This window comes from Manis javanica, chromosome 10, assembly GCF_040802235.1.
Source record: "Manis javanica isolate MJ-LG chromosome 10, MJ_LKY, whole genome shotgun sequence".
NCBI lineage: Eukaryota > Metazoa > Chordata > Mammalia > Pholidota > Manidae > Manis > Manis javanica.
Genome location: NC_133165.1, coordinates 93640030 through 93712118, shown reverse-complemented (window position 1 = coordinate 93712118; position 72089 = coordinate 93640030). Strand labels below are relative to the sequence as shown.

At 42.2% G+C, this 72089-nt stretch overlaps 1 long non-coding RNA gene across 1 annotated transcript; it reads right to left on the bottom strand.

Moving 5' to 3' along the window:
* Positions 1 to 39390: 39390 nt before the first annotated feature.
* Positions 39391 to 48284, bottom strand: LOC118973306 (uncharacterized). Its single transcript, XR_005062570.1, has 3 exons — positions 48181 to 48284; positions 46832 to 46948; positions 39391 to 39585 (listed from the first exon to the last, which is right to left on the bottom strand). It is a non-coding gene; the product is annotated as an uncharacterized lncRNA (long non-coding RNA).
* Between the last annotated feature and the right edge of the window lie 23805 nt (positions 48285 to 72089).

Here is a 72089-nt window from a genome sequence, read left to right as displayed (position 1 = left end):
TATGACCATTTAGGTCATAAGGTCATATAGCTATTTTTAATCCTAAAGAAAATGTTTTTTTGACTATATATAACATATTATATATATTTATGTATTAATAAGATCATTTTCATGTAATACTTGTTAAAGGAAAGAGTTCCTGCTCTTAAAGAAGTAAGAATCTAGTTGTTCATCTCATCTATTTTAAATGTATGTTCTAGAACAATGATAAATCCCTTCCTTTTTGAGAGTAGTTAATATATCCATAAATCTTCTGGTGCTTTTTAATAACTTTTAAAAAAAGTTACAATATAACATACATAAAGTAAAAAGATTTTAAGAGGTCAGTTTAATGGAATTTTACGTATGTGTCCATCTATGTGCCATGAAGTATATACTTTTGTAATGGTGGTTTTTTGTACAAACAACTATTCTTTTAATGTATGTATTTTAATTTCTACTTTATAGCTTTGTAGTTAAAAAAAAAAAAAAAAGTGGCCAGGAGGGGGAAGGGGTGAGAACATAGAGAAGAGAATGAATACTGATTGAATGCTGCCCTGTCTCAGTCACCCAGCTTGCCTCCTCACATGCTATCCAGTCTAATACTGAGACAGACATGTTATTTCCATTTTAAAGATGAGGAAATTGGGTTTCTGAGTGGCTAAGTAATTTGTTTATGGTCACGGAGTTAGACAAAATTTGAAACTAGGTCTCTAGTAACAAAGCTCGTTCTTCCTCTTAGACAATCACCAAGAAACCAGGATAGACTCTCTTAACTTGGATTTCCCTGAAAGCTGAACCTGAGATATTTTCTTTGAAAGTAACCCCAGAGAGGAGGAGTGGGGAACAAGGGATGTGAGTCAGAGAAGGAGGGAAAACTTATACAAGGACGAGTTATGGGCTTGGCTACTGTCTCAGGCAACCTCTGTTTTATCTCATTGGAACCTTCTCTGGAGCTTATGAATCGCATCTCAAAAACATCTGTGGAAGACAAAAGAGGGAACTATGTATTCATTAGCTTCTGTCGTCTGTTGGTCAAGGGTGGTTGCATGGAGCTAACTGCCCTCTTGCTTCTGGGTCATGATGTGTTTGTGCCAGTCATGTCCCCCTGGGTGTACTTCACCTTGCACAAGAGAAAACTGGGACAGGACACAATAGGTATGTGTTGGGGACCCAAGAAAGACACTATCTGATTACACCCATGGGAAGCAGGACAAAGGCTGCATGGAACTCAATGCCACACTAGCGGCTGCAGTGGGAGATGGGGCTGAGGGATGTGAAGTGGTGCGTGACAGGTACCCATTAAACACACCAAGAGTGTTTTGGTGGTATAGACCCAGAGTGAGAAACAGTTTTGCAGTAACATGCCTCTTCTTGTAGAAGAGATTTCAACGTGAAATCAGACCTCTTCTTCTGCTAGAATTCATGTTGTGGCACGTTTGGCAAATTAATGGAGCAGGCCTGAGAGAGTCCCTTTGTATACATACAATACGCATGAGTTCTTTATTCTTTCTCTGAAGAAAGAGGAAAGGGATTTTTATTTATGAGACCGTAAAAAGAGATGAGAGAAAAGGAGGGAATTAGATGGTAGCTATCCCATAATAAGGTCTGAACTCTTTGTTAAAAGGTACTAAGTCAGAAAGGGCAAGATCTGATTTAGGAGGGATTCAATACCTTGATACCCAGCAGTACAAGCTCTTTAAAGGCCCTGGTGACAATTTGTGGTAAAGAAAGAGGGGAGTTGGGCATTCTTCCCACTTCTGTATAGTTCCACAGGGAAGATCAAATGTTTACAATATAATAAACACAGTTTGGGAGCTTCCAAGATATCTGTTCCGTGGGGCCTTGTGACCCTGTATATTTACAAAGTATTTTTAGGGTTGTTAGTAGCTGTCATAGTTGGGGATTGGCCAGCATAGGGTGGGACTCAGAGTCAGAACCAGCCTTGAGAGATAGCATAGGGGTGGCCCAACCAGTAGGCAATGGTAAGACGGTGTGGCAAGTGAGCAGAGTTCATATCCAGCCACACATAGCTCTAGTACAGGTAGCTGTTCAATGAAAGGGTGGAGGCCCAATCCCAGGAATTTGGTAAGGGGATATACCAGGAGAGAATAAGGTAATATTCCAGGCCCACAGGAAAGAGGACACAGAGTAGGAACCTAAGATGAAGAACAGGAAAGCATGGGCAGGAGCCAAAGAGAATCCAAAATGAATATAATTATAAGGCAACTCAGGCTGAGTCCTGTTACTGGAAAAGTCTAGTCTTGAGACAGACTGGCCTAAGGATCTATTTAGTTACTCTTCCTGGGTTAGGTCTGAAAGCTCAGAGGGAGGCAAAGAGACTATTTACTAGTGAATTGTCAGGTGGGCAGCAGGGGCAGCGAGCCAAGCAGGTCTTCACCACTGAATTATCAGTAATCTCTGTGCATCTGGATCTACTGGCAAGGAAGTAGGGCCCCAGTGACCTTACAAGAGGTGACTTCTGTTGTTTGTTCTGTCTAGAACTCTTCTATTCTGCCAATAGGGCTACTTTTTAATGGGGACCACCCAAATTCCCAGAGAAGTGAGCACGTGGCCTCAGCCCAGCCAGTCAGAGTGCTGCTTTCCCTTAGCTTGAGGAATGTCAGGAAACCGAGAAAAGGCAACCAGATTCTTCCTTGAGATTTGATATTTAGGTGCTTAGGGAGGGAGCAGAGCTCTCCCAGTCTTGGGATCGCAAGCTATGAAGATGAAGTAGACTGGAGTTACTTTCTGTTTCCTTTGCTGTCCACGTGGGGAAAGCCATTTGCAGTAACAGAGAATGAATCCAAAACAAGAGAGAATCAGAAATGAGGAGGAATAAGAGAGAGGTAGAGGGGAGACAGGGTCCTAAGGACAATATTACATTGGCCCCAAATCCAGCCCTGTTGTTTTTTCTGTTTTTGCTCATCTGAAGAAAAGCCATCCTTGCTCTTTCATGAGGCAGTAAGTTCTCTCCCACTTAAGCCAGTTTCAAGCCAATTTCAGTTTGTCATTTGCCATGTTAGGAAATCAGACTAATATATTTGTTTATTTACTGCTTTGTAGCAGTACATATCCATTGCCTCCTTAACTCACCTGAAATTTAGAGTTTGAGCTGAAAATACTTGCTCAAGTCTGGCCTCCGTTGTTCTTCACAAGGACGCAGACCACCTGGGTGAGCATATAGCCAATGTTCCCTCTCTGGCAAGATCTCGGTGATATCAGATCTGGGTCACTGTCCGGCACTGTTTTTGACAAGTGCTTGTTCTCTGGAGCTCGCTCTTCTGTCTCCTCAGCGCTTTCTGCTTTGAATCTTCCTTTTTGCAAATGAGTTTCAAACCTACGACTCAAATCCTGACCTTTCTCCTGAAACCAGATACCTGTTTTTAATTCCTATTTGTGGGTTCAATCATCAGTCACACTCAACAAGCTGGAAACAGAACTCAGTAGTCTCCTGGTGCCACTGATGGCACCACAACTGTGCCAGTCATCTGCCCCTCACCATCCCCAAATTATTTAGGCCGCCCTTCATTTCCTTATCCACTATGTGCACTGAGTCATGGAGCAGAAGGTCTTTTCATTCATTATGTCTGCAAGTTCCAAGAGCCACATCTGTGGGTAGAACAAAAATCAAGACATGGTTCCTGACTTGAAGAGTTTGCATTCTACAGGGAAGCAAAGTCACGGCAGGAAGAGCTGAGCACCACAACAGTGGCAGCAAAGGACTAAGGGAGCCTGTCCTTGGCTGCTGTTGGGAATCAGGCAAGTCACAGAAGAATTTCTACAGTTAATGATGGAAGAAGAGCATTATGAGAAAAGTCATTGAAGGACTCTGGGAATGACGACCTCAGTTTGCTGGTGCACTGGAAAAAAGCCCCGGGGAAGCAGTGGGGGAACTATGATTGGGGTCAGCACTGTGGATGGGGCATGCAAAAGCAGTGACAGCCCCATTCTGTCTTGTTTTCCCACATTATGGAGTTAGAACACTGAAATGCTGGCTTCCCCAGATTCCCTTGCAAATATGCATGACCAGTTTCAGGCCAAAGAAAGTGAAGAGTGAGGACATGACGGAAGTCCCGAGAGAACATTTAGAAAATGGGCAGGCTAACAGTGGGCTTCTCTCCCCACCCCCTTCTTCCTACTTAGGAACACACATCACTACCTGTCGGTATAGCAGCCATCCTGGCACCATGAGAGCCCCCAAGAATGAGGATATGTTTGTAGGATGGCAGAGGAGAAAGACAGAAAGATCTTGGTTCCTAGAGGACATCATCTGGCTACTGTGAAATCCTGAACTGCTTTCCCCCAACATGCCATGTGCACGAAAAAAGTCCCTATTTCGGGAAAAAACATTCAGATTTCTATTGCTTGCAGCTGAATAAAATGCTAAACTATAAAGCCACATGTTAGAAATACTGAAAGCCATTCTAGAGAGATTAAAGTGTATTCTGCATGCAAGGAAGATGCAGAATGCTCTTTACACAGAGGTCAGGGGGATGCCATTATCAGAAAGCCCCCTCCTTTTGCGTTCAGTGTGCATGACCTTCAAAGCTCAGTTCAGTTTCCCTCTATTCACAGAAGCATCTGTCTCCTGTCTTGGCCACCTTTATCCTTGCCCTCTGTTGGACAGTTATTGAGTATAGCCTAGTGACATGTACTGTTACTGATTCTTCCTGGACTAATGTCTCTCCAAGGACTGTAAGTGCCTCGCAGGGAGTGGCCAGGTTTTGTAATTTCTCTCTCAAAGTGTCCAGGCTGGAGAATCACACAGTGGTTCAGTGCTTAGGCACTGGAGTCCTGGGCTTGAATCCTGACTCCCTCATGGAATATCTGTAGATCTTAGGCAAATCTTTTAGCCTCTTCAGACCCCAATTTCCTTATCTGGGGAATAAAGATTAATAGTAGACCTTGCCTCACAGGGTTATTGTGAGGATCAGGTGAAATATTTTCATGAATTTTTTAGCATCACTTTAGTTGTCATTCCTTATGCAGTGGATGGATCACACCCGTCACCTCCCTGCATCCATGTATTCTTCCCATCATGAAGTGAACTCCACTTCCCACCCTTGAACCTGGGCTGGGCTTATGACATTCTTTGGTCTGTTGAATATGGCAGAAATGACACTGCGATAGTTCTCAGTCTGAGTCTCAAGAGGCCTGGCACATTTCGCTCTCTTGGGACCCCTGCCTTTGCCAGCAGGGCTGCTGGAGGATGAGAGACCTTGTGGAATAGGGAGGATCTTCCCAGGGGGAGGCCCTCCCAGACCAGCCACTCTAATTGAGTACAGATATATGAGAGTCTCCAGTCTTGGAGGTTTGTTATACAGCAATAGCTAACTGATACAAGTTACCTAACAGAGAGGAGGACTTGGCCTGTTTCATTCACTGTTGTATCCCCAGTGCCTAGAACAGGCATCACTTTTGCAAGTGTTTAATATAGGTGTTGAATAAATTCCTGAATGTAGTTATGATTGTTGTTATCATCTCAAAGGGTCTTCGTGATGAGTAAGTGAGATAATGCAGGGAGAGCAGTCAGCATTGTTTCTGGTACACAGTGATTTCTAACAAATATTAGCTATTAATGGAATGATCAATAATGACTGGTTAATTGATTAGCATGTTTCTTTGTTAATATAAGACTAGATAATGAGTAAGTTTCCTAAGCCCAGTAAATGAAGCAATTCTCTGTCTTCAGGAAAACCAACATTAACCAGTTGGGTTTTAACTTGTCACTTTAAGTAGATAGGTAGACAGACAGACTGATCATAGATGAACTCCCCCAGGAAACCTGGAGATGAAAATTCTAGGAGAAATAGTCTTGGAATCCCGGAGCTTGGAGCTAAGGCATCATCCTCCTACCAACACCTAATTTTTTTCTGGTCTCTTCTCTTCTGCTACTTTCCCAGCAGCAGGCACCATGTGTTGCATTCCCAACTCCTCCCAATATGCCGCTGCCTCTCCCCTACATGCTGGGGAGCCCCCTCCTCTGTGGCACTGCCCATGGAGGTAGGTGGTATATGTGGGAGAGGGACGTGGGGTGTGAAGCCTGGGGTAATTCCTTTGTAACTACCTTTTGGGGCTGATCCTGCTTCTAGCTCTGCTTTGCTCTTGTGAAAAGAGGCCTTTTCATCCTCATCAAGCAGAAGGCTCACACGTTGTAATCTCTCAGTGACCTTGTGACCTCCCACATTACATTTGGCCACTAGAAAGATGAGCGCATTGTACCCTTTCTGTGGGACTCATTATTTCCATTCTGGAGACTGTCATTTATGAAATTCTAAGTTTCTTTCACTTTGTATTTACCCTAGGCAAAATGAAGAATACTGTAATTGTCTGTGATGTTTTGAAAACACTTGTCACAAACAGAAGCCAAATGCTGATTAATGTTAAGGGTTTTGAAGAACCAAACTTTTGGCTCATTAACTGGGCTTGAATGGCATTATCCATCAGCTTCAAGTTCTGATAATTGCTCATCCCAGATTGGTGCTAATTTAGTAATAATGGTGCTGGCAGATTTGGATGTTTCCCCATATTGAACATTGTGCATATACAGATGTTGGGATGAATGCCTACTCAGGGTTAGAAGACTTGGTCCCGGATTTGCCACAGTGTGATTCTGGGTGAATCAGCTACCCTCTCTCTGTCTCTATTTCCTTATCTAAAATAAAGGGCTTAGATGAGATGATCTTCAGTATCCTTTACCAAGACTCTGTGGTATCATTATGTAGTTTGTTCTTGAGTTGCATAATAAGCATAGATTCATTTTGGGAAAGGCATCAACGTTGGGCAAAACTGATATTCACGGAATATGAGCAAGGATGTCAGTTTATTTCCTTTCTTCTCTGCAGCTCTTCTATATTAAGAGGGAAAGAAATATTCCCTGTTGGGCTTGCAGGATAAGCCCTTAATCAAATGTTATATACCATCTGTTTGAGACACTATTTGGTAAGTCAAACCGAAGTAGCTCTCAACACTGAGGAATCTGAAGCTGTTTCCTGTTATGCTGCCTATTTTCTGAAGCAGATGAGGGGTGGGAGTACTCTTACAAAGCCAGAACACAACAGTACTATTCCCAGGAAGAAAGACACTCATTCTGAGGCTCCTACTTTGAAACTGCTTATTGAACTTGCCTTTCTTTTCTCCCTAGCTGTTCTCCCATTTATTTATACAGCTGCTTCTTCTCCTCCCCCTTTTGTATCAGTTATCTACCCTTTCAGCATGGCTCACTGTCTTCCTGTCTGTGCCACTCCTTGGCCGAACGCTTGGGGATTTCAATATGCATGTTGACGAGTCTTACCCTGGAAGTAAAAGAGGGCCAGGCCCAGAGATGTTCATGATTGGTTCAAGGTCATCTTGCTGGTTCATGCCAGAGGATGATAGATGGTCACAGGCTTAATGCAGACAACGTATGTTAAAGAGCTTCATGGCAGGGTGGGGCGGGAGGGGTGCCCAGGAGGTGCTCCCAAACAGGTGTTAGAATCACAGAAATACAGAGCTTGGTCAGGCTGCCCGCCTTGCTTTTGTAATCCTTAACTTTAGTAGTTTATTTCTCTACTTCAAAGAGAAACTTAAAAAATAACTTCAAAAGTTGCCTTATTTTTCCTTCCAACAGTAGACTCCTGTCTTTCCTAAAAGCCCCCTTTCTTTCCTACTGACTGTGAAACATGTAACACACCCCCTTTTACTGTGTGAAAGTTTTCTATGTGAGTCATTCTCAGGAGTCCCTGGCCATTTCCTGCAGGTTGGGGAGGTGGTAACAACCCGCAAACAGCAGAGACATCCTGAATTCACCACTGGTCTAAGGGTGGGTTACTGGAATATGGGCACCCCCAGATGTTCAATGCCTTCCAAGGGTCATATAAACACAGCTTCTCCACTGCTGGCCCAGGAGTGTCAAAGGCAGTGCCATGGGCTGTTCCCTTGGTGTGGAGACAGGACAAAACCTCTTCCTGGAGGCTTTCAGCCCCTAAGTGTTGATCCTGGACAGCAGTGGAGCTGCAGTACCTGGAACTACCAAGAACCTTGATGGGAGAATATGGGGTTACTGGGGACATAACCTCATGGGACTCGCCTTGCACATGTGGTGCAGCAGGGATGGCTAAAGTGTTTGGGGTCTGGAGGTGCAGATTGCCTTTCCGTAGTTAGAGAAAGGCCCTGAAGCTGGATGGAGTTTGATGGTCTGGGCTTCTGTGCCAGGTTCCGCCGTGTGTCTGGGGAAAGCAACCCTCTATTCTCATGTCTGCTCCAAGGCTGTATCAGTGCTACTTTAAAAACTATCTATCTTAAAATGGTGGATTCTAGGCAGAGATTGTACCCCCACTCTAAAGATGAGAACACTAAAGTCAAGGGTCTGGTACAAGGTTATCCTGCAAGGTAAGGCAGAAATAGAATCTGAGCATCAACTCCTGGCCCAGCGCTCACTGCCTGTCACAGAGTGCCATGGCCAAAGTTAAGTGATGAGGCATTTAAACCTGAGCACCTAGTTCTGGGTCAGGGTACATCTTTCTGTTCTTTAACTTGGCCTTGCACGGCTGCGTCAGAACAGCTCCTTATTCTGACCTATTGGGTTTTTCTCACCATATTTTCTCCTCCTGATGTCCAATGGGGACAACTTTTGGATCATAGTCAATTCACATGATCTGAGTCTGCTCCAAACTATCAGAGCAGGGAGTGTGAGTCTTTGTCATTTAACCCTATCAATCAGAACTGGTCTTTAACATGTGATTTGCAATAATGGAGATGAATCAGACTACCTGTCATGGGTCCCCACCGCAGAGGCAGCAAGAAGCTAGGACTGAAAGTTTGACGGTGGTGTATACTGGATTCAAATACCAGCTCTGTTGTTTCCTGGCTGTGTGACAGTGGCACGTCCCTCAACCTCTCTGGGTAAAAAGAATTAGGACAAGGTAATCTTTGCAAAGTCACTGTCACATAAAAGACCTTCAGGAAACACTGGTTTCTTCAGTCCTCCTTACTGCACATGCATGTTGAATACAGTAGCCATATTTTGAACATAACATTTAAAGAATAAATAATTATGCTTGGTAACTAAGTGACTCAAGAATTAGCAAAATTAGGTCTTTGGGGTTAGCTGTGCCACATGTCAAGTATAGATTTCCTGTGAATGGGCTTTAAATATATTAATGAGAGAATGTGCTTCTTGGATGGAAGCACAATACAATATTTTATGCCACTAGTATCCATGAAGAAGTACTGAGACAGATGCCCGTAAGTTGTGCATTGTGAGTGACTGGAACCTTAATATTTCTTACACTACCAGGGCATTTGATCCAGAAGGGGTAAAAAAAAACTCTTCCTGTGAAAATATGCAATTGTATGACATACCCTGCAATTCTAATTACTGATAACTTAAATTGAAGTACAGCCTTTTACATGGGAGTTTTATGATCAAGAATTAAGAAATTTAAAAATGTTAAACCACTGGGTAGACTATTACTTTTCAGTGTAATTAGTTCAAAATGATGACTTCAATCCTTCTTAAATTTTGGTGTCATTATGTTCTACTATATTTCTCTTTTCTTTTTTTGTCCCCAAATCAAAAAACAGGTCTGTCCTCCCCACATTATTGCCCACTATATAAATTTAAATAAAATCCCTCTACTTGTAACATACTTAGATTGGCAGTGGGCAAGAGGGGCAGATACAAAGCTGTGTGGTATAATCTTGCCCTCAAAAAGTTGACACTGATTAATCTTCAGGCAGGTAATAGCCCAATAAACCTGGCCAGAGCACCTGACAGAAAATAGGCTGTTTTCTGTCTCTGTCTGTATAGAAGCCAGCTAATGCTCATATTAACGTTGAATCCTAGATTATTGAAAACAACTAAGCTTTTCTACCAAAGTCAGAAAAGAAATAAGATGTTAATTATTATTTTTTTTGAAGTTGTATATTAGGACAAAGTAGTTTAAATTCTAAATAATCATTATACATATAGTTCAAGTAGAAACTATAGTAGGTTTTCATTTCTATATCTACTGGAGAGCAAGTAACAGGCATTCCTTCCAGCCATACTACCCAGCTTATGTTAATAAAGTATTTCATAAGAGAGAGGTAAAGGATTTTCCCAGTGTGCTCTCAATAGGGCATGAACTCCAAGGTATATTTCTCTGATTTATTTACTTATTCACTCACTCATTTGACCAAGATATATGTAATACTATGTTCCAAGCCCTATACTACATATTGTGCTTCAGAGATGAATGGGATACCATAGCATCCTACGTAAACTAAGAGTTTAAGCAAGAGTCCTAAATTCCATAGATCCCAGTGTATCTGAAATTGGGCCTTAGTGGTCAACAAATCCCTTGAGATTAAATGCAATCATTGGTCTGGATTTTTATATATCATATTTCTGGAACAATGACCCATATCTTTCATTAAATTATGAAAGGCACTGGGATCCAAAAAAGGTTGAGGAGCAACTGGCCTTAAAGGGAAGAAAATCCAACCCTGACTCCAACAGACAGCCATTGCTCTGTAACCCTGGCTAGAACCTGGGTAAGAGGTGTCCCATGTTCCCCACTCTGGTGTCCACTATTTATGTGTCTCCATCTTTTCTTCTAGCTCCTAGTGTCTCTCTTCTAGTTTCTAAGTTACTCTTTCCTTCTGTCTTCACTTTGAATCTCTGAAAAGTCACAGTGATTGGCTCCATAAATCCTTGTCATTTTTGTTAGGGCAGAGGCTTCTTGCCAGGACACCTCATAGGTGTTTGGCTGTCTGTTGACTGCCTTTGGGTCAAACACCAACCTGGCTCTAATCAATTATGCCAGGCTGGGGGAGGTGTCACTGGTCACTGATCATGATCATGCTTCATAAGGCCTTTCCTAGGAATCCCCTGGGAGAGCACTGAGGTGACCACATTTCTTGAGAAGTTAGTTGTAGATGTGATAATCCCCGCTCTCAACTTTGGCCTTATTAATCTTAGCTCTTCCCAGCTAACTGGTAATAGTGACTGTGAAAAGCATAGACACTAGAATAAAGTGTCTCTATTTCTGGTCCACCATAAACTCATACTTGTCCCAAGTCAGGTACCAAGGATCCAAAGGCGTGCAAAGATCACATAAGAATAGAAATTATATTGTTTGATATAAATAGCTAACTTGAACTGACAATGGGCTGGAAGCCAGAGGGCTGGAATTCTGGTGCCGACTCTGCCACTCACTGGTTGCGTAAATTGGCTCTGTTACTTGAATCCTCTGAACCATAGTTTCCTTATTTTAAAATTGGGATAATAAAACTGACTCTGCTTGTTTGTCAGAGGGACTAAATAAGATAACATATGTGAAAATCCTTCACTTTAAATTGCTAAAACAAATCAAGGTCTTAAAAAATTGTTGCCTTGCTTTTCGGTCTTCCTGGCAGAACTGAACCATTCATTACTGGTGCCATGCTAGTTCCTATCATTAAATACGTTCTTTGTCCTCTCAAGGACTTTGTGAAATGGTTTAAAAAAAATCTGATCTTGTTGAAAATGTGTATTGGAGTGGTGTGCATTTGGTTTCAAAGAACATCTGATAAAGGCTTTAAAAGTTTGTAAGTACAAACGAATATTAAAAGCACCAGGTAAAAATTAATGAAGCAGGGCCCATCAGGAAAGAGTAGCAATTTGCTGGGGGTGACACAGTGCCTCTGTCTTTTGCAAAAAGTTTGTAACTCTCACAGTTATGCTTAAAAACTTCCAAAGGAATTGATTGGGACAGAGCCTAAAGTCTTATTAAATCTATATAGGACTTTTGACCTAAAGCATATACTTTAAAATGATTTATTCATGCCGAATAAAGTATATGAAAAAGTCCCTTTTCTGATTTTAGCCTGGTAGGATGAGGTCTCTGAGTTTGTCATCCACACAACAAAGTGGCAAGGGCTTTCTTTTGAGGTCTTCTGGTTCTCTGCATGTCCTTAGCACTCTCTGGGCCGCTGAGGGCTTAAATTGTTTGTGTATTTAAGCCTTATTGAACTCTGTCTCCAGGCTTCCCCATGGGAGCATAAGATCCTTGGGGACAGGAACTGTATTGTATTCCTGCAAATGGTATCACATTTAGAGAGCATACACCTTATGGAAGCACAGAGTTCTGAACAAGACTGAATTATCTATTCTTGTTGTTTCTGAGTTCCAGAATCTTGCTGTTGATAGTCAGGCGTGGCTTGCTGGGTCGGGTGTCTATATGCAATCGCACTTGAAAAGGTTCCTTGACCTTGGGTTTTATGAAAACGGTGAAAGGATCTGTTGAAAATGACTATGTCTACCCATTGCAGTGAGGATCATATGTAATTTGCTAATCATATTTAGAAATAAGGGAGCAAAAAATACCCATAGTGGGGTTCACCACCTGTTACCCTTAACTAAGGAGCTGGCAGTAATGCTCAACCAGCATTGTGGTTAAATACCTTGGGCTCTGAAGTAAAGCAGATTTAACTTTGAATTTAAGCTCCACCATTAATTAGCTATGACCTCAGTCAACTTAATTCCTCTAAGCATCTGTTATGCCACCAGTAAAATGGGGACAATAATAGCATGTCTTGGATAGGGGCTGTTGGGAAGATTAAATGAGATGATATATGCTAAAGTGCTTAGTAGAGTGTCTGGCACATGAGATGTGATCAATGCCTGGTAGCCATGCCCATTAGCCAGAGGATTAATCTTTGACCTGGGCCAGCCTGCCACCCACTTAATGTGCCCTTAATTGTCCTTGTCTCAAGGGCTCTGTGCTGGGTCTTCTGTTCTTATTGGTCACTACAGTTTTTCTTCTTTATGTTTTTGAGACCTGGGAATGGCTGCATATCGAGGGTTCTGTCTCTCTCTGAGAGTTGGGCCTATCTCATCTATTGGCCATATGCAGGGTCAGTGTGAGTCTGTATGCCATCATCATTGGAGAGGGTTTAAACTCCTGTAGGTCTAAAGCAGTCACTTTCTACTGAGGATGTAAACTAAAAACAAATCGAGTTTCCCATCAGGGCTCATGATGCATGGCAGCCTGAAAGAGCCCAGCAACAGAGGTTCTGGGCATTATAGTTGGGTCACTTCATGCCCAAAGCCATGTGGCAGAAGGCAACTTCATGCTGGACACAGAAACTGCTCCACTAAATGCATGCCTTTTAATTTAATAATCATTAGCATTACATAGATGCAGCCTTCAAATATGGGTTTAAGGGAGAAGTGAAATCTGGAATGCTCTTTTAAGCTCATTCCTTTGGAGGGAGGCCTCTGTTTCAACTGACATCTCTTTACTGGCCCAGAGTGAGTGTACTTTTGGCATTGAGGCTCATTTATTTCATAAAAACATTGATTTCCTATTGGGCTGATGTACCACTGCTGCTAGGTAGGGGCCAGAATCTCACTGTGGCTCTGAGGTTCATCGTAGACCTGGTTAGTGTGGCCAGGGCGAATGTTGTGAGAGGGAACATGAATCCTTCTGGGCAGGCTTGGAATGGGTTGATACCCCTCTGCTCTGGGGAAAGCCTAAGCCCCAGGTGAAGGGTCCCCACCAGTAAGATGGCAAACTTCCGGCTTCTCTTCGGGGTCCTCAGTTCCCGCTGGCGCCACCTGAAGCCCAATCACCTCTCGCCCCCCTCCCAATCCCAGCACCTAGCCAACAGCCACCAGCCCCGTAGAAGTGACACCTCAATCAATTCATGCCCCCTCCTATATAACCCAGCACCTTTCCGTAATAAAGCGGAACTCTCCGGTGAATTGCTGCTATGTGTCGCTCCTTTCCTTTCATTGGTGCCGAAACCCGGGAGACGGGACACCCCAACTGGGCCCCGTCTTCCCCCGACACCAGCAGCAGCTTGCCCTCGTCCTCTTTTTCCGGCGCTGGCTCATCACATTCACCACTCCTCTCTGGCCTTTAGGTAAGTTTTCCCCCCGGAGTGGGCCACTCTTCCCCGAGCTATCGCAGTGCCATTGACCGTGATCGTCCGGCAAGGCCCTGACGCTCGGGGATGAGGAGGGAACGCTCCCCGCCTCAGGCCTTCACGGCTGCGGTGGACCCTCAGGCCCCTCCCCAAACAGCCATAAATCCCCGCCTCAAGCCTTTACGGGTGCGGCGGACGCTCAGGCCCCTCCTCCAACAGTCATAAATCCCCGCCTCAGGCCTTTATGGATGCGGGGGAACGCTCAGGCCCCTCCTCCAACAGTCATAAACGCATTCACCATCCCTTCCATCAGTGCTGAAAGTTTTTAAGCAAAATTTCCCCGGGGTGGGCCACTCTTCCCCGAGCTATCGCAGTGCCATTGACCGTGATCGACCGGCAAGGCCCTGACGCTCGGGGATGAGGAGGGAACTCTCCCTGCCTCAGGCCTTCACGGCTGCGGTGGACCCTCAGGCCCCTCCCCAAACAGCCATAAATCCCCGCCTCAAGCCTTTACGGGTGCGGCGGACGCTCAGGCCCCTCCTCCAACAGTCATAAATCCCCGCCTCAGGCCTTCACGGCTGCGGCCGACTCTCAGGCACCCCCCTCCAACAGCCATAAACGAGGTGACTCCTTTGTAGATGAGAATGCTCCCTTTTTCCTCCCCCTCCTCCTTCTGCTCCGTCCGCCGAAAACGCCTAGCACTAGGTACCTCGTGACTCCAGCACTCTGTCTTCTTAGGGAAGTCTGGGTGACGACCCACACTTCCCAAGAAATTCCGACTCGTATACGAGTTTCCGCAGACCACCAAGGATCATCGGGGACGCCCTTTGTCTCCTTGCGGTCTGCTTCCAGTCCGAGGATCTCCGTTCGTCTTCCCCTGTTTGTCTCCTTCTCTGTCCTTTAGCCATGGGAGCCTCCTCATCCCTCCCTGAAAGTTCACCTCTTGAATGCCTGCTTAAGCATCTGGCTACCCTCTCCCTGATGCCTGATATAAAACCAAAACTTCTCCGTAAATATTGCTCCCAAGATTGGCCGACATACCCCCTAGACAATAAAAACCAACAGCCTGCAGGGGGAACTCTTGATCCTAACATCACTCGCGATCTTTTTAACTACTGCCAGCGCCTGAAAAAAATGGAAGGAGATTCCCTATATGGAAGCTTTCCGCCTCCTCCTCTCCCCACTCCCTCCCAAGTTCTCCTAGCCTGCAAGCCGCCGCCCCCGCAGAAGCCTCCTGTTCACTCCCTTCCCCTTCTTCTCCTACAACAGCCCTTCTCCCTTCCTCCCCAACCATCTCCTCCCCCATCTCACCTCCTCCACCTTCATTCCCTGCAGATTAAGCCTGAGCCTTTCAGCCCCCCTTTAACTAGGTCCCAAGAGCCTCCTCTGTCTTTGACCTCATCACCTGTTTCTCCCCTGTTAGGGACCGCCTTTGTCTTCTCACATGTTTGTAGGGAGAATGGGAAAGCACCTTCCCCCATGTCTGAACGCAGCATGGGAAAGCACAAGCTAGAGAACAACCGGTGCAGTCCTTAGAAGTTATCTGTCCACAAAAACATATCTTGCCAAGACTCCTCACTCTGAAAATAGGGAGACCTTGAAGATGTGTAGAAACACCGCCCCTGCTTCTAAATATGCCCTTCCCCCACTTGCAGATGTGGCAGGAATGGAGAACAAAGAACATTCTGTTTACGTATTCCATAAGCAATTAACTAGAGCCCTGCTGCAGCTCAGTTAGTAGAGCATGGGACTCTTAATTCAGAGTCATGAGTTCAAGCCCAACTAGAGCGGCAGAAGTAAGCAGCTGGGCTGCTAGCTGGCGACATGTAGGTCCGATTCTATCTTTCTTTATTTTCTTTGCCCCCCTTCTGCACTTCAGGACCTGCTCGACTAGGCACGGCTAGACCGCGTCACTCCCCCACAGACTGAGCCAGAACCCTTCAGTCCCCCTCAGACTCAGTCCCGAGAGCCTCCCAAAATTATCGCCCCCCTCCGGGAGGTAGCAGGATCCAAAGGCAGCGTGCGCGTTCACATCCCTTTCTCCTTAAGAGATTTAGCCCAACTAGAGAAACGCCTAAGTTCCTTTTCCACTGATCCCATGACATACATCAGGGAGTTTCAATAGACCCTCCAGTCTTACAGCCTCACACATCATGACATTTTCATGCTCCTGGCCAATACTCTCCTCCCTAAAGAGCGTAGACGAGTTTAGGACTTCGCCCAAATGCAGGCTACTGAAACCCACAGGACTGACCCCACGTATCCCCCTGGCCCCACTGCTGTCCCCGAACAAGACCCACACTGAAATTATAACACCGCCATGAGTCTCCGCTCTCGAGATATTTTTGCCTCCTGCTTAATAGCAGGTCTGAAAAAGGGCAGCTTGTAAAGTAGTCAATTTTCAAAAGCTCCAAGACATAATTCAAAAGAGAGATGAAATCCCCTCCGAGTTCTTAGACAGACTCACTCAAGCCCTATTACAGTATACCAGCCTGGACCCAGAAACACCTGAAGGAAGACATGTCCTTATGACATACTTCCTAGCTCAAGGCTACCCCAACATTAAAGCTAAACTCAAAAAGTTAGAACAGGGCCCCGCTACCCCACAGACTGAGATCCTAACAGTGGCCTTTAAAGTCTTCCATAAGCGGGAGGAGGAGAAAGAATGCCGTAAACAAAAGGCTGATCAGGCCAATTTCCAGATGTTGGCCCAGCTGATAAAACCACAACCTGGGCGCCCCTCTACAAACAAGCCCCCCCAAGAGCTTGTTTCAAGTGCAGAAAAGAGGGACATTGGTCAAGGGCGTGCCCCTCCCCCAGATCTCCTACCACCCCATGCCCCAGATGCCACAAAAAGGGCCACTGGGGGTCTGATTGCCCAACCACCCGAAGGGGAGGCTGGACGAACAACCCCCATCCTAAGCCCGCTGTAGTGGGGCTGGCAGAAGAAGATTGATGGGGCCCGGGGGCTTCTCGCCCGACCATTTCCATCACCAAACAGGAGCCCAGGGTTACTTTAACAGTAGACGGTCACCCCATCTCCTTCCTCCTAGATACAGGAGCCACCTTCTCAGTCTTGTGAGAATACCGGGGCCCTACCACGCCAGCCATTACTCCTATAGTCAGAGTAGGAGGTAAACAGATTTTCCCATTAAACCCCCCACCCACCCTTTTATGCACAATCCAAGACAATCCCATACCTTTCTCCCACTCCTTCCTAGTTATGCCCCAGTGTCCCATCCCTTTACTAGGACGAGACATCCTTTCCCTCCTCCACGTTTCCATAACTATATCCACTCCCACAGCCCCCAGTACTCCCTTTCTGATGGCCCTCATAGCCGATGACCCCCCTCTACCCAATGAAAGCTCTGGTTCTGCCCTCATACACCCTGTAAATCCCAAAGTTTGGGACATTACAAGCCCCTCCATGGCCCTATGTCCCCCTGCCTCTATCAAATTATGTGACCCCTCTCAGTATATCTGTCAGGCCCAATACCCCCTAACCACTTCAGCCCTCATAGGCCTCCAACCCATCATTCAAGCAGACCCACTCACTCCCCATTTAATACCCCCATATTAGCTGTTAAAAAAACCAACGGATCTTTCCGCCTTGTCCAAGACCTTCGCCTCATCAACATAGCCATTGTCCCTATCCATCCCTTAGTTCCAAATCCATACAGCCTCAGCATCCCACTTCTCAGTCCTAGATCTCAAAGACATACCCCCATATTAGCTGTTAAAAAAACCAATGGATCTTGCCGCCTTGTCCAAGACCTTCGCCTCATCAACATAGCCATTGTCCCTATCCATCCCTTAGTTCCAAATCCATACAGCCTCAGCATCCCACTTCTCAGTCCTAGATCTCAAAGACCCATTTTTCTATCCCTCTAGACCCCTGCTCCCAAGATTTTTTCATCTTCACCTGGATGGACCCATACACAAGACATTCTAAACAACTCACTCGGTCAGTTTTGCCACAAATCTTCCGAGATAGTCCCCATATTTTTAGACAGGTCCTAGCTCAGGACCTCAAACAGTTTCATCATGATCACTCCAAGTCCACCTTATAATACATAGACAATCTTCTACTCTGCAGTCTCTCGTGGGAACAGTCTCAACTTGACACTGCCTCCCTACTTAACTTTCTAGCTTCCAGAAGTTACCGAGTATCCCCCGTCAAAGCTCAAATCTCTTCCCCTCCTATCACTTACCTCAGATTCCTTCTATCTCAACAAAGAAAGTCCATTACCTTAGACAGAAAATGGCTCCTCTCTGACCTGCCCATTCCCAAAACCAAGACAAAAATCCTTTCCTTTCTAGGCCCTTTCTAAGCCTAGCTAGATATTTTAGAACGTAGATCCCTAACTTCTCCCTGCACCCTGTTGGCAAGACCCCTATACAACCTCAGCAAGAGCCCCCCTAAAAAACCATTATCCTCCTCACCCCGACACTCCTTCATTAAGCTCTGTCAAGCCCTTGTGGAAGCCCCAGCTCTCCATCTTCCTGATTTGTCGAAGCCCTTCTCATTATACATTCATGAGAGGTCCAGTCAAGCTCTAAGAGTCCTAGGCCAATATTATGGCCCATCCTTTGCCCCCCAGTAGCTTATCTCTCCAAGCAATTAGACCCCACAGTTCGGGGATGAGCCCCCTGCCTACGAGCATTAGCCGCTAGACAGCTCTTGCAGGAAGAAGCTCATAAACTGACATTCAGGGCGCCCCTTACCATTCTGTCCCCACATCACCTAAAAGATCTCTTAACCTACAAAAGTTTACAGACTCTCCCTCCCTCCAGACTCCTGACCTTACTGTCCTCTTTCCTCCAAAATCCCGTTCACCCCCTTTGTCATCCATACCCGAATCATGACTTTTTCCTCCTTTACTGCTCTCTTGCCTTTTTTTCCTCATTCCTATTGTCTTCCCCACCACCCCAGCCTCCTTTGTATGGCGATTCAAAGTCAGAGAGACTTACACACAGCATCAAACAAAAGTTACTGCCCTCATTGCCACACCAGACTGCCCTCTGAAAAGCTGCTCTGAGCCTTTATACCTCCACTTTCCTCCTTCCACCGAAGTGTTCACTAGCAGCTACCCTTATTCTCCCTACCTCTGCTTCCTCTATGACCAAAAACAAGCCTATTGCAGGCGATGGCCAGACACCTACGGGGGATGTCCCTACTGGTCTTGCACCATTCACTACATGGGTAACTCCCGGTACCCACAGTATTACTCCTCCAACCGTTTCATGAAATATCCCAACAGCTCATTCTCCTTATCAATCCCAGATCCCTGGGACTCTCGATGGGCTGCCAGAGTCACAGCCTCAGTTTACTACGGGGAGTCCTCGACCCCCCACAGTACCCTTCATATCTCTCGAAAGTATGTTCCCTCTCATTCCCAGATCTCTCAAGTTGCATCAGATAGCAGACATTCCGAAAAAGTCATTATCCAAACTCTTGATAGCGCCTCTTCATCTTCTTATCCCCACCCCTCTTCCCATTTCTCCTACTCTTTGTTACAGCTCATTCAGGACACCACCATCTTTCTCAACCACACCCTTAACACAGCCAATTGTTTCTTGTGCGCATCACTACAGTGCCCACTGCTGGCCGCCGTGCCCCTTAATATTTCCAACTACTCCTTCCATGTAGAAAGACAACCCCTCTGCCCCCTGGCAGACATACCCCTATGGGAACCAGAATACGCAGATAATCTCACCATCCACCACTGTGTAAGCCCAACTCCACCCCCCTCCAGCGCACTTCACTGCCTCTCTATCTACACCCCTACCTCCAGCTCTAAGACTTTTACGCAACCGGGACACTTCTTTTAGTGTAATAGCAGTCTTTTCAACTCACTGCCTCTCAACTCCGATACACCCTGCATTCTCGTCACCCTAATCCCACAGTTAACACTTTACAGCATGGCAGAATTTCTTGAGCTCCAACCTCCCTTGCCCTCGCGCACAAAAAGAGCTGCTTTCCTTCCCATCATGGTCAGTAGCTCTTTGATCACCTCAGCCATTGGGGCAGGGTTTTCGGGAGAAGCCTTGGGTCACTCTCTATGGGCAGTTAGAGATCTCGACACCAAACTTGAGGGAGCCCTGACATCCACTGCCGATTCTCTAGCCTCTCTCCAAAGACAGGTCACTTCGCTAGCTAAAGTCACCCTTCAAAACCGGCGGGCCCTAGATCTGCTTACAGCCGAGAAGGGCGGCACCTGCGTCTTCCTCTGGGAAGAGTGCTGCTATTACATCAACGAATCTGGCATTGTAGAAACTGACATTACCAAACTCACCGACCTTGCCTCCAGTCTCCACTCTGCTTCCAATTCCAACCCATTCTCGTCAATACTAACAAACCCCCTCCTCACCTGGCTCTGGCCCATTGCAGGCCCCATAATAATCATTCTTCTCGCCTGTCTCTTCTTACCCTGTATAATAAAGTTCATCAAATCCCAAGTCAGAAAAATCTCTAATCAAGCTTTCAACCAGCTTTTACTCAGGAACTACCAGCTTCTGGCCACAGAAGATCCCTCACCCTCACGTGACCTCCTCACCACACGCTGAGATGGACCCCTCTCTCCACTGGAAACTGTTCCTGGAAACAATAGCCGCAGACGCCTGGCTCCTGACACCCATATCCTCTTGGCCAACCTATGGTTACAGGGAACCTTCATTGATTTCCAAACCTGAAGAAGTCCACATCTACTCGTCCTTACTGCGGGGAGTCCTATCAACCCTTTCCTCCCAGTCCTCAAGCCCTCACTCCCTTCTCCGCCCCTGTTCAGCAGGAAGCAGCCAGAGAGAAAGCAACGTCTACAAACCCATAGAGGAGAAAGGGGGGAATGAAGGGTCCCCACCAGTAAGATGGCAAACTTCCGGCTTCTCTTCGGGGTCCTCAGTTCCCGCTGGCGCCACCTGAAGCCCAATCACCTCTCGCCCCCCTCCCAATCCCAGCACCTAGCCAACAGCCACCAGCCCCGTAGAAGTGACACCTCAATCAATTCATGCCCCCTCCTATATAACCCAGCACCTTTCCCTAATAAAGCGGAACTCTCCGGTGAATTGCTGTTATGTGTCGCTCCTTTCCTTTCACCAGGAACATGGCATCTTACCCCAGAACTGCTGAACTACAGGAAAGTGGCCTCTCCTTCTGTGATTTATGCCTGTTCTTTGCCAAAGTTCCAGACTTTTACCAGTCTTCTCTGGGCTTTCTCTCCCCACACATTCGGCACACTGAGTGAGGCCTTCTAGATTCAGGTCAGGGAATCAGTTACATTTGTCCACTAGGTGAGTTTTACAAATGTAAAGTCAGCTAACCTGAATCCTCAAGTATGGAGCAGTGATGACAGTCCCTGAGAATGTTAACATAGTTTGAAATTTTAATGTAGTTTGTAGTGTTGCTAGATGGTTTCCACACAGTCTAGTTCTCACTAAACTGAAAGTATCTACCACATCTAGCCAATGGCAGACCCACAATACATGTTTGTTGAATGAATGAATGAATGAATGAATGGAGGGATGATGGATGGATGGATGCAGCATTTGTAATGGGCAAATGAAGCCACTCTAGTTGACATTTGATGGAAGAAGCAGCATGGAAGCAGCATGGAAGGGAATGAAATGACTTGCTATAAGTACCAACAGAGCAACATGGAAGTATTAAGGGGCGGGGAGGGCAGTGAGCGGAACAGTAAGGCCGACAGTAAGAGGAAGAGTTTAGTAAGACAAAAAGTGAAAGCTAAAGATTGAGAGACAAAGTTCTCTTCTAAACAAAAAGTAAAGCCTAGTCTTTGTGAGACAGGGACCATGGATGTAATCAGAGTAGGGTGAGGGCCTCTGGAGTGCAGGGCAAGATATTTGCAGTCAGAGCAATGTAACTACATGCAGGGTAACCCCCTACTAAAACTCTATGTTAAACATTGAGCTCCATAATCGTTCTTCAGTGAGATCAGTTAATGTTCCCCAGATAAAGAGGAGTAGCACACGTTTTATTATGCTAAACTTTTGTAACCATGTGTAAGATTCACTTAAGCATGCTAAAAGGCCCAGGCTCATGTGCTGTCTTTCCTCCTTCAGATCTGACAAGGTGATTTTGCAAACTGAGCAACTAACTTAGCATGCAGACCCAGCTGTAGACGGCATGGTAAAAGGCAGGAAGAATTCCATCTTAAAGATAAAATTGCATTTTAACACCCAGGAAGTTCAAGAGGCAAGCTTCTTTAACAAGTAGACAATACCTCAGCCCACCTTGGGGGCTGGGCAGGCAGCCTTTTGATGTGCTCCCAGACCAAGGCGCCGGTGTCCTGGAGAGAATTCAAGGCAGGAAATTCCTTATGTTAAGTTAATTTTTAATATTCAAGGACCACTTAACAAGTCACATCCCTAAACTCTTTTTCACGTTCTTGAAAAATCCTCAACTGCCTATAAAACCCCTTAGACAACGCACCACCATGGACTCTCTTGTCCCCTTCTGGTGTGAGCTGGGAGCTCTGTCCTTTCACTGTATCTCTAAATAAAAGCCTGTACCTTGCTCTCCGACCTTGACTGTTTGTGAAGCTCATTCTTCGGCTCCGCAAACAAGAACCCCGGCATCATTTGTATTAAGGAAATTCCCTAGTATCACTGACATGTCTTTCTACAGTCAAAATGTTTTTGTCTCTGTTTCAAAATAGTCCCTTTCTTTCTACACTATATTTTGAGCACATCTTTATGGGTGAGAAAAATGTTATTGCCATGGATAACTACTCATCTTTTCTTGTTTGTTCATTAAAAGCAAGATTTCCAAAGTGACATATCCAGACCAATCCATAATATATTTCCCTGGAAGCAAATATGCAAATGAAGGTGTGAAGTGAATTCAGTCCTTGAGCCCCAGAAACAATGAAGTCTTTATAAATCTCTCACTACATTCTAATAAAATCCCTCTGTTTTCCTAACATAGAAGATAGCCTGTTTCCTCTTTACTTTCCACAACTTCTCTAAGAACGTTAAGAGGAATTAAGCCTCAATATACTGACAGTAGCTACTGAATATCTAGTTCCAAAGCCATCAATTCCTCTCAGCCCTGCCTTAGAAGTGTTAAGTGAAAGCCATCATGCAAAGTTATAATTAGAGATTGAAAATGCTGACCAGGAAGCTCACAGGGCCCTTCATAATGCTCCTGGGGAGCTTGCTCAATTTCAGGCTATTGGCAGAACATAATTAAAGTCAACAAGGGGGAAAAATCCTACAAGAATTTCAGGGTGGGAGAAGGGTAGCAGCCAGAAGTAATGTTGATGAGAAGCCTGTCCCCACAGCGTTCCTGTGAGAACGTCAATGAACATAAGGTTGAGTGACATCCAGAGTTGCTTTCTGTATCAAACCTCCTGGATGTGGAGTAAAGATTAATTCTTCTGTGTGGAGGAGTAGAAGCCTAGTATCCATATGGGAATTATTTCACAGTACAAGAGTTAGAGAGCAGGGCCCAAGCACATGCTTTGGAACTTGTGGAAAATTTGCTACCACTTAATAAGGTGGTATCTATTTTGGTTTCTGTCACCCTGGATTAGAGGCCTGTGATTTTCAGCACATTAGGTCTATAATTAAACACACAGATGCTTACAGAGGACCTCCCGTGTGCTCGATACCATAATGGCATGGGGACACAAAGACTAGCCATGCCCTCAAGGAGCTCACAGTCTAACGGAAGGAGAAACCCAAGTAAATGGGAAAGCGATTGAGATGAACGTAAGGTGTCTGGGTTTGGAGGAGAGGCGCAGGTACAGGGAAGTACAGGGAGATGTTTCTATGGTGTGGAAAGTGCTACCTGTTTGGTACATCCAAAGTGGTGCAGGCTGGGTCAGGATTTCCTGATCTGGATAGTAAGGCTAACACAGTCAGCCTGAAGGTACAGAAAGGAAAATGGCTTCCCTTTCTTTCTACCTCCTTTCCCTCAGTGGTGCCCCCTGTCGGTAGTGAAAAAAAGCTGAGAAAGAGTAAATAATTGACCTCTAAAATGTACCTTCACCAACAAAAGTGATGGTGAACAGTTTGATCTGTTTAAGTAAGACATCCGACACTTTCCATTGCAAAGCTGGAGGGAGGGAGAAAAGGCAAAGCTGACATAAAGCTCTTGACTATATACTTAGGGGTTTGCTGTGAGGAACAATCAGCAACAAGATTTTCAAAAGGTTAAGCCTCTGATAGCACCCCTACAACAAACCTTAGGTAGTGCACTTAGTCACACGTAACCCTTACCGCCTCTGTGAGGGACCTGCACATGCTTTGCTTACTAATTCATCTGGAGCAGGGGGCCAGGATTAGGAGTGCTGCCTATCAGGTGGTGTGGGGAAAGAATGGTAGCACTCAATGGGGGAAGAGTGTAGTGATCAATTAGTGATGTCTGCTGAGAGTGTGGGAAGGGGTGGGTGGCAGCATATGTGCTATGTATTTGCCAACCCTGGACTAGGGCATATTCACAGTAAGCTATGTCTGCAATGTACCTTGCAAACAAAGCTAAAATTCATTGGCACAAGATAATAGCAGTTTTGGTGACACACATGGGGAATTTTCAAAGTTTGTTAACACTTTTTAACTATGGCAGACACACTTTGGTAGATATTAATAGTCTTGTGATTACATACATACACTCCACTGTGAAACAAGGATGGTTCATTTGGATTGTTCATATCCTAAAGAATGCATTTTCAGGACCTTTAAATTTCCTGTGTTCTGGTTTGATACCTTCTTATTATTGATATCTCATTCCTTGTTTCTGGGAAGGAAGGAGCCTGGTTAATTGAAACCAACATTATTATTACCAAAAAGCTATTTGTCCATTGGGACAATAACAGTATCTCCTTGATAATAATTTGGCATTTGGGGTTACATGCCAATTCTTTTAAGCAGAAATTATAAAGGGGTTCATTATTCTTGGGGGTTTTGGTTAATTAGGTTTCTCAGTTTGGTTACCACACTATGGGAATCCTAACTTAAGAATTCTCTCTCCCACAGAGCTCTGACGTCAACAGTAATGGGGACTGGCTTGCTTGCTTGTTGGTGATTGAAAGCTGATCGGTGTTCTCAACAATGTTAACAAAGCTGGTCACTGCTGCTCTTCATAGTAGATGATTTTAGAGTTGGTGACAAAACTAATTCAGTTACACTGATAGTAATATGTCTTTTTTGATAACATATTTTTTCATAAGCTCTTTTGGTTAAAGATGTGATTGCAGGAAGAGTCAGATTTGGGTCACAGCCAAAATTGGTTATTAATGAATTTTAATGGCCCCTCAAAACATTTATACTGAGTAAACATCAGTATTAGTGTTCAAAATGAATTACCTTTCTATGTTTAGCAGCATAGTATATAAAAAGAAACATAAGACAACTTCATATTCAAGAGTATATCATCTTGTTGGGACATAAATACTGAAAACAATTATAATAATAATACAAGACAGTATATACTTTATTACCTGTGTAATTAAATATACATGCTGGAGCTGTTCATACTGGCTTGCAAGAGGCAACTGCCAAATTTTCCAGTTTTGCAAGCTCATTACTAAACACAGCCATGATTAAAATTTAAGTTATACAAACTTATAATTAAATCATGTTAAAAACAAAGGTAGTAAATAGTCCAAACCCATCACCTCCTAATCATTTTAGTACATCTTGCCATTATCTCTGATCTTGAGTTTATTTATGTCTATTGTGTCTGTACGGTACACCACTGAGTGTCTCTTCCCAACTGTGCTCACTGATAATCACATTTGTTGGTGGCCTGAAATCAGATATGGTGGAAGTATTTGCACCAGAAAAAAACAATAAATTCTACACACTAAGACCTCCTGTCTTCACGCCCCCCAGCCTGTTGTTAAACCTTTATAAACATGGAATAGGAAGAATTGACTTGAAGAGTTATCATTGGTCATGGAAGGGTGGGATCACCTCAGGTTTGGGGGCCAGGGAGGTATGTTTTTAAAGTTGGATCTGAAACAACTTAAATGTGGATCAGGACCACCCTCAGGGACATTTAGAACCAGGACAAATCACAGAATGTCCACATGCCCCCAAGCATTTCTATCCAGGTGAAATCACGTTAATATGAATATTAAAAGCCTATGAAGGTGAAGCAAAGTAAAAAAGTGATGGCAAGTCTAAGTAGTGTCTGTGTGTGTGTGTGTGTGTGTGTGTGTGTGTGTGTGTGTGAGGGTATAAGGCATGGAGGGCAGTCTCACTCACTCTGGCTGAGGGGTCATGAGATGGTTCCATAACCGTGGTGATGGCCAGTAAAGAGTTAAATGGCTACCTATGCTTCTCTCCCTGCCAGTAGCTTAAGGCCCAGGGATAAGGTGTTCCCTTTGATCTTGCTGTATGACTGTAAGAGAAAAAAAGAACTTGACAAAAAAAAAAAAAAAAGAAAAAAGAGGTTGGTTAATAGAAAGCATATGTCCCTCCAGGAAGTGGGGAAGGGGACAGCTTTTGAGCTAGCACCCTGGATCACTGTGCTTTCCTACCTCAGTCTTTGCAGACCTAAAAACCTTCTGGGTGGTTATGGGTTTCAAATCAAGGGAAGGTTTTCTTGATGTAAATGAAAAGAAGCTTAAGAGAAAAAAAAAAGAGCAGTAATGGCAGAAATAAGGTGGCAACTGGCAAGCCTGAAGACGATTGGGAAAATTCATTAGCCTTAATAATTGATAATTGAGTAGGTCGTGTGAGGCATCAGCTGTGCAGCCAACCCTGGGAGGGTCACCCATGGAGCACCAGAAGGGGCAGGCAGGCAGAGGAGGACTCCAGGGACACAGACAGGACCCATCTGGGGCTAGGAGCTGGAGCTGACATCAGGTGAGGAGAGACTGTTGATGACATGAGATCCTCATCTGAAGAACAGAGGTACCATATCTCATTAATGCTGAAGGGCCCTCTTTCTTGTAACGACTTTTAAATCAGGATGCAACTTACAATTGGTTGTGTCAAAGTCACTGTTGGTCAGGTGGCAGACATGACGAGGTGGTGATTGCTGTGCATCCATCCTTGGCATAGATATTCATATGATGGTCTCGTGTTGTCTAACGAATACATATTTATATCAAATAGATATGAGTAATAATGAAAATTTATAATATGAAAACATTGTCATGCTTTAAATGGTGTTTTTTTCCTTCATGACACATTAAATAATGGTGTGTCTTATGATCAGTGGCTCCTTAGATTCAGTGAATTACAGGTGAATTTATCTAAATTAATTCTTCATTAATTTGTGTTCCATTTACATACAGTTTAGTTTTCATCAAATACCTTTGTTAAGCCATAATTGTGTGAGTTAAGTGATCAAAATAATCAGCCATCAGTGTTCTGTGTTTAGAATTGGCTAACCATTTACTAAATTTGATTGTTCATTTATAATAATGCATCTTCAAATGGACTATTTTAACTTCATGCTACTGGACACAAAGGCTATCATTACATGTAGATAGGTGAGTTTCTGGGCTTTTTTCTTAGCATGAAAGAGTTGAGCCACCCTGTCATCCATCCTCTTTGTGGCAGTGAACTGCCAGTCACATCAGACCAGGGTCCTCTAATGTGGGCAGATGGGAGAAACCACCTTCACTGAGTATTCCCTCTGGAATGGCTCTGCAAACAGACTGAGTGGTATACATTAGGTCCTTAGAAACTGAGAACTGTGTTTGAGAGATTGTGGGTCAATCAGTAGTCTAGAGTGGACTGGATGGATTGGGTTTGTATGGGAGAAGCGTTACAGTAAAGATGGTGAGTTGAACTGGTGCTGTGTTTGGAGACAGGTCAAAATCAATGCACACAATGCTCACTGACATTCATATACAAATCAGTGTACAGCAAATCTTTTGTTAAATGGGATAGTCAGGCTAACAAGGGAATAGAAAGCTACTTCGCGGTGATGTAAAATTCTTGGCAACCTTTGTCAAAAATGAGATCTTCTATTCCAGGTACAAAGTTGTAGGGCATAATCCATTTCTCAGCTGGTGGCCTGTTTTAATTTTCAGAGAGAGGAGGTAGGAAACCTATTGCCTGATGGCACAGCTGAGGCAGAGGTGGGAACAAGGGGATCTGGCTCATTTATTTCACTTCATTTGGCCCCTGCAAAACAAAGACTGAGGATTTAATTGCACTGTTTGCTTCTATCTCTAGAAAAGCTGAATTAGTAATTGCATTAACTTGTTACTATGCTTTGCTCTTACAGGGTAATATAATTTGAACCACTGCTTCCTAATTATAGGGTTTTCATTATTCTGAAAAGCCCATTCAGCATGTGTTCCATTTTCATCTTTATGAAGTGCTTTTGGAAACAGAGCCATCTTTGAAAGACCCAAGATGTGCTGAAGCTCTGTCTTTTGCCCAAAGCCATTACCTCCTGTGAAAAGCAGGGTGCTACTGTGATTTTTATCTTCCTTTGATGAATAATGCTGTTGGCAAAGACCATATGCTCTGTCACACGCTGGAGTTCCTGGTGCTGCATGACAGAGGGATAATCGCATCAAGCCAAGTGAGGAGTTTTATTGGGTGGTGGTAATGGCAGAAGTAATGACAGTCATTAAAATCATGCTGCAAATGGCCTTAGGCCTTCAGATCATAGTTAACTCTGGGTATGTCAAGGACAAGTCACTCCCAAAAACTGTCTGAAAGGGATTGCCTGTCTGTCCAAAGAGAGCTTTACGTTTGAGAATTAGAGTCAGCAAAAGGCAGAGGTAGGCCTTGGGTCTTCACCCGCTCTTGCATCTTGACTAATATTTTTGATGTTTCCAGATCTTCCTTTGGTGAGAATCAAAGCAAACTCATACAAAAACTGAGTTTATTCATAGAAAGGTAGTAAGAAATATCCTGGAGATGTTCTACTCCAATTCAACAAATACCAAGTTTGTAGTTCCTGGGTGCGTACATAGTGTGAAAAGCTATAAGGGGTTGCGAGGCTAGAATGGTTAGTGTTCTGCGGGGACCACTGTCTTGGGAAGGGAAGAGGCTCTGTTCACAAGGAACTCTGTAATGCAAAGCCACATATGATATTATATATGTGTTACAAGAGATTTGGACTGGTGAGGGGGATGTAAACTGGTTCAGACCACGATGATTTGAGAAGATAGACCTGGAGTTGGAAGGAAAAATACATGAATTAAAGTTTTCTGCAAATTCCACATTGGCGACCTTGAACAAATCATCTGACCTATCATGAGTCAGTTTCATCACCTTTTAAAAGGGAATGACTATCTTAAAGATTACTGACAGGGCAGAGAACCACTCAATCCATCTCAATGAAAATTAGAGACTTTAACAAAGCCCTGAATTCTAGGTATTGCTGGACAGGTAGAAACGGGAGGAAAAGAATTCCTCAAGGGCAGGAAGTGCTTTTCTGATTGGAGCATAGAGTTTGTGGGGTGTGTGTCTGTGTGTAGGGGCTACATCCACATGCCCTTCTTTAAGAGGATAATCTTCCTTTAGCCTCTTCACTTAAAAGAGCCCCTTAAAAACATTAAGAATTCCCAAGACAGAGGTAAGTTTTATCTTAGGTTGTATCTGCAGAGATGTTTGTACAAAGAAAGGGAAATGGACAAATTAGTAATTTTTAGATTTCATGACTCATATGGAGTCATGCAGGTATAATGACTCAGGGGCAAATTGAAAATTGAAAAGAAGATATTGTTTAAAGTAGATAGTCTGAGTGTCAAAAAATGTATATTCATAGTCTGGTTCCAACTCACAGAATTCTATAAGAGCACAAACACTTGTAAAAGATTATAGGAAAATAATAAGATTTAGCATAAAAATTAGACTAAACAGAAATTTATTAATGATATTACCTTACATTTATTTAGTGCTTTACTGTTTATAAGGTGCTTTATTCATTATCAAATTTTGGGATCACCACAAAACTTAGAGAGGAACTTTCTGATATTATTTTGCCCATTTTCCAGATGTGGAAACTGAGGTTCCAAGAAGTTATGTGAGTTGCTATAAATTTTACACCCAACAAGTGCTGGAATTAGACCTTAAACTTTGGAGTCTTGCTCTAGGGTTCTTTCTAACACATTATGTTCTTTTAAGATGCAGACAGCCCACTCCTCTTTTGTTTTTTTTTTCCTGAGGAAACAGTTCAGAGAGTCGAAGTGATGGATTCAAGATCACATAGTTGTTGGTTGCATTAGACCTTGAATCTGAATTTCCTAACTTCTTGCCCAGTACTCTTTTCATAATACCAGGCTATAAAGGACAGAAGTTTGAACTAAAAGCCCTGAAGAATTCTTCCTTACTGTATCAATCCCATAGGACAGTATCTTTGTAAATGTCACACAATAAAATTCAAGGGAAATAAATAAATAAGAGCTAAAATACATGACACATTTACTATGTACTGGGATCTTTAAATTAACTTTACATGAATTCACTCACTTAATCCTTTTAAATAACCTCTGAGGTAACTTTATTTTCATTTTATCATTGGGAAACTGAGGCCCAGAGAGGTTAAGTAATCTGGCCAGGGATACACAGCCACAAAATGGTAGGCTGGAATGCACATCTAAGTATTAAGGCCCTGGCACCTGACCCTTAGGCTTTCATTTATTAAGCCAAAATATACCAATATTTCAAATTGAAAATAGCTGCTGACATGAAGTCACATTTGCTTAGAAAGGCCCTTTTAACAGGTAAATTAGTAACACAAAAAGCTGCATAAGGTAAATTTCACACCAATTAAGCACATAAATAACTAATGTCAATTATACATCATCTTATCTAGTCCGTAGCTATACTACTTGGTTCCTAAAACCATAGCAGATTTGGAAATTACATGCCACTGAATTTTTAAAAACAGTCTGTGCACTGCATTGTTGCTCACTCAGATCATTTCTATTCTTGGTCTGACCCACTGAAGTTCCCTATCCATTGTACACTTGACTTCATTATCACATAGTAATGATAGCTTGGGATTATGAAGAATTTTCCTCTAAAGACTTGAATTACTTTGTATATTTATATGACATATCAGAATAGTTAAGAATACATAGACTTTTTCTCTCTCTGTCAGAGATGGGGAAATGAAGTGCAGGATTTTCAGATGCCCGGGAGTGCAGTGGGCAGGGGGCAGAAGCTGAGTGTCTCTGCCGTCTTTGGAACACTACTCCAGGGTTCAACGCAAAGGGCAGGAGAACCTGACTGAGCACTGTCTTTGCAGCCCAGCCAGCCATCTGGCCGTGTTGTCTTCTCTTCCTCAGGAAGAGACTCAGACATTGTCTTTAGATTCTGTAGCCAGTACAAGGAATTCCTCTGGGCTTTGTATCATCAGAGGCAGAGAAGTGTAGCTTCCCCTCACTAGAAAATTTTACTAATTAACAGGGGTTATGTGTAGTGAGTGAACAGAGACCCCTGAGTCTCCATAAACCATTGAATTTCCATGTGATACACCATCCAAGAAGTCCTCCTGCATTTGAAGTAGTAAGCTTCTTCCTGAAGGTATGCAGTTTGTAGAGAGCTGGTTACTCAAGAGTCCCTGGGAGAAATGCAAACAAAGAGCCACCTAGAATCATAATAAAGAAAAGGAGCCCTCACTTTTACTCTTTTTGTCCTTCACTTCTTTCCGTAAGTGCAAATTCTACAGATAACTTCAGTAGTTTGGTAATTGCTGAATTACAGGAAGGCTAAAAGCCATTTAGTTTGCTTATTACTTATGAAAACCAAAAGAAAAAAAGAGGGGGTGTCAAAATTTTCTAGCTACATTTACCCATCTTTCCAAATAAATAAAAATGGATCATCATCATCACCATCATCATAGGTTATTGCTCGTTTAGTCCTTGCAGTGTGGCCGATGCTCTAGAGCCATGATCTCATTTGTTCCTCACCACCATCATAAGAAGTGGATAGTATTATCTTGAGAGCTGTGATGATGGCTATCAACATGACACAGCTAGTTGGACTTAGAACTGAGACCACCTGTGTCAATATGTCTTAGTTATTTGTTCCATGAAAACCATGCCTGGGGAAGATAAGACCATAAACCAATAAATAACTTCTCTGTTTGCTTCAGGAAATTCCTACAGATCAATTTATCCTAGATAACAGTCTGCTTACCCAGGGCAAACTTCTTGTTTTCATCAAACCATAGCTACCATCAAGACTTGCTTTAAGACCCTCACCTTGCTGGATCCACAAATTCTAAACTAGTTGTCAGGATTGTAGCCCAGTCTTAATCCAATTCCTCCTTGAAAGACTCTTTTGAAGTCACTTGAACTCAGACCCCAAAACACTATAAATATCCTCTGCTGGCCTCCCTTTTCTGAAGACTACTAAGACTTTTCCAGGGTGGTATCTTCCGTATTCAATTGTCTGGTAATATTTTGAGGAATTCAATAATCCTGGCTTTACAAATGAGCAAATAGAAGCCCTGAAACCCTCTGGGGTTTCACTTCATTGAGGGGTTCCTACCTAGGACTGTCTGATCTCCTCCCGTGTTCCTGATCTTTCTGCTATGCTTTCAGTTGGAATAAAAGTCCGATTTTTTTCAGTTTTACCTTGAACTTATTTGACTAAGATTAAAGAGAAATGCAAACAATGGTCTAGTTTACAGTCCTGTGAAAGGCAGTTGCCATGTGACCTTATGTATTAGTTAGCCATAGAAATTTAACACTCTTTTTCATAATAAACCCCAGCAATGGTGACCCACCAACATTGTCTAAATGAAGGATGTAAGTCAAACAAGAGCCAAGATAGACAAACTTACAATTGGTGTGACTTTTAAACTGTTGGTAAATTATTCAACTGGTATAATAGTTTGCTAGGACTGCTGTAACACATTACCACAAAGTTGGCGGCTTAAAGCAACAGCAACTTGCTCTCTCATAGTTCTGAAGGCCACAAGTCCAAAATCAAGGTGTCTGCAGGGCCACGGTCCTTCTGGGGATTCTGTGGGAGAATCTGTCCCACACCTGTCTGCTAGCTTCTGGTGGCTTCTGGCAGGCCTTGGCTTTCCTCGTCTGGGGCTTCCTAACTCCAATCTCTGCTTGTCTTCATGTGATTTTCTCTTCATGTGTCTCCATTTCTTCTCCTTTTCTGTCTCTTATAAGGACACACCATTGGATATAAGGCCCACCCTAATTCTGAGTGATCTCTTGTCTAAATTCCATCTGCAAAGTTCCGTTTTGCAAATAAGGTCACATTCTGAGGTTCCAAGAAGACATATCTTTGGGGACCATAATTCAACCCACTACAGCTGATAAAGTTTATTATTGACACTGTATTATCATCAACATTAAGTCTAAAATTAAAATGCCAACCAAATATAAGATGGAGAAAAATGTAACAATAGCTGCTTTTAAAAATATGTGGTCTTTGAATAAAAAAGATTGATATAAAGCACCTTTTATGGGGCATTCCAGTGAGGTTCTGATGTTTGATGATAGAAATGCGTATATGGAATTAGAGAAAACCTTATTCATAACATTGATTGTTATGTAGATACAATGGCTTTGTGAACAGATCATTTTTCAGAAATGTATCAAATGTTTATCTAAAGACTTTGATATTCCACGCACTGGGGAGGGACTTGAATGATAAAAGTAGTCATAGCTCTTACCATCTCCAGTTTGCAAAAAGAAACAGTGAGAAAGAAGATCGTGAAATGGTAACTTGATGACCAGTCGCATCTTCAAACCATCAGTGGACATCTTAAGATTCAATATATGATTCCTATAGCTGTTAGCAAAATAATTTATAACAACTACTCGTTTTTCTTCCTTTGTTACCACATCAATAATATACTAATTTCTGAATCACAGAGTTTAATCAGAATTTTTTAAACTTTTTGACCCTGTAGAAATACATTTACATTGTGTTCTAGTATATGTGTCACTGAAATAGAAATTCACACAAAAAGATTTACTTTTAGAACCACAATGCATTCTGGTATTTTCTGTCCCATTGTATTTTGTTAGTGTTCTAATTTCAAAACTCACTAATGGATGATCAGTTTATTAGATAACATTACCCTCTCCTCACCATATCCATCCCAATACATACTAACGAGATTTCATGACAAGTAGCTGTCTTGCATTTTGTGCAGTAAATATTTGGACATAATCTCATTCATATGAGTTTGGTATGAACAATATTTCTGGGGACTTAAAGACACAGTTCAGTATTTGGGAAAACTACATTTGATGATTTTACATCAGCTTTTATATTGTTAGAACACATTTTTTCTGAATATATGTAAGCCTTTAAAACATTAATAAATGACATTTGGCATCTGTTTCCTATTTTCCACAGACCAATTTATTGACTACCCAGTAGTAGCTTCAGCCTGTCCTCAGCTTTGGGCTGCCAGAGCGCTGCATGGTACCTCTGCATGATGTTATAACTCTCAGGCTCAACTCTGTTTCTGTTACTCTGTTGCACATCCTCGGCAGAGAGCCTCTGCTTCAGCTCGGTCAGCTGTTCTGGTCCATCAGTGGTAAACTGACTGGGTGTGCTCATGCATGTTATGTGGCTGCCTTTCCAGAGGTCGCCGAGAGGTTAGGCAGCAGTCAGAGTGCCAGCAGAAGTAGATGACACACTGAAACTGGCAAAATTGGAGACAATTTTAATAAAAAAGGTGATTTATAAAGGTCTGGGCAGAGTTTAAGAAAACCGTGAGAAACCACAGGGAGAGGATTTGGGTTAGTGAGCATGGAGTGCCATCACCACGCCCAGGCCCCAGGTGGCAAAGTGAGGGGGCACTTCCCAGAACTTGGAAGGAGAGGCCTGGTCCACAGCCCCGTGGCCTTTGGTTGAGGAGCAGAGCCATCCACAGTGACTCCACAGGGAGGCCACCCAGGGAACAAGTACCTCAATCTCACTCTTCCCTTCCTCCAGTTTCTTGCTGGTTCTTTCTGCCCCATCAGCCCAGCGTGCCTGGGAGCTAGAGGACAAGGGGAGGCACAGCAATGTGGGTCAGGATCCAGGAGCAGAGAGCCGGCAGCCAGGATCTGGGGAAGTAAATGCAAAGTATCTGGAAGCACAGGAGGTGTGGATGAGGAGGGGATGATTGGCTTCTCCAGGGCAGGGGAGGTCAGGAAAGCTTTCCAGAGGTACAAGCATCTTTTTAACTACAGCTAAAGACTTAGGGGACCCCTACATGTCAGGCACTGCTCTAGGTGTTATCTGTTTTAACTCATTGAATCCTAAAATAGTTCTCTGAGGTGGATATTATTGTCATCCTCATTTTGGGGAGGAGGGGGCTCTTTATTTTATATTATTTATTTATTTATTATCAAATGTACATCACAGTGGTTCAACAACCTCCGCCTGCCCCTCACTCCCACCCACTTGGTAGCCACTAGTCACTTCTCAGTGTCTTTGAAGCTAATGCTGTTTTTGTTCCTTCTGTTTTGCTTTGTTTTTATATTCCACAAAAATGTGAAATCATATGGTATTTGTCTTTCTCCACCTGGCTTATTTCACTGAGCATAATACCCTCTAGATCCATCCATGTTGTTGCAAATGGCAGGTTTCTTTTCTTTTTATGGCTGAATAATATTCCATTATGTATGTTGCAAATGGCAGGTTTCTTTTCTTTTTATGGCTGAATAATATTCCATTATGTATATGTAGTATCTCTTTTTATCCATTCATCTATTGATGGACACTTAGGTTGCTTCCATATCTTGGTTACTGCAAAGAGTGTGGTGATAAACATAGAGGTACATATATCTTTTTCAATCAAAGATTTTGTTTTCTTTGGGTAAATTCCTAGGAGTGGAATTACTGGGTCAAATAGTATTTGTATTTTTAGTTTTTTGAGGGACTTTCATACTGCTTTCCACAAAAATTGCAGCAATTTGCAGTAACACCAACAGTATAAAAAGGTTCCCATTTCTACGCATACTCATTAGCATTTGTTGTTTCTTGTCTTTTGGATAGTGGCCATTCTAACTGGTGTGAGGCAATATCTCATTGTGGTTTTAATTTGCATTTCCCTGATAATTAGTGAGTTGAAGCATCTTTCCATGTCCTTGTTGGCCATTTGTATTTCTTCTTTGGAGAGGTGTCTGTTCAGATCCTCTGCCCACTTTTTCACTGGGTTATTTGTTTTTTTGTGTTGGGGTGTATGAGTTTTTTATGTATTTTTTATTTTAACCCCTTTTCAGATGAGTCAGTTACAAATATATTCTCTCACACTGTAGGATGCATTTTTGTTCTGCTGATGGTGTCCTTTACCATAGAGAAGCTTTTCAGTTTGATGTAGTTGCACTTCTTTGTTTTTGATATTATTTCCCTTGCCTGAGATGTGTCTGGGAAAAAATTGTTCATGCTTATATTCAAGAGAGTTTTGCCTATGTTTTCTTCTGAGAGTTTTATGGTTTCATAACTTACATTCAGGTCTTTGATCCATTTTGAGTTTACTTTTGTGTATGGGGTTAGACAATAATCCAGTTTCATTCTCTTGCATGTAGCTGTCCAGTTTTCCCAACACCAGCTGTTGAAGAGGCTATCTTTTCCTCATTGTATATTCATGGCTCCTTTATCATATATTAATTAACCATGTGTGCTTGGATTTATATCTGGGCTCTCTATTCTGTTCCATTGATGTATGGGTCTGTTCTTATGCCAATACCAATTTGTTTTGATTACTTAGCTTTGTAGTAGAGCTTGAAGTCAGGAAGCATAATACCCCCTATTTTATTTTTCTTTTTCAGTATTGCTTTGGCTATTTGGGGTCCTCTCTGGTTCCATATGAATTTTGGAACTATTTGTTCTAGTTCATTGAAGATTGTTGTTGGTATTTTGATAAGGATTGCATTGAATAAGTAAATTGTTTTGGGCAGGATGGCCATTTTGACAATATTAATCTTTCCTATCTATGATCATGGGATGTATTTCCATTTTTTGGTGACTTCTTTAATTTATCTTGTGAGTATCTTGTAGTTTTCAGAGTATAGGTCTTTCACTTCCTTGGTTAGGTTTATTCCTAGGTATTTTATTCTTTTACATGCAATTTTAAATGGAGTTATTTTCCTGATTTCTCTTTCTACTAGTTCATTGTTAGTATATAAGGCAACAGATTTCTATGTATTAATTTTGTATCCTGCAACTTTGCTTAATTTAGTTATTAGTTCTACAGGGTTTTCTATGTACAGTATCATGTCATCTGCAAATAGTGAGACTTTAACTTCTTCCTTACCAGTTTGGATGCCTTTGATCTCTTTGCGTTGTCTGATTGCCAGACCTCCAGTACTATGTTGAATAAAAGTGGGGAGTGTGGGCATCCTTGTCTTGTTCCCGATCTTAGAGGAAAAGCTTTTAGCTTTTCACTCTTAAGTATGATGTTGGCTGTGGGTTTGTTGTATATGGTCTTTATTATGTTGAAGTATGTACCCTCTATACCCATTTTGTTGAGAGTTTTTATCATGAATGGTTGTTGAATTTTGCCAAATACTTTTTCAGCATCTGTTGAGATGGTCATGTGATTTTGATCCTTCTTTTTGTTAATGTGGTGTATGATATTGATGAATTACGAATATTGTACCATTGTTACATCCCTGGAGTAAATCCCATTTTGTCATGATGGTGATCTGTCTGATGTATTTTTTGATTCAGTTTGCTAGTATTTTGTTGAGGATTTTTGTGTCTATATTCATCAAGCATATTAGTCTTTTTTTGTGTGTAGTGTCTGTCTGGTTTTGGTGTGCTAGTGATGCTGATCTCATAGAATAAGTTTGGAAGTATTCAGGATGGGGCCCTTTTTATTGAAGTTTAACACACATACAGAAAAATACATGTAATGAATGGACAGCCCACTGATTTTCACAAAAACCACCTGCTCTTGTCACCAATCCCCAGATCAAGGAACAGAAGCTACCAGCCCCTGAGAAGTTCCTTTCCAGTCTCTACTACCCTCAGTGGTGTCCACCATCCACTGATGATTTTTGCCTGTTTTTGAACATGTGTATTGACATTGTGTAGCACTAATCATGTGACATCTTTGCTTGACATTATGTTTGCAGCAATAGACTTGTTTTTCAAAAATTGTGATAAAATATACATAACATGAAAGTTATTATTTTAATCATTTTTCTGCTTTCTTGAGAGATAATTGACAAAAATTGTATATGTTTAAGGTTACAACTTGATGTTTTAATATATGTATGCACTGTGAAATAATCACCACAGCTAAACTAATGGGCATGTCTGTTATCTTATAGTTAGCATTTTCTTTTTTCATTTTAAGTAATTTTAAGTGTACAATTCAGTGGCATTAAGTACATTCACAGTGATGTGCAATCATCACCTCTATCCATCCCCATAACTTTTTCATCATCCCAGATAGAAGTTTTCTACCTGTCAAACAGAAACTCCCCTTCTTCCCTCCCCCCAGCCCCTGGTACCCACTATTACTTTCTGTCTCTATACATTTACCTATTCTAGGTCCCTCAGATAAGTGGATTCATGCAATATAAATCCTTTTGTGTCTGGGTTTTTTCACTTAATATAGTGTTTTCCAGGTTCAAATTGTCACGTTCATTTTACAGTTGATCCAGGTTCAAATTGTCACCTTCATTTTACAGTTGAGGAAACTGAGGTACAGAATTGTGAAGAAAGCAAGCGGGGAGCCCAGGATAAGAACCCAGGCAGTCTGGCTCCAGAGCCTGAGCACTTAGGAGCTTCACTAGGCTGTCTATCAGTGGGTCTTGTATTCACAGAGTCAATGACAACTATTTAAATCATGGGCCGGGCCAGCTGCATGTCCCTGACTACTTCTCAGAGTCTACCCTCCCAGAGTAGGATGACTTGACATTCACATTTTCTCTCATGTGCTGCAAAAGGAAGAATTTTTCTTTATCTTTGTCTGATTAAAAGGGCCAACTTTTCCTCTTAATTGCAGACTCTTAGTCAACTGTTTCTGTAGTTCATTCATCAGTATCCATGATTACTCTGATCCCATCCCTGAAAACAGCATCCCATTCCAGAGCTGCCACTGGTTCTCACAGCTCCCTATTGAGTAGAGTGCATCCTCCCCCCATTCGTAACTCCATACAATTTGCTCCAATTATCAGTTTGTTGCAGAGCATGCTGTTGACATGGGAACTGGAACAATCCCTTTTGAAGCCAAAGATGCCAGTCTGGCTACTGTTAGGAACAGAGGAGCCAGCTTGGCAGACACCAGTATGTCTCATCCAAAGTGAATGCAGAGGGCCAACAGAGCCTGGGGCCAAGTTCCTCCCAATCCTCGAGCAGTGCAATCACAGAGAATTCATGCATGTTTATGAGCAGTTCGCACATGTCTGACTTTTTCCGGCCAGAACCTCTGAATTCTTGCATTGCAGAATGCTGGGTGCCAAGTAAAGATAGGTAGTGTTGCTATCTTTGATGGCATGACTCAGAGGCTATGGATCTCTCCAGCAAAGAGAGAAGGCTGTTGTCCTTTGAGTGCAGAAATGATGTGGCAACACCAAGACATAAGTGAGTTTTTTAATTTGGGAATTTTCAAATACAAGGCTGTCTATGTACCAATTACCCACTTAAAGAAATGATCAATATTCTGCCAACAGATTTTCTTCCTGCAATACAATGAATTATCGTTCTGGTCCTATCTGTCAACAAACACAGACAATCTAACCAAAATGCTGGCTCCTCATCCTCTATTTGCTCTTTAATTATCACAGTGTTTTGCAGCTCAATCCTCCTCTCTGATCTCGTCCAGGTATGAACTTTAAATGCTGTTCATTCTTGTCAGGAGTCACTTGGCTGTAGGGAAAAGAAACTGAAACTCAACTACCTGAAGCAAAAATGGGAATTGTTAGATTCACATAATCATGAAGTCAGTTTCAGGAATAACAGAGTCCAGAAGCTCAATGCTGCATCAGGATGTGCTGTCTCCCTTGGTCACTTGACTGTTTTCTGACCTCATTTTCATCAGGTTATGGTTCCAAGGTGGTTAAAAAAAAAAAGCACTGCTAAGTTTGCATTATACCAGTTTAGCAATCCTGGCAGAAAGAAAATTCTTTGTTCCTGATTGTTCCATTAGAAGTCCTTTGGCTAATTCTTATTGAATTGACCGAATTGCTTTGAGCATTCCTTAAGAACCACTGTGACCAGGTGGATGGTCAATACCAGCTATCCAGCCCTGAGATTCCTGCTTTCTACTTGACCAGAGAGGGGCTTGGCACTTTGATTAATAGCCACATCCAGGGCCACATCCAGGTTTCTAGCCTGGAAGAAGGAATATTTCCCCAAAAGAAAATCAGGATGCTTTCAGCAAAAGACATGGAACATTGTGCTTGACTCCACTGCATCATGCACATGTTGGAGACTCCCAGATTTGTTTCTCTCCATCCCAACTTCAGCCCTGAACTCCAGGTGCATCTGTCCTACTGCCTCCTTAACATATCTCACAGGCATCTCAAACTTGACTAGGCTCAAAGGTATTTCTTGGTTTAGCGCATTCTGCCCTCACCCAATCTCCATCCTTTACTCCTTTTGGTTATTAGCAACAGTTATTGGCACAGCCTAACTTAGGCAGAGGGAATGTATGGGAAGGCTTCTGGGACTCACCCATCAGAATTGATGGAAGGCTGGAGTCCTGGGCTTAGGAAGTAGGAAGTGTAGCAACTGCCTTATAAAAGAAAAATGTGTTAGGAGGTTGCCCCTGGAGAGACTGAATTTTGTCCTTTTGCTCAAGATTAAAAAGAACTATCTATAAGGAACACCTTAGTTGTCCAATTGGACTACCTTTTGGCTTGACTTCAGCCCATAAGAACAAGGTGTTCTCCAACAAGAAGCAGGGGTGCTGTTAGGAAATGGATGCTAGATATTCAAATGTACAACACATATGCCCTTCACACTACTGTCTTCGCAAATCAGTAATCATCCTCTCCATCCAACAGGTTGCTCAAGTCGAAAGTGTGGAAGAGAGCCTGAATTCCTCCCCTCCTCCCACCCCACCCCCAAATCATCAGCAAGCTCTGCAGTTCTACTTTGCAAAGGCATCCTGAAGATGTCCATTTTTGTGTCTCCTTGCCGCCACCTCCCTCATCCACACCATCATTATCTCTTACCTAGACCCCCAGAATGGCCTCCAACTGGTCTCTCTGTCTTCTGTTTTACTCCATACAGCTACCAGTATGATCAGCTCAAAATATAAAACAGTTCCTGTTGCTCCCTGCTTTAAAGCCCTTCAATTATATTTTGTTGCTCTTAGAATTAATCCACATCACTGATCACAGGGTGGCTGTATAGCAGAGTGGTTATGAACTCAGGCCCTGGAACCAGATTGCCTGGGTTTAAATCTAAGCTCTATCCCTGACTAGCTGGATCTTCTTTGGAAAGTTACATAACCTCTTTGGGCCACAGTTTCCTCATTTACAAAGTGGGAATAATAATAGTATTTAGTTACAAGACTGCTGTGATGATTAAATCACTAATACATATAGATTGCTTGAATAGTGTCTGATACAGTAAGTGCTGAATGAATATTAGCTGTCATGTGATCTGGTAGCTGGTCTTCTGCCAGACTACATTTCCTTTTGCTCTACAACCTTTGTCTCCGTGATCCCACCAGACTGATAGTGTGATTTCTTACAGCATCCCAATTCTTTCTATCTCAAGGCCTTTGCCTTTGCTGTTATGCATGCCCACACGTCCTTCCACCAGATTTCACATGGCCAGTACCTTTTTAACTTTAGGTTTCAGCTTACACATCACCTTTTCCAGAGAGGGCTCATGCTATCCAAATTCATCTGATGTCTGTCCTGCTGATATCCCTTAGTGCACTTATATGGCCATATAACAGAGTGGTTATGAACTCAGGGAAGTGTGATGCACTTGGAGTCAAGAATCTCAGCTTCCCTTGCGGAATCTGCTACTTTGTACCTGGGTAACTATAAGGAAGTCACCATTTCTCTGAGCCTCAGTTTCCTTGACTGAATATGGAGATTAAACACAATGCCTTCCAAGGATGTGGAGAAATTGGGACTCTTGTGCATTGCTGGTGGGAGTGTAAAATGGTATAGCCACTATGGAAGACAGTATGATTCCTCAAAAAATTAAAAATAGAATTACCATGTGATACAGCAATTTCACTTCTTGGTTTATACCTCAAAGAATTGAAAGCAGGGATTCAAACAGATATTGTACACCAATGTTTATAGTAGCATTATTCACACTAGTCAAAAGGTGGAGGCAACCCAAGTGTCCTGAGAAGGATGGATAAACTAAATGTGATATATGCATACAGTGGAATATTATTCAGCCTTAAAAATGAAGGAAATTCTGATACATGCAAAACATGGATGAGCTGTGGAAACATAATGCTGAGTGAAAATAAGCCAGACGTGAATGGACAGACGCTGCATGATTCCTCTCTCTAAGGTGCCTAGAAGGGGCAAAGCCATGGAGACAGAAAGTGGAATGGTGGTTGCCAGGACCTGGGAGGAGGTGAAAACGAGGAGTTGCTGTTTAGTGGGTACAGAGTCTCAGTTTGGGATGATGGAAGAGTTCTGGAGATGGATGGTGATGATGATTGTACAAGAACATGAAAATACTTAATTCACTGAATTTTGTACTCAAAAAGGGTTAAAACAGTAAATTTTATGTTATATATATTTTACCACAGGAAAAAGTACTATCTTTCTCTCATGGTAGTTTCAAACATTAAATGAGAGGCTGTATGTCATCGCTCACCATAGTTGGTATTCAGTTAAATTGGTGTGAAATGAGTGGCAAATAAGGAGAATCTTTTAGCCTTGACACATTTCTCAGCAGAGACATTATTGCACATAAGATGTAGTGAAAAGCATCCCATAAAGAGCACTAACGGATGAACTTGGTGGCCTTTACTAATATCCCACTCCACCTTAGCCTGACCTGGGTTGAGAGGAGGGGAGACCACACGAGATCACCCTCATTGCTTGCTCTAAAGCCGGCCAAGAGGCTGGGGAAGTAAACTCAATTAAAGAAGGTGACAAAATGCTGGAGCGTCCCCCACACTCAACCACAGAGGCCTTCACCACTGTCTCATCTGGGTGGTGGTGGCTGCAGTGAGTGGGCTTCCCTTGGCTTTTCTCTGTGAATGCAGGCAGAAAAAGAGAAAAGAAAAGGAAGTGAATTGATTGTGCAGTTGGGAAAGATATCAGAGCAGCTCAGAGAAAAGCTTTAGGAATCACTAGAAAAACTGGAAAGAGACTCAACCCAGCTGGGGTTTTCTCTCTCCCTTCTGTCTCTCTCTCTACTCCTTGTGTGCTGGCCCACTTCCCTTGTATTGTAGATGGCATATGCTTTTCTGCATAGCAAGGAACATGTCTGCTTGCCACCCAAGCACAGCCATGTCAGCAGAAAAATATCCCCTCTCTGTGCTGTGTTATTTAAATTGGCCAGGATGATGTAACAAACATACCCAACCACGCCGTTCATTCACAGTTTATCTCAACTGGGTTCTCCAAGAAGCACACTTAGAGCATTTAGTGTGCAGAATGTTTATAAGGGAGTGTTCTTAAATTTAAAATCTATAGGAAACAAGGAATGGAAGCAGGATTGGGCAAGAGAGAAACCGAGCTGCAAGTTAGGCCCGATGACATCCTTAGTCAACCCCACAGAAGCCCTGGAGCTAAAATGGCTTGTGAGAGACGGCCCACATTGCCCTGCAGTGGGTGGGCCTACACTCCCACGCTGGTTGATCACTGGATGTGGGCTTCCCTTGGGGGAGCATAACCTCGGTGAGCAAGGCTCTCAGGGCAGAGGCAGACCCTGAAGGGGCTGATGGTTGAAAGGTCTTTGCCAACAGCATTCTCTCAGCTGGGTTATTAAGTCCTTTAATGAAATGGAATCTGGGCAGTGGATCACAGTGTCCATTACAAATAGTAGAAATGTATTTCTTGCTCATCTGACATTCCTGGCAGGTGTTCAGTTAGGGAAGTAGGCTCTCTTCCATGCAATCAGTCAAGTACCCAAGCTCCTACCATCTGTGGCTTCACCAAAGTGTAAGACCTCATTGTCATTTACATCCAGCTGGAAGAAGACACAAAAGCATGGAGGAGCACACCTGGGAGGACTTTCAGGCCAAATCTGAACGTGTATACATTGTTTCTGCTCATATTCCACTGACATGGTAATTCTGAACTGCAAGGGAAGCCATATGCCAGGAAGAAGAGGAAATGGGTTTTGGTGAACAGTTACTAGTTTCTGCCGCAGATGCTCTTACCCCTTCTTGTCACCCCCTGGATTCTGATACCAGTGTTGCTTCTGACACTTCCTTCTATTTACCACCTCATGGAATGTGGTTACTGTTCCCGTGAGCAGCAGCCTCCTCCTCATGACCAAGTTCCCCAGTCTTGATAATGTGTTTCTCTTACTACCTATTCGTGTCCTCCAAATTCCTTGCTCTGCTTTTCACACTGGAGACTTTCAGTCTTCAGAGTAAATAGCATCCCTTGATAATTCTTCTCCCATGGGCCCCTTAAGCCTCCACTCCTTAGAGCCTTTACAATCTACCAGCTTCTCCACATTCTCTTCTTCTCCCTCTCTCTCTCAGGTTAAGATGCAGAAGTCACACAGATGTGCACACAACCTTGTCCACTACTCCTGAAATCTGCTTTCCTCTTGACTGTGCTGAAGACATGAAATTGCCCTAAGTTTTCCTTTATTTTGATTTAAAAAATTTTAATGTTTTCTGTCTGAGCTTACTGTTCAATTGCTTTCTACATCTGCTTTTAAGGATCCAATTGGCAGGAAATCTGAGCAGAATTCTCAACAGGGCTTAGTAGGTAATGCTTTGGGCATTGAGTATGTTCTTCTCTTCTCTCTCCCTCCCTTCCATCCTCCCTTCTCCCTTGGCAGATAGCTAGCTGACTACCACAGGCTTGCGCTGTCTTTCTGTTGTGTGAGCTCTGCCTGACCGGGCTCCCCCTTGTGACTAAGTGGTGCCATTGATTAGTTTTGGACAATGGAATGGGGGCAGAAGTCACTGGTGTCACTTTGGGCCAAGGTAGTGAGTATGCACTCTGCTTTCCCCATGCCCTGTTTCCTGTCTACAGTGCTCTTAGAGACCACATGTTGAAAGTGGCAGTGTCATAAGTTGGAAGAAGATTGGATCCCCAAGTTACCACTTGCAAGAGAAATGCCCAGTCAGGCACATCTGCTTCAGACTTTGCATAAATTGGGCTTGTTTGTTACTGGACTTACATTTAGCCCACTCTGACTAATGCACTCTCTTCCTTTGTTCAGTATTTTTCAGCCCCTGGTGTTTGCCGAGCACAATGCTAGGTATTAAGGTTGCAAAGATAAATAAAACACAGTCCCTTCACTCAAAGAACTTACAATCTAGGGTGGAGAAATAGATGTATCTTACATATCTTTTTAATGGTGTATAAGTCCTACATTGCATATATGTATAGACTGTTATGGGAGAAAAGCGCAGGACATCTAAGTTCACCTGCATGGGAATTGGAGTGGGAGTGGACAGGGTAATGAGAGGTCATTTAGGTGACATGCTTTCCAAAGAGATGGGCATGAACAAAGGTGGAGACAGGGAAAGCAAATTCACTAGTATGTATGTGCAATGAGTAAAAAGAGTATGCAAGGATAACAAACTAGGAAATGTTGATTAGGATGTGCTGCAAGTTTGATTCTATATGGGGAGAAATTCACTCAGTGTGGACCATTATAACAAAGTCTCAAATGTAATTAAAGCTCTACTTAAAATTAATAACTGTCCTGTGGGACCACAATACATTTGACTTTCTGGGAAAGAGTCATATCAGGACTTAGTTTGGAAGGTTTCTTTTCACATAATCTTAACTCTAATGAGTGCTTGATTTCAGTAGAACAAACTCTACTTAAAGTGAACCACACTATTTCAGAGATAGACAATTACATGTATTTTTCATTTCCTGTGTACTTAGAAAATCTGCTTTTTGTTATCACCTGTGTGTGCTGCTTTCCAGGGTATTCTAGTAGCCATTGGACAGAAAACCTAGCTTTAACCTTAGTTCTTCTGATAGTATTACATTGAAGCATATGAGATGGTCAGTATTCACATTTTGTACCTAAATGATGGCAATTTTGTAGTTTTCTACCAAATATACTTGTGGGTGGTAGATTGAATTCTTGGTCCCGATTCTCCACTCCTTATAATAATATTATATATTCACACCCTTGTCCTAGCCCCATCACAGGAACATGTACTACTCCTCTCCTTGACTTTGGGCTTTGCCATGGAATTTGCTTTGGGCAGGAGAAGATTAGCAGGAATGATGTAAGCAGAGGCTTGAAATGTGCTTTCATAGTTAGACTTTTCTTGTGCTTCTGTATCCCCAAGTAGTCCTTGTGCCTTCATGCTGGGCTTAGAAGGCAGTGTGATCCTGATTCTAGAAAGGGACCCGAGATAGGGACATTCCTTTTTTACCTTCATGGTTGGCTGGATCTGGGGCAGCCATCTTGGGACCATTACAGAGCCTGCCTTGAGAAGACAGGCCATTGCACAAAGGACGGTAGAGAGGCAAGACAGGAAGAGCCTCTGTCCTGGTCATGCCGCTAAGCCATTGAATTCACCAGCCCTAGATATTCCCTTTTTCAAAACCACTTTGTTTGGGTTTTATATTACTACTAGTTGATAGCATCCCAATGGATCACTCAAAAATCATATGTCTGACTTCTAATTGATAGAGATGTTTAAGGTTATAAAAAGATTTAAGTACAAAATTGAATAATTGTCCCCATCTGAATAGATCCTTCAAGTTCTTACCAGCCTTGGTTATAAGATGACGCTGGAGAAGGTCCTCTGAGGGTTGATTAAGTCTGACTTCTTTCATTTTGGTTCATCATCAAATTCTGTCTTGTATTATAATTTCCACTCTTTTTAAAGTGCAGTTTCCTTAAAGGAAGGAAACTGGTCCAAGGTTTAGAATTTGTGTATTATATATTTTGTTGGCCTGGGGTTACTAGCAAGGTCAATTCATGATTAACGTCCATGCACAGCTCTCACCTCTCCGGCACCCACCTTTGGGAAAAGGTAACACTGAATAGTCTGAAGTTCATCAGCTCTGAGTTCAAGTCTTGGTTAGCTGGGGTGATCTTGTGCAAGTCATATAGTGTCTTTGAGCCTCAGTCTCCTCATCTGTAAAATAGGGATAATGATATAGACTTCAAGGTTTGGGAGTGAAGTATAAAGTGTCTGGCACATAATAAGCACTCTGCAAATGATTATTGCCTCCCTCCTCCCCATCTATCAGGGCAAAGAGTGTCTTTGAGATTAAAGAGCACTAGGCTAAAAATCACAGTGGCTGGCTTGGAAAAGCCCGTGCCTTACTACTAAAGTCAGTAACAATTATTTTCATAAACCAGAAATAAGATACATTTATTTATACTAACACATTTATTTATGTAAACAAATAAATATGTGTTTATAGAAATAGCAATGTGTTATCAGGAAGAAAGATGGTAACAGAAGGAGGGATTATAGATACCCTCACTTAGATCCTCTAACCATGATTTTATTTTTAATGTAAAATATATGATCTAGATGTCTTTGACAATGGCAGTTTATTTTTAGATTCTTCTCTTTAAAACTCAGGAGGTATTCTTTTCCCCATGAATATCCTAAATGCCAATTTCCCAGGACATCTCCCAATTAGGATAAGATTGCTTTTTGCTTGTCTGAAATTTGGTAATGTCATTTCTCCCAGGCAGAGAAAGTGTGTGTGTGCATGCACACACACACATACACACAGTTCTTCTAATAGCAAGAATTCAAAGCTATCTGGAGGAATCCAATCTCTGTGGACCAAACTAAAGTTTCCTATCCTCTGTGGGATGACTGATACTCCCACTGGTTTCTCTGTACCTTTCTTCCACCCCCAACAGTGCCTGAAAATCAGGGATTGCCTTTGGGCTGCACTAGCTAATGCTGTGGCCCATCAGGTTAGGCAGCTCCTGATGTCAAAGGCTTAGTTCAAGAGCTGGAATGGAGCCTCTGGGTGAAGAATAGATGAGGTAGAATAATCAACTCTCATACTTTTTATAGAGGGAAAATTAGGCATAAAGAGATACAAACTACTGCTCAGTCTCTAGCTAACTGGGGCCAGGGAAAGGCAAGATGCTGGTCAAGACTGCATAAGATCACTCATCACTCATGTATTGTGTGTCAATTACTGTTCCAGGCGAGGGAATACAGCTGTGAGCAGAATCCCAACTTCAAGGAGCTTATATTCTGTAGAAGAGAGATGATAAGGAAAAAAAATAAAGTAACAATTACAGTGTAAGGACTTTGAAAACAAAGCAGGAAAGGGGGACAGAGAGTGTATGGGGAGAGTTTTGCCATTTTAAGTAGGGTAATTGGGACAGACTCACCAGGTTTGAGAAAATCCTAGGACAAGGATTCCACACAGAAGAGCAGCCAGTGCAAAGGCCTTGAAGTGGCAACATGCCTGGAATGCCCACGAGGAAGCACGGAGGCCTTTGAGGCTGACGCAGAGTGAGCGAAGGGCTGTCACTAGATAGTGTCAGGGAGAGAGGGCGTGTGGCCCACACACGTTGGCCTTGTAGACTGGAGGACTTGAGCTTTTACACCTAGTAGAGTAGGAAGCTGTTGGCTGATTTTGAGCAGTGGAGTGACATGATTTGACTCACGTGTTAGAAAGAACCCTCTGGTTTCTGCAATGGAAAATAGATTGCCAAGGGACAAGGGGAGAGGTGAGGAGACCATTGCAATGATCTGAGTTGGGGGAGGGTGGCCTGGACCAGGCTGGTGGCAGTAGAGATGGGGAGCAGTTAGACACATTCTGGATTACATTCTGAAGGTAGAGCCGACAAAACTTCTGGACAGATCAAGTACAGGGTAAGAGAGCAACAGAGGAGTTAAGTGTGACCCCAAGGCTTTAGGCAACAGGAATGGTGGGGCTGCCATCAACTGGAATGGGGAGGATTGTGAAGGAGCAAGGGTTTGGGGAAAGATCAGAAGCCAAGTTTCAGGTGAGTCTGAGATGCCTTTAGAGAGCCAAGTAGGGATGTCAGGTGGGCAGCTGTTTGTATGAATCTGGAGTTCAAAAGCCCTAAATATAAAGCCCTAGCTGATGCCCAGAGCAGAGAGGATGATCTTCCCTCCCCACGTCCTTGACTCCCAGGTTCGGTTCATAAATTCTGAACTGAAGCACAGAACTGAAGACTCCCACATCAGTACTAATTGGAACACTATACGGCTTCTCCTTATTGTACAAGCCTGGAGTTGCTTTATAGAAAAAAAAATGTCTTGATTCAAGGACCAAATTTGCTTTTCAACCTCATCTTTATAAAAAGGGTGGCATAATTATGGATACAATTCATTTTCCTGCCCTCCAAAGGATAGTGAGTAAAAAAATTCAACACCCACACTCAGTGTTCTCTGTCTAGCCCTTAAACATACACCTTGTGCCAGGAGAACGATTCCCTTGCTGGATCCTCAAAGCCCGGTTCTTCATTTTCTGCTTTCTCCATGCCCTAGTCAATTGTTTTGGTTTCTCCTTTCTGGCCCTGGAATATTCTTCCTCTTGGCTCTCTGCTTTGTCTGATGCCCCCCAACTCTCCCTAAGCCTTGGATCTAGTCATCTAATGGGGGCACTAGTCCCACAGTCTTCTTTGGATATTGAATCTTGGTTTCCTTGGACAAAGTGGTATGTTTTTGAAATTCTTCTGGAATTAGCTCCTGAAGGCAGAGCTGCCAGGCACATCTCAGGTCTATGGCCTCTGGGCACTGAATGATGAGTGTGGTCAGAAGAGGCTGTGCTTCTGTCCCCAGAGGTAGTCTGCACCCTGACTCTGCAGGCCCTTTTGGTTTGCAAAAGCTAGCTGCAAACCACAAAGAGGACATCATTCAGCACGGAGCACCTTGACAGCATTTACTTTGGGGTGCAGTTTTATCGGGAGGTCAGCTCCTCTGGAATTTCAGGCTGTGAAGATGGCCCTTGGATTTTGGGGAAACTACACCTAGTGGAGGAAAGGAAGAGGTGAGGAGTGGGCATCGGGAGACAGCAAAGTCTTCTAACCTCCTGATTTCTGTCTGTGCAACAGGGGGAGGTATTGCAGAGGGCCATGAGCCCCATGGCTTTTCTCCCTACTGTCATGCCTGGTGCCATCTCAGGAAGTCCTTGTTTCCCAGGATCAGCTCTACACAGGAGACACATGATGTTTCCTGAATGGCTTATTGGCTTTTACATGACAGGTATGTCTCATGGCAGGAATAAGAGCTCAAGTGTGGCCGAGTCTTGTCCAGAGGGCTTCTCAGCAAAATCCTCCCTTCTGTTTCAGCTGATCCCTTGGCTCTGTGCTTGTGAGCATCTGGGAAACTGGGCATGGAAGTAATTCCATTCTTTGTTCGATAACTAGCAGACACACAGACAAGGCAAGCCAGGTGCATGGCCAATTCCCTTTAAGGAGTGTGGGCAGAGACTGGCCAAATGGAGGAGTGGGTAATGGGGCACTCCACCCTGCCCCTGGTGCACCCAGCTGGCAGCCTCAGCATCTGGCATGGATCTGACTCTCTGACCCCATCATATTCCATCCTTCCTGACGATTCATTAAGAGTGCTTAGGGGAACACAGAAGGCTTTTTATAGGCATCCTAGTTCAGCCTCAGTAGGGTTGCTGAAAACAAAAAAATATTTCTGGAGTGGAAAGATCTTTAGAAATGTCCTTGCCAAAATGTTTTATTTAGTTCTTCATCACGGGACATACTGATGCAAGGAGGATTTTCCTAACACCTTCAGAGTGCAGAGTGGTGTTGTATGCATGCAGTGTTTGTGTGTCAAGGAGACCGCAGGAGCCCAGGGAAGGGAGGCCTTTGGCTTCAGCTCTGACACTTTTCAACCTGTGGAGATTTCTAGAATCAGCAAGCCAGGTCCTATGGGGATCCTCAGCCACATTCATTGTTTCCATGGAAACACTAGAAATTTATGATATGAAATAGAAGGCAATCTGTGGACATTACCCTCAAAAAAAAAAAAAAAAAAGGTTCTGGCTTTCATCTGCTTCTTGAGCTGGGGCCAGCTTTTCCTGTTGTCTCCTTATGGAATTTGGAGTAAAGAGCTCAAGGAAAACCCCTAAATGGGAAAAAGACTTCTGTGACTCCAGACAGGAGTGGGTAAACCTGTTTCAAGTAGCAAGTTTTAACTAGCAGCTTTGCTCAGGACATTGGAAACCCCACACTGACCTTGAGCTTATTTTTAAGTGGGCCTCTGAGTTTTTTTCCTGTTTTCTGGTATAAATGTCCAAACTTCTAAATTTTAGGGGGAACAGCCCAGGAACAGAAAAGCTGCTCTCATCTGCTTTCAGGCTTGCCACAGACTGAAGAGAAATGCTGCAAATATCTTGAGATTTCTGGTGTGGCCTCTCAGACCTGCGGGTCTGAATAATCCTGATAAGATTTGGAGAAAGGGCACAGGCATACGAGCATTTGTAAGCACTGAGTAGAATCTTTACCCCTTTTGGGTCCATTGGAATGTCAGTGTCACTACTGATAAACCAAACATGTCCTGTTTTCCACCACTGCGGCCCCTTGCACAGAGAGCACCATGGAATGGAAGGAACCCCGCAGTGGGGGTCAGGGCCCTGGGTTCTGGTTCTGGTTCTGATTCCGCCTCCATGAGCTCTGTGAACTTGAAAGAGTTAGTTACCTTCTCTGGGCTTCACTTTATTCATCAGTAAATGCACAGGGGAGGGACTAGATAACTATTTAAAAAAATATTTTTTTTGTGTCTTGAAAAACGCAACATAAAATTTACCATCTTAACAATTTTTAAGTATACAATACAATTCAGTAGTGAGTATATTCACATAGTTGTGAAAACAGAGCTCCAGAACTTCTTCATCATGCAAATTGGAAACTCTAAACCCATTAAACAACCCCCCTATCCTCCTCATCCCAGCCCCTGGTATCCGTCATTCCACTTTCTGTGTCTGAATTTAGCTACGTTAGGTACCTCATGTAAGTGGAATCATGGTGAAATAGCCAGTACTGTGTGTACTTGTGTTTTTTGTGACTGGCTATTTCAAATAACATAATGCTGCCAAGCTTCATCCATGTGGGAGGATGTGTCAGAATTGCTTTTCTTTTAAAGACTGAATAATATTCCATTGTTTGTATATACCACATCCTGTTTACCCATTCATCTGTCAACATACTTGGGGCACTTCAAACTATTGGCTGTTATGAGTGATGCTACTGTGAACACTGATGTACAAGTGTGTGTTCAAGTCCCTGCTTTCAATTCTTTTGCATATTTACCCAGAAGTAGGACTGCTGGATCATATGGTAGTTTTATTTTTAATTTTTTGAAGAACTATGACATCTCTCTCCATTTTGGCTGCACCATTTTACATTCCCACTGGCAGTGCACAAGGGTTCTGATTTCTCTATATCCTCACTAACACTCATTATTTTCTGCTGAGCATCTTTTCATTTGCTTATTGGCCATTTGTGCATCATCTTTGGAAATCTGTCTATCCAAGTCCTTTGCCCATTTTTTAATCAGGTTACTTGACTTTTGTTTTTGCCTAGTTGTGCCCTAGATGAGTCCAGACTGTCCATCTCTGGCATTTGTAACTCCAGATTCTTACTGTTTTCAACCAAATTCTTCATCTCTCTTTCCTTCTTTTCAGGGGGACAAGTGACAGTTAATTTCCAAAGGATGTGTTTGCAAGACATTGTATCTATCAATGACTCTGACAGACTTTTTTTTTGCATGCTGGGCTTTTGCTTTGTGTAAGTCAGAGGGAGTGAAGGCATATTGTTAGATCTTGATATAAACGAATGTCTATCACTTGAGGGAAAGTGTGGAGAGGGAATCTTTTGCCTTCTAAAGCTAGTGCTTCTTCAGGACTAACTTCATGCTGATCAATTTCTTAAGTACTTTACATGTATTAACATATTTAATCCTCACAGCAACCATAACCTCATGGGGTACGTGCTAGCATTATCCTCATTTTACAAGGATGAAACTGAGGCACAGAGAGAGCAAGAGAGAAAGAAACTCGCCCTAGGTCAGCAGCTGGTGAGCTGAGGCCAGAGGTCTCTCTGCCTCCTGTTCCTCATCCTTAGCTGCTGCCTCGGAGAGACCATTTTTAGTCTTTATCCTATTATATAGAATCACGCCAGGAGGCTTTTTGACCCTCTCCCCTGCCTCCCTCCTTTCACCTTTCAGCCATGCCCTCTGGGACCCTACTCCATGATAAACAGAGTCCCTACATCCTTATTATTTCCCCTGTTTTCTGCCTCAGCTGACCTTAGTCTCGTCTGAGCTTCCTGCTTCCCTTCCACCCTTCTCAAGGAAAGAGGCTCACTGTCACCTGCCCTCTGCCCCTCAGGCTGGGAGTTGGGAATTAATGTCCCTTTTCCCTCTAAAGCTGCTGCCAGGCCACTGTTGCACCCCTCTCAGGTAAAATTCCCTTTGGCTTTGAGGCTCACATCTTAGCCCTGCATCATAACTGCCACGTCAACCTGCTGATCAGTCTCTACATTCATGGAAGATTTTGGCAGCAGGCTCATGACCTTTCTCCCCGACAAGTTCTGCCAACTGCCAGCCTTGGGGACTACAGTGTCCAGGAGGCTCACCCTCCTGACCCACTGCTCCTCTGATCTTTAGCATCAAGCCATGTATTTTACTTGGCCTCTACTTTGACACGCTGGTCTTTCCACAGCCCTGCCCTGCCCTGCCATCACTCGGGATTGCCCCACCCCGAAATCTCAAACTCCAGTGCCCCTCCAGCTCATTCACGCCTTCATCACACTTAGTTGGTCCAGGGAGGGCTCCCATGCCCACCCAGTCTGTATCTCCCCCTGGGCCTATCCTCTGTTCTCACTGAAGCCAGACTCTAGGGCAATCATTTGACCTGTTTTCTTGTCAATGTTCTTGGCAGTATTTACACCCATCTCCACTTTTTTTCCTTTTGTTTTGGAGAGTGAGCCTCTTTCCTTCCTTCAAATGTAATAATTCAACCTGTGTCCCCCATCCCTCTTCTCTAGGGTCCTGCTCTATCCATCCTTCCCTCTCTGTCCTGTATCATCCCTATGAACATGCTCAGCTCTCTTTTCCCCATCCTTCCCTGGACACTTCACCAATGCCCCAGCTTCTGTCCAGTTTTGCTTCTTTCCCTTCTCTAAACTTCTGTGAAGAGAGTCCCTACTTACTCCTTTTCACTGCTCAGCCACTGAAATTTGGCTTCTGTTCATAAAATATGTGAGGCTGGGTTAGAAATTTGAAGTTTTGATTGGCTGATTACTTCCCCTGCCCCAGTGGGGAGAAAGCCCAAGTGTGTGCCAAGAATGCAGAGCAAGGAGCTGGGTGAACTTAAGGAGCACGGTAACATTTGCAATGTGTTGGAGGGGGAAGGAGAGTGGAAAAGGATCATCAAGTACCACTCTGTGCATCTCAATTGAAGATTAGCTTGCACAGTGCCTGCGGCATGGAAGACACTCAGTAAAGGAGTTTCTCCCTCCTTCGTCCCCTCTCTTTGGAGCTCAGCTTTCCTCTTTGTACACAGTGAGGTTGGACCAAATGATCAACAGATTCCTTCCAGCTCTGTTTTCATGCAGCAGAATTTCTCCTAGCAGTGTCTTGAGGTCGTCATTGCCTTGGAGACGAGCTTTTCAAAAACTGCTTACAAAAAGGCCTGTGTTCTTTACACAGGACATTCTAAACAAATATCAACAGAAAATGTTTTTAAGAGGCATTGAGACTCATTGCAGAATAGCCCATTACATCATTGTGCCTCTTGTTGAGTAACCTAAACCAATGTGTGGGGTGGTGGTGTTACAGGGATTAAAGCATGATGTGGTTTCCAGCCAAGTTAGTGTATGTGTATCTCAGAGGGATTTTTAGGATTTAGCATGTCAACCTTAAGGAGTAACTATGATATGGTCAAATTTTGGACTAAATAAAGAAAGGCTGATGGATTTTAGACAGATGGGGGCTTTTGTGGACAGAGCTGGACAAAAAGAATATGAAAAGAATGCAGCATGCAATCAGCCACTAAAGAGATTAGTTGAATCCAGCCAAGGCTGGGGGGGAGGGGGGGGTGCTGAATTCCATCTACCCAAATTAAGATTCTCTAAAAAAGACCATTGTATTGGCTATTTCAAGAGAATGTAACATATTCCGACCCTAAAAGATTGTCTTTGTTATTTCAATAGAAAATGGGTAACATTTTAATATGAGTTGTGAGTTGAAAGGTATAAGAGATGTTAAGTTTATAAAAGGGACTGGAATGTTGACTTTTTACGTTTATTTAATTAGAATTGCAATAAACTTTAATGTTATGGAAGTTTTTGCTTGTTATGGTTGTAAGTTTGTCCTGTAAGTCTTTAGAAGCACGTACCAGAACATTTGGATACATTACATTTATAAGTGCAGTTTAAAATTAAGGTGATTTAACTGATTAAATTTGTAAATGGAACGGATTATTTGAGCAGTTCAGTCTGTTACCTGGAGTGTTTGGAAACTTAGGAAAAACTTGAGAGTTTCTTATTTTACTAGTCTTATAAATAGAGCTGTAGTTTGAACTGAAAGTAATGAAAACCAGTTTTTTAAGTTTGCAACTTTGAAAACTTCAATATTAATGTAAGAGTCAAACAACTGAAAATCCTTTCTATGGAGAAGACCCCCATTAGGAATAGGATTAGCCAAGATAGATAGGATAAAAATGTTCAAAGTAGACGAACAAGGTGGTAGGTAAGCTGTCTGGTGCTACGGGAAGTGGGCTCCCCAAGGGTGCAATGGCGATGTAATGGGGGCACCGGAATGCTGAGTGCACTTGTGTACTGAGGTCTGTGACCTGAAATATCTCCTCTTACATTTTTATAATATGAATACTTCCAAGAACATTCAAGTGCTTATCTTTACCTTTGCATGATCTTATTTAATAGGTAACAGATCAGGATTAAACCAGAACAAGGCAACACTCAAGACTGGGTGACACATTAACTCAGTGAAGAGTATTGATTGTTTTTTCAGTAGCTGAGGTGCAATATTATATCACTATCAGATGATTTTATTTTGACCCTTCTAGAAACTGGGAACCAAGATGAAGTAAAGAAGTAATGAGCAAAAGTTCTTGAGTAACCAGTAGATAAAGTCAAATCCGTATGTATTTCTGGTTCTCTCAATGCACTGGGACCAGAGGGTGAAGTGGCAGGAGCAGGTGTCTTTGAGATGCCAGGTTTCCTATTCTCTTTCCCACTTAAAGTTGTGCCTTAGTTTTTCTCCAAGTCTTATCTTTAGTCATGGAATGGAAGTAACAGTACAAGGCCATCCCTGGGGGGTGAATTGAGTGGCCATCACCTTCACTGAGAGTGCCTTCCAGAGGGGGAGGAATAGGTGGGAAAGCCCAGCCTGGACCCCCTCGCACTGATCAGTCTGGGACTGTCCCAGTAGGTGGCACAGAGGGCAGACAGGTGGATAGGCAGGTAGTTCCTAAGCCTGGCCAGTCATCCTAACCACTTGAGGAGATATTTTTAAACAATTATAGGCCTGACTTTCCGAATTCAAATTCTGATTCAGATGTTGTGGGATGCTGGTCACAGTCACACCATTAGAGAAAGCTGTTGTAAGGTCAGTGATGAACTTACTGTGCTGTGACAGTTGCTTAAAGAGGAGACGTTTGCTCTGTCTCCTTCTTTTTATTGACACAGTTATGATTCAGGGGCATAGATTTCCTCCATTCTTAACTACAAGCAAGTGGAAGCCCTGGCTACTGCAGGCTCTGCTGTTCTTCAGTTTCTGTCTTGCCTTTTCTCTGACTGGTCTCCTGTCCCACTCTGTGCTTCCCTGTGATGCTCTCCTAGTCTGACTCAGCCTCTTTTCACTGGCTATCTGTCCATATTATTTTTGTATTTTTCAGAATACATAAATCCAAATGTATCCTCACTAGTTATGGAGAACAGATACGAATAATCTATCTCCCCCTCCTAGGTGAAGTGATAGGAGTATCTACTATCAGCTGACACAAGACAGGCAGTTTTTCATACATAGTACTTCCTTTCAGCCTCAGCACAGCCCTGGGAGGCAGGAGCCTGAGTCAAAGAATTTAAGTGTTTCCCCAAAATGACTCTGCCCAGAAGTGACTAATTTTAATTTTCCTCATCAGCAGCCAGCATTGCTTGAGAACCTAGCACAGGAGGGTGCCAAGACCAGCCAGGCTGTCCTGAGCTTGTTAATTACGTTGTGCCACTCTTTCTTTGATATACTTTGTCTTGCAGTATTGATTAAAACCAACACATTAAAAATAAACCTTGAAAACTTAGACCTTTGTTTTGCTTTTTAAAAAATATTATATTCTCTCCAATCCCACAAATGCTACATTTTGAAAAATTCTAAAGAGCAAAAGGAGAATCTGAAAATCACCAATAATTCTGTTAATCAGAGATAACTGTTAAATCTTTCACATACCTCTGACCTGCTTTTTGCTTATAGCACCTTAGGCTTTAACCCATAATCTGACCATTCCAGGTTTAGGTACCATGCTCTATTTTTTGCAGTGGTTGTAGTGTGTATAATGGCTGTATGGACCAGGATTCCATTATTTAGCTGAGCAAACTTTGTTTATTTAACCAATCCCTCATTACTGATTACATGGATTATTTTCATTCACACTTTTAAAAACAAGGGAGGGTTCTCTAGCCTAGTTGTCCTTTAATTATGAAGACTATACGCAAATAGTTTTAAACATGTAAGAAGTCAGAATATGTGTAACCATGACCCCATCCGGAGAAACCTACCGGATGATGAGCTGTATCCACCAGGAGGTGACTGGGGAAATAGCGGACAAGCACTGACGATGAGCACAGATTATATTTGCCTCTAGGTCTGAAACTTAAAGATGGGAACAAAGGCAGAAGAATGACATGTAAATACTCTACAATCTCATAAATGAGAAAGAACGCAACTGAAAACATTGGAAAAGAAAAACAAGGAGAAAGTAAAAAGACCATTGGTTATAAAAAAAAATAGAGCTGATGTGCATTCAATGTGATGCAATATGAAGGAGACAAAGTCACCTATGAAGAATTCTTGTCAAAAAAAAAAAGGAACCTGAATTCAATCAAGACTCTAGTTCTTACTACAAGTTTACAGGGAATAGAAGAACATATTAAATAATACAAGGAAGACAAATCCAGAATGTGAGAAACACAGGACAAAATGACCTGATTTTTTCAACAAATAAATGGCATGATTAAAAGTGGAGAAATCGTTCTAGATTACAGAGATTTAAGAGAAATATCAACTAACTCCAACATATAGAACTTTTTGGACCCAGATTTGAACAAATATTTTTGACATTTTGAAATTACACATGGATATGTATAAGATGATGTTAAGAAATTACTGCTAACTTGGATGGGTACAACAATGATATTAAAGTAATGTTGATTTTTTAACATTTTTAGAGATTCAAACTGATGTATTTAAGAGTCAAATGCCAGGATGGCTCGGATTTGTTTAAAAATATTCCAGCAACTTACATTAGTATATACACATGTCAAAATTCATCAAGCTGTACGTGAAGATCTGTGCATTTTATTGTATACAGTGCCATTAAAAAAACAGTTAAAAAATTTCCAGCAAAAATAACAACAAAAAAGAATGGTGGAGATAAATGAAATATGAATTGGGTAAAATGTTGATAATCAATAAGCTGGGTGGTGGATACATAGTTGCTCATTTTATTTTTCTTTTTACTTTTGTGTACATTTGAATGTATTATAAAAGTTTTTTAAAAAATGAAGTTTCAAGTACATATATCGGTGTACACCTTTGTGATTATTTATGAGGAATAAATTCCTGGAAGTGGAATTGTAAAGTCAAAGAGTATGGATGTTTTGAAAACTTTTGATACTTATTGCCTCATTATCCATGCCCAAAAGCTATCTTTTAACCAAAATTACATAGTAGCTTCTTCAGAAATATTTAATTCCTATTAAAGACATTTCAAGCATCTCTGAGTGCATGGGGGTGATGTTTGTTTTCATCTGTCAAAAGAAAAGTGTCAGTGTGTCTCGTGTTGACTGTCCCTATTCATATAAAATTATTTCTCATCACTCCCTTGTAGGTGCTGAACTGCTTGTGTGTCTGAATAGGTGCTTTTTATTTATTTATTTATTTTTTTAACCAAATAACCCTTTAGTTCAAATTTGGCCTAAGAAGCTGTGTTGGCTTCCCTTGTTCTTTTTTAGTTAAGAGAATTGAGGTTTTTGTTTCTTTAACTATGATCCATAAGAGATATTTCATTCTACAAAAAGAGAATTGCGAGCCACGTATGATTCCTAAAGGGACCTAAGAAGACTGAGCATGGGTGGGAGGCAAACAAAATCATCAAAAAGCAGTGAGGGTGGAATAGGAGAAGCCTGTGAGGTCTTAGGCCAAGTACGGTAGTCAGAACTCTAAGGCGTAGGGAAGGGGCAAAGCAGCTCTTTCTTAATTCCCATGTGTTAATGATTTGCCAACTTTGGCCAAGCTAGGAGATATCTTAAAGTAGGAGAGAAAACATTAACTTCCCAATGATTTCCCGGCCTGCTCTGCTTCCGGCCACCTCCACCTGCCCCTCCCCTACAGCCAGCGCCGCTCTTCTATCCAATATTGAAACGGTGGGGCTTAGAAGAGGGTCGCCTGGATTTGTTCAGGCACCGTTTTTCAGTAGGTATGTGAAAGTGACAGTCAACAGGTTCTACTTCATAACCCTGAGGTACAAAGTGAGGAAAATACATGCACGTTGGGAAACAATCTTGCCACAAAAGTGAAGTACAAAGGTCATGTAAGTGCTCACGATAAATACGATTTTGAAAGGCAGTATGTACCTTGCAGATACATCACCTTATCTAGACCCAGAATGTATTATGGAGAAAGTGTGTATAGTATTAAGGGGGCTGTAGATACCCGCAAACACTGCCATCTGACGCTTGCGCTGGTGTTGCATCATTGCTCTAGAGGTTAGTTCCCATCTCATTGTGCCTGAGGGGGGCGTCTTCATTACAAGGACACTGGTGGTCTGGGTGCGGAGTCCCATAGGAGCTTTGTTGCCCCCGCAGATTTGAAGGGTGGAGTGGTAAGGGAATCGTTCTGTAGTGGTGCCAGTCTCAAACTCTGCCAAGGATCTGGCAGCATGCAGAGGCCTGGGTGCTCGCCCTTCACCTGAACTCTCCAAAGGCCCGGCACTCCTGGAGCGGTCACAACACGCGGTTTTGTCATCAGTTGCTTCAACGGCAAACCCAAAGACACATGGTCAGCCTCAAGATCCTCACTGAAGTGAAATAAAACCAATGTAAACCAACTTCCATAAAATTTAAAAGAAGAAAGGAAGGAAAGGAAGGAAGGAATTGATTAAAGACACAGGGGTTTCTCACAGAGACCAAGGGCATGTTTGCACCTGATTCTCAGGGAACAATTGGGATTCAGCAGGCTGAAAAAATTACTCCTCGTTTCTCATCTGCTTCATCCTCTTTCAGTAGAGAATGCTTCTGAGTTCACATATTACAAATATAGCCACCTTTTAAGAGACTGTCAGCTTGAATCATGTGTTAACTTCTGACCAAATCAATGATGGTCAGAGGAGGGTACATATTGCAAATACAGCCACAATGCCCAGTGTCCAAAGAGGGAAGAATAGGAGTAAGCAGGGGAGAAGTATTAAAAGTTACCTACTACTCATCTTGTGCAGTGTTATATTCTGGATGTGCTTATCTGCCATTCTAGGATATCCTTTTTCATTTGCCAACCATGTATAAAGTAACTGTGATGAGCATCATTATGAATTATATGCCACAAAGACACAAAGAAGAGTCAGACATGTCTCATCGACTTGGGAAAACAGGACACTTAGGAATTAGAATATAAATTTAAACTTTAAAAAATTGGTAATTAAAATATTTAAATAAAACACGCATTTGGAAATTAAAATAGAAATCTAATTGAACAGAAGTTATATTAATATATTTATAGATTAATATATTTCTACTAATATTTTGTTAATGAAATTATTATATATTAATTGCATTAATAAAATTACAATAGCAATTAAATTGTACTCCAGGGCACTCAGCAGATATGATCATAATAAAAACGAACACAAGTCAGTTTGCAGAGGATGTGGTTGGAGGAGTCACAGCCTTCCTTTCAATTGAGGAATCCCTTCTGTAGTATTAGTGGCAAACACAGGGTCAGCTGGCCTCTGCTGGAATGAGGCAGACCGCACTTTGCATTGTGGTATAATGTTAATTATTAGACTGCTCTTCCTTATTATAAGACAAAATAAACTTCCTCACAATATATGATCATTGATTTTACCTCTGAGCATCCTTTACATGTGACAGCCTAGCCAATCTTTGAGGCTTATGATGGCTTCCTTCTTCCCCTGTTCCCAAGAATTGACGATTTTCCTCCATGAATCTTCCCACATTCTTCAATGGTTATTTAGGAGACCTGTTCAGATTCCTTTTCAACCTCCTCCCCCTCATCAGAATGTTTTGTCTGTATCCTTCTTTAGTTGGGGAGCCACACCTAGACACTATATAGGGCCTGACCTGTGCAAACAATAGCATTTATTTAATGTTGGGTCTGGGACTTCTAGAAAATCAGGCTTTTGCTTTTTTTAAATCAGACCTCTGCCCAAATGATAGGTAATCTTATTCTCTCTCTCAAAATGTGGTTATAGAAATTTGCATTCAAATTAATTGAGATTACTTGTTAAAAATGAAAAGTGAGAGCCCTACCCTAGGCTGTTAAATCAGAATCCCTGTATATGGAATCCAGGAATCTACATTTTCCTAACTCTCCTGATGTATCTTAGATGGAAATTTCAGAACCATCAATATGGTGATTAAAAATACATGATTTCCTGACTTCTAGCTGTGTGGCAATGAGCAAGTTACTTGATGTCTCTGAGTTTCCTCATCTATAAAATGAGCATAATAACTCCTTAGAGGATGATTTATTCAAATGATCATGTATGTGTAGCAGCCACTGCTGATTATCTACCTAATTGTCACTTGCCAACCCAATTCTCCTCTTCTTTGCCTGTGGAGCCCAGTTTTGTTTGGGTAGAGGGGTCACCACCCATGTGTTCAAGTAAGATGAACCAGGGCTGAATCATGATTGGTCTAAGTTGACATTGGCAGTCTCACTCCCCTTGCCATTGATTGGTTTAGGTATGGATAATTGATTTGATCCTGGACAATGAGATGGGAGGGAAATCTGTAGGGACCTGCTGGGTAGGGTTTTCTCAGTCAATAGAAAGAGACATGTGGGAGGTATACCTTTTGAGATGTGGAAATATCTATGTGGTACCTGGGATCATAGCCATTGTGCACCCACAAGGGAGATGTTGTCCACGTGCTGAGAAGGGCAGTTGGAGGATGGATCCTTCATGATATGGTTACTCTGCTTGATTAACCAACTCTGGAGCCAGCCACTCCTCCCCAGTGGTTATGAGATAGGAAACCCAATGGCTGAAGCCTGTTTGAGGCAGGTACTCTTATTTGAAGGTGAAACCATTCTAATGGACCTGGCATGTAATATCCTTACTATAATGCCTAAAACAGCATTTACGGCTGTTTGATTTATTACCATACGTAATGATATGGCTATCATTATGTTATTATTATTATTAACAAAAAGATTGGACTTCTTGTCTATAAAATTTAGGGCAGAGATTATAGTGCCAATTCCATGATGAGAGACATCTGCTCAAAAAGATTTGCTGGAAGTATTTACTAATTGTCTTTGGTTTCCACTGTTTGTATCAGCCTATTGAAATCACAGCTGTTCTGTTATTGTGATGTGTATCAGTTCTACTTTCTAGTCTTGAGTTGGCCACAAATTTGACAAATTTTTCAGCCTTTTAGGTTTTCAGTTACATCTGGCCTCCCTTGAAAGATGGTTATGATTTGAATAGGGGGAGAGAGGCTTCTGTGTTGGAGATAGGAACACACCAGCCCTGGGAATGATTAGGGAACAGGCCTAGTTACATGATTGTCATGGGGGGGTCCCAAGTTAAACATGGCAAAGGTGTTTGGAGGACAACTTGTGGAATGTAAGGAGTTGGAAATTCACCCTCTAAGTCCCTGGAGGTGTTTGCCTAGTGAGGCATCTACGGCAGTTAGCTAAAGTTGGGTGCCCTGCCCAAGGTCACTCAGTGATGGTGCGACCAAAGAGGGATTAGCATTCACAGTCACAGTTCCTGGAATTCCTGTGCATGCCTGGACTCTGCTACATGATGTTACTTGGGGGCAACAGTAATTATTGAGGTGACAGTATCTCCAGAGAACAAGGGGAAGGGCAGTGGTGGAGTCAGACTGATTGAATCAGAGAACAGTACGACTGGAAGAGATCTCCTGGACGGCCTGTTCCAACACTTCCATTTCGCAGAGACGGAAACTGACTCCCATAGAAGTATAGAAGTGGAGTGATGCATCCAGGGTCACATGGCCAAGAAGCGGCAGGGCAGAGGACTTTTGTCTCATGATGCTTGGCTTCCTGCTTTTGCCTGCATCATTTCAGCTGAATTTATTTTAAAATATTCTTTCTAGAATTTTATGACATGACAATGGCAAACGTTTGGCAAAATTGTAAATGAGACTGCATTCTTGTATTAGACCCATTGCTTAATTTTCATTTATTCTACTGTCTAGTTTTATCGGAACTTCCTATATTTCTTTTGAATTCTTAGCAGATGTGATAGGCCAATGTTTACCTTCATAGCTGGTTTCTTGAACTGTGTTTGTGAAGTATGTCTGTACTACAAGGAGGCTGATGCTTTTGTGGCTTTAGAAACCAATGTTATTACTTTATATTCAAACGCATGTATGAAATTGGGGAACTATTTCTCAGACTGAACTATCAGGATAGAGCACCAAAATGTGCTAAGAATTGATCTTGACACAGCGCATGTGATATATAATTTTTTTTTTTTAGCAAATGGAAACTACTATTATTTTTTATTGAGATAAAATTGACATGTAACATATTAGCTTTCCTGTATACATGATTAATATGTGTATATGTTACACAAATAATCACAATAAGCCTAATTAACATCTATTACCACGCACAGTTACAATTTTGTTTTCTTGTGAAAAGAACTTTAAAGATCTACTCTCAGAGGGGTTGGTAGGTGGGGAGGGTTAGGGGAACAAAGGGGCACAAAAAAAATCTCAATCTTAATATAAGGTGGTCATGAGGATGGTAGTACAGCATAGAGAATATAGCCAATGATCTTACCGCATCTTCCTATGTTGACAGATAGTAGCCATCCTAGTGGGGGTGAGGACTTAATAAGTAACTGGTGAACCACTGTATTGTATATTTGAAACCAATATAAGATTGTATATCAACAATACTTCAGTTTAAAAAAATGAAAAAAATCTATTCTCTTAGCACTTTAAAATATATATTACAGTATTATCAACTATAGTTACCATGCTATGCACTGCATCCCAGGACTGTTTATTTTATAACTGGAAGTTTGTATATTTTGACCCCCTTCACCTATTTTGAACTCCCTCCTCCCCCACCAAACCTGACATCCACCAATCTGTTCTATCTATGGGCTCAGGATTTGATTATTTTTAATTAGAATTATTTCCCCAAATAGAGGACAGAGGATAATAACAGGTATACTCCAGTACATTCCCTAGAGTTGCTCTCTTAGCTAAATGGTGAAGATTTAGATAACTGAGATTCTACATCCATTTTCAAAAAACTACTAATGGAAGGAGTTCAGAAATCTTGACTGAGAATTAGCTAAATCCACAATGGGGAAAACATCATTAGAATATATTTGAATATAATACAAAGTGGTGGATTATTTTTTTTTTTTTGAGAGGGCATCTCTCATATTTATTGATCAAAGGCTGTTAACAACAATAAAATTCTGTATAGGGGAGTCAATGCTCAATGCACCATCATTAATCCACCCCAAGCCTAATTTTTGTCAGTCTCCAATCTTCTGAAGCATAACGAACAAGTTCTTACATGGTGAACAAATTCTTACATAGTGAATAAGTTCTTACATGGTGAACAGTACAAGGGCAGTCATCACAGAAACTTTCGGTTTTGATCACGCATTATGAACTATAAACAATCAGGTCAAATATGAATATTTGTTTGATTTTTATACTTGATTTATATGTGGATCCCACATTTCTCCCTTTATTATTATTATTATTATTTTTTTTAATAAAATGCTGAGGTGGTAGGTAGATGCAAGATAAAGGTAGAAAACATAGTTTAGTGTTGTAAGAGAGCAAATGTAGATGATCAGGTGTGTGCCTGTAGACTATGTGTTAATCCAAGCTAGACAAGGGCAATAAAACATCCATGGATGCAGAAGATTTCTCTCAAAACAAGGGAGGTGAGGTTCTAAGCCTCACCTCTGTTGATCCCCAATTTCTCACCTGATGGCCCCCCTGTGACTGTGCCTGTCTTAGGTTGTTCCTCCCTTGAGGAATCTTACCCGTCTCTGGCTAACCAGTCATCTTCTGGGGCCATACAGGGAAATGTAAAGTTGGTAAGTGAGAGAGAGGCAATATTGTTTGAAAAGGTTAGCTTTTTACTTCTTTGCAGATTTATGCCCTGTGGCTTCTATGCCCAGCACTTGTCTCGAGGTATCTTTACCACTTGGAGGAATTATGATACTCGGTGAATTCGATATGAGGCACGAATTCTATTTAAGGTTGTAATTAGGAAGGAAGAAGAAAAGCTATAGAGGTAGCAGGTGGAAGAAAACATGGGAAGATTGATTGTTTCTTTGACATATCTTCTTGTAGAGTAACTTAAGCATGTATAGGTTTTAAGCTAGTAATTAAATTGCGCACACACATTAACATAATAGGAATACAGTTACATAACCAAAGCAGATCTATAATTACCAGCCATCTCCAGTGAAACCAAGAAAACCAGTTAGGCATCCTAGGCATCTGTGAAAATTTATCTATGATATGATGGATATTGTCCAAATGTACTTGAACAGTCTGAGAGAAATCAGACAAATTAAAACAACCCATTCCTGGGAACTGTTCACATCCCATATGTTCTTTTAACAGTAGATAGTCTGTAGTTGTAAGATTTTGGAGCGCTACAACTTGCACTTCTCCTAATTCTTGGTTCAGTTCCAACAGTATAGATCCAGTCAAATTTGTTGTTTTACTGTATGCACAGGCCAGCTTAGATATCTCCTTCTTCATTCCCATGGCAAGTCCAGGAAACGGTGGGATGAATGCAGCTACAGCTGTAGCAGCGCCTGGATCTTTGCTGAGGTTTTTTGATGATCATCTTCTGGTATGAGTCTTCCAGAGAGTGCTGATGTTGGAAGTTCTTCTTCATATCGTATCTTAGTTCATTTTCTGGGTAGCCAAATTAGGCTTTGATCCTCTGTATAAACAGAAACAGACCCTTTGCCCACACTTTGATATGCCCTTTATACCATTGTGTAGAACTCATTGGAGGTCACCACACAGGAACTGCTTGTTTTTTTTTTAAGAGAAAGGAATATTATCAGAAAGTGATATATAATTTTTATCCTTATAAAAAAGCTGAGAAAGTTTGTGCTCCTTAGGCCGTTTTACTGCCCAGATGAGGAAATTGGAGATGAAGGTCACACAGCTAAAAGCTGTACAGCTAGAAATGGAAGCCAGGTCCATTTGAATTCAGAACCCTTGATGGATTTCAAAAGAAGAGAGAATGGGAATTCTAATGTGCTTAGAGATAAGAGAAATAATTTGGGGCCTAAGGCACAGACTGCAGAGGACAGTGCTGGGAGTGGAGCCATATGGGTCATCTGCAGACATAGTGAGGGCACTGAATTCCAGGAAGAGCAATCACCAGACATCAAGAAGGTTGGCTGTTTCACAATGTTGCCTGGAGCTGGCCCTGCTTCTGAATATCTACCAAAAATGTGTTTGGTTTGGAAGGTAGCGTGGCACCACCCACCAGCCAATTGGAGATGCCAGCTAGGGGCTGAGGATATCAGACTGACATTTCATTCACAAAAGAAATTATGCTCAAATTCTGTGTCTTTGTTCAGCTTGAGTGGGTGTAGAGCATGGCCTATCAGTTTGGGCTTGGTCTGTCTTGTCCTAGGTCACCAGTTACCAAATATGTAACCTTCGACCAGTGACCTTCATCTCTAAAATGGGATAGTAATAGCACCTACCCCATAGCTCTATTGTGAGGGTACGGTGAGATGGCGCATGTAATGCACAGGGCACAGAGCCAGGCACTTGGTAAATCAGCATTCACAGCCATCACCAATCCTGCTGGTGTTATTCTGGCGGCTCCATTTAAGGAACCAGGAGGGCAGAGCTCTACTTTTTCACTTCCTCTACAGATCTGTATCCTACTTTTTCCAGTTGGTCACACAAGTTTTCTGGAATTTTATGTCATGATAGAAAGTTAACTAGAGAGTGTGCTTCCCCATGCATCACTGTGCCACATTGGAAAGGGGCAGAGATCAGAGAGCACCTGGTCCCACACTGGGCTGTGTGTTACAGTCACTCATGAGGTTTTATGGAGGTCAATGTCTCTAAGCCAGGTTTGCAGCCAAGCAGCCTGGTTCCTAAAAATTACCAGTTTGTCTCCAGTGTCTCATTTGTACCCATGGGATTTTTAATTTATAGAACTGACTGAGAGACAATACCAAGAAGCCAATACCATTGAAAGAAGGACTGACTACTTACATTTCCCAAGAAGCAGGGGCATGCCATGTCATGGAGGGCCACATAGAACACCAGGGGTGATCAGGAAGCAAAAAGAGTGAGAGGAAAGCCTAGGCCAAAGCCTTTACTGGGGTTTCTGTAGAAAAGGCAAGGCGGGGCAGAGTAAACAGCTAAAATGGGTGAGTTTGCATAATTCTGGTGGGCTTTGGGTTACAGGAGTGGTCTCTAGTTGCCTGGTACCTGGCCTGGGATGATTTAGGGCAGAAAAAATATTGGCTGGGTGTGTGACAGTTAGATAAAGGAGGTGGTTGGGGGATATGGGCTCAGGATTGGTTGGCTTGCATATGACAGGTGTGTTCATAGGTAAGATGTTAACTTTAGGAAATTGCTGGCCCTGGGAGGGGCACTCTTTCCCTGGCTCTGTAAAGTCCTCAAAATCTCAGAACCTCAGAAGGTACAAACTAAAAAAACATGATTAATACAACCATTCATCTGGTTCCTACTCTCATTCCCTGGTCCCCTGAACGTCAAAGTTCTCTGAAAAACAGATGCAGTCATAGGCATCGAGGTTAAATGCACAGTCAGGCGGTTTCTGGTAGAGAAGCAGAGCTTGTATGCTCTGGTAGATAATACTAAAAGCTGCCCTGCAGGTTCTCTCGGTTCTGGGGTGTCCCACAGTTTACAATCCGGTTATAGCCTGCACAGAAAAAAGAAAATGCAAGGCCCTGACAAAGGAAAGAGTTTGGAGGAAATCTACAGCCATGCTGTGCCTTCTGGTGGGGCCACTCGGCCACCAGCAGTTCACATCGGCCCTGTGGCTGCTTATCGCCCGCTTAGAATCTTCAGTTGCCATTTTAGAAAGGTGTCTGTGTTGTAAGTGCAGATTTCACCACATAAAATGAGACAAAGGCAAACACCATTTAACTCCCACCCACACAAGAGAATTCATGTGGTGAATTATTCACTGTATCTGATTTTCCTTTATGGCAGCTCTTTTTGTAGTAGGTGTAAAAGATTTAAAAGACTGAATCCAATCTCGTAGTGGTTTACAGCTACATCCACTTGTTAACTGATGCACTTATTCCTGAGCCTTGAGCATGTTATGGAATTATGGTTTATGCTTATCTATGTTGTTGCCAAATAAACTGGAAGCCCAGGTTTGGACCTGTTTTATTACCACGGACTCTGTGTGGCCTCCATGGTGCTCTTCCCATCACAATTTATCTTGCATGTGTTAATGGGTGGCTTGCTGAAACAGGTCACTGGGTTTTTGATACAATAAAATAAATCTGAGACCAGAGTGTTGAAAGGACTGTATTTATTCACAGTCCTATGCAAGAGAGTTTGCATTCTTTCTAACAACACTAGTCAAAATGTTGCTTTGATCTCTAATGTATGATTTCTAAATATTTATTGAGTACCTACTACATTGTAAGCTCCTCAGGGCCTGTTCATATTTTTATATCCTTCTCACAGACAGCTGTATTAGGCACATACTGGAAGCTAAAAATTAATGGTTGATTAGATTAAGTAATTGTCTTACTGCAGTGTTTATTGAGGCATGCTCCGTGCATTCTGAAAGGTCTGAAAGGATCTGTCTCAGAGCACTGTAAGAATTAATCAGACCATGCAAGACCTGTCTCTTCTAGAGCTCCTAGATTTTCACTATTACATACGATAGCCTGCTTACTAGCAAATAAGTGAGTTTATAAGAAGTTTCTAAAATAGGTATCTGTATTTTTTGTTGAGTTTGTTGAGTATTGCACTAAGATAGCTTGCTTGGATGCAATAGTTGTCAACACTGAGAAACTCCCATTGCCTGTGTACCCACGCAGGCAGATAGCTGGGCTTCCTACTGTATTTAGGAAGGGTCTTTTTTTTAGTGCATCACAGATTCTGCCTTGAGTTGATAATGCTTTTCAATTGCTACAGTCCTTGATTTAACTACTATTTTTGAAGTTTTGCTTTTGTAGTTTGTAATATTAAGGATTTTTTAAATTGGAAAGTGGAATTGGATGGAATATATGGCCCACTGGAACTTTTGCCCTGCATAAACTATCCTCACTCAAAATGTTTGGAGAGCTACAACTCTAGACCTGAAATTCTTATGTCATGATCGATGTGATCAACTATGCGGTGAAGGGTAAATAGTTTGTTACTACTAATAATTGAAATACCAAGTTTGTAAATGATTAATATTTCTGTAGAAGTTAATGGGGACTCAAGGTTAATAATGCTGTTCTTACTGACTGCCTTTGATAGACTTTCTTGAATGAGAGAGAAAGGGAAGAAAATTATGAGCCTGGAAATTGTGTCTCACCTGAAATTACCTCTTCAAAACCACATCTCTCAGTGAGTGACTTGCTGGTATTCATAGTGTGATGATTACCAATTATTAAAATATTACAGTGCTTATGAGCTGTGACTTCAGGGCTTTTTCCATTTAAAAAAAATTTCTCCCTGAGTATGAGATGTGAATTATTAAGGGCTTCAGAAATGTTCCCATCTCCCTTATTTACATGGTAACATTTATTTTGGCCTGCGTACGCACTAGTACAGTACTCTTTTTAACTTTATCTGTGGGAAAATCCGTAATACCAGAGAAGGTAAGGGGACTCTGATGATTTTCTAGAACTGAACAGTCATGACTACCACATACAAACATCCAGAATAAAGCTGTGGCTTAAAATGTATACCACCATGCTTATTATTTATCAAAAATCTATACATTATAAGTTTTGTATTTTATATTTTATTTATATTTATACATTTTTATATTTAAATATATTTTATATTTTAAATGATTTATGTGTGCTTATTCTTAACTAGAACTTGTCATCATTAACTGATTTACTAAATATTTATTTGCACATTATTTGCTGGATGTTAAGTGTCCAGTAAGGGAGATAAGGGCTTGTTTCTCCTAAAATTTTGGGGTGATAGTGCTGGGGGTTGAGGATGCTGGGGAGAGTTAACAGTGGGGGTGGGGGTGGCGGTGAAGGATGGGGCTAGGGATGTAGATAGGAGAACAGTCAATTGCAATACATGGTGTTAAGACCCTTGGAGGGGTAGTTTGGGGTTCCATGGGGGCATATATGGAGGAGCACTTAACCCCAATTTGGGGGGACTCATGCAGAAGTTTTTAAGAAGGAAATTGTATCTAAGATGAGATGTAAAGAATGAAAAACATACTGATTTATGATATTACTTATAGAGTAGTGTCTAGAAAAGTCAAGAAGTTCTTTTCAAAATACAGTATTTCAAGATACATTTGATCTGCTGTTCTTTTCTTTTAAGATATAGATATATTTTCCCTTATAGGAGCTTTGGTATCTTTAAATGGCTGATTTCATCGATTCCACATTTGTAAAATGCTTCTGGATTACACCCATTCTCATCTAAAACAAAATGACACCACTTACTTTACTTGCCAGAAAATTAATTTTAACATTGGTCGTGATCTATATATCCCCCAGGAATGTGTCCTGCATGAGAATAAAACTGTTATGTGTATGACAAGGAGATGAGAATATTGAGATTTGTTCATTCTACACTCAGTATTTATTGAGCACTTACTATATACCAGGATGTGTTCTGTGTGCTGAATATAGCAGGGGCCAAGGCAACAGCTCTGACCTCATAATATTTACATTCTAGTTTCAGGCAGGGGAATAGATAAAAATATGTGAATGTCAAAACAGTCAGGTGGAGATAAGTATTATGAAAAACAGCGGAGCTTGCTGGGGTGGGAAGAGACTGTTTCAGGTAGGGTGACTGGAGAAGTTCCTATGAGGAGATGGCAGTTCAGCAGAGGGCTGAATGAAGTGGAGGACTGAGCCGCACAGCGCTCTGGCCAGAGTATTCCAGGAGGAGGGGAGGGCAGCTATATGGCGGCTGATAGGCAGATCTATGTTTTAAACGGACCACCTGGAGTACAGGTGGAGAATGGTGTGGTGGTACAAGGGGTAACATTTGAACCTGGTATTTTTAGAAAGAGAAAGAAGAATTTGAGTACTCTCTCAACTTTCAGATCTCTGTAAAGGAGTTTCAAAATTATGTTTTAAAGAAAGTAACAGTTCTGTCTAGAGTCTACATCACTGGTTCATATGCTCCAGAGTATTTTTATTTGCGTATCTTTGCATACTTAAAATAGTCATCTTTTTGCCTTCGCCTTCTTCTTTTTGTTTGGATGAGTGTCAGAAAAAGAAGGATAGGCATTTTTCTTATAATCACCGCTTTCCTTCTCATACTATCTGTGCATATACTAATCCTATCCAACTCCTCAGCCTAGCTGGTGTTTACCACCTCCTTCCCACACTTCTCATAGGTCAGACACCAAGGCTCAGAGGTGGTAAGCAGTCTGTCTGTCTCAGTCTGCTCAGGCTGCCATATCAAAATATCATAGACTGGGAGGTTTAAACAACAGACATCTATTTTCTCAGAGTTCAGAAGCCAGCATGGTCAGTTTCTGGTGAGGACTCTCTTCCTGGCTGCAGATGGCTGCCTTCTTCCTGTGTTCCTGCACTGCAGAGAGGGGGCAAGGTTTCCAGTGTCTCTTCTAATAAGATCGCTAATATCATCACGAGGTC